Source organism: Amblyomma mixtum, chromosome 1 (assembly GCF_055824585.1).
Source record: "Amblyomma mixtum isolate Tamu chromosome 1, ASM5582458v1, whole genome shotgun sequence".
NCBI lineage: Eukaryota > Metazoa > Arthropoda > Arachnida > Ixodida > Ixodidae > Amblyomma > Amblyomma mixtum.
In genome coordinates this window covers 152709241-152780927 of record NC_143012.1, presented here as the reverse complement: position 1 = coordinate 152780927, position 71687 = coordinate 152709241, and the positions used below count along the sequence as shown (strand labels likewise).

The window sequence follows — 71687 nt, the reverse complement described above, 5'->3', positions numbered from 1 at the left end:
GCCACAAATCAGGCCGCTTCCACCGCACACTGTTGCCCAATCTTTTCAAAACATCCAAGTAGAAAGCCTGGCTAACTGTCTGACCCTGCGTAACAAATTCTCAGTGGACGACTCCTCTCACGTCGAAAAAACAAATCAGCATTGTTTTGAGGTTTGGTTTCACCTGACGAGTTTTTCTTGAGGCGAGGTGAATTTGAAGTTTTCCATTGGCATGATTGTTGCTTTGATTCAGGATTCGATTCAGGAACACTTGAGTTGTCCCCATAGCATCGTCCTTGTACGTCTTTCTTAATATTTCAAGAGTTTCCATTCAACTTTTTCCGAGCAAAAATCAGAATTTCACCGGCGCACGCTGTTCACGAAAGTCATCCATTGCAAAAACGACATTCACACAACACAGCCGTCACTCAAAAACTCTGGGCCGCCGCGGTGGCTCAGTGGCTATGGTGCTCGGCTGCTGTCCCGAAAGTCGCGGGTTCGATCCCGGCCGCGGCGGTTGAATTTCTTTGGAGGAGAAATTCGAGGCCCGTGTACTGTGCGATGTCAGTGCACGTTAAAGAACCCCAGGTGGTCGAAATTTCCTGAGCCCTCCACTACGGCGTCTCTCATAGCCTCAGTCGCTTTGGGACGTTAAACCCCATAAACCAAACCAACCAAAAACTCTGCCTAAACTAGTCTGACCTCCTTCAACGACGGCACTCGGCTTACTGACTCTGGAATGTTCGATCTATGCGCTCCTTGTGGCAAAACGCGGTACCACAGAAGCTTTGCCGACCAAAAAATTTAGTCTGGTTTCTTTTGGGTACCCCCTCGTATGTGAGTTCGGCAGTCATCTCTGCCCACTCCTTTCACCAGCCAGTGACAGAGAACGTGTCTTATCTGCCATTGTCAAAACCATGCTCACCCAATGCACTATAACTGATCTAACCACCATTGCATATTGTCCGCAGGCTAACGACCTCAGCGAGATTGAACAGCACCCTCGCCGACATGCTGTCCTCATGTTGCTTCAAACCAAACCAACTGGGACCTCGCCTCGCCCTGAGTTACTTGCGCTTACAGTACCGCTCCTTCAAGCTGCACTTATCTTCTTCGTTGGGCGCCTCACAATGAAGTGGTCTGATGTATCTCTTGAAAACGCTAGCTTTAAAATGTGTCTCATTTTCCAGTACTGAAATTTTATTTTAAAAACTCAAATTTCAGCTCCACGAGTTTTGTCTCCATCATGAGCATTTCAGCGTGCTGGCCCCTGCTCTTCAAAAAGCAATGACAGCTGGGTATGGCCTGTCTCACTTCGTTGTTTAGCTCGGAGGGAGTCCATAGGCTCAAGGTTTCCCCCTTCAAAACAGCGAGTGGTGTGGCACCATCAAGGGCTGCCCACAAGCCAGCAAGTATAAATTGTTCATGGCACAAGGTACACTTGCAAGAACAAGCACAATGCAATAGAATTTGCATGCGATGACTGTACATTCGAAATTCGTCAAATACTTATGCATGCATTGCAAAGGAATAGTACAGACAAAATATTAGGAAGCAAAAGATAAAGTTACGAACCTCAAGCTCATTTTAAAAAGCGCACTGCACCTTTGAAAAAAAATCAGAAATAGATTGGCAAGAATGTAGGTCCTTCCTTCCTAGCTTTCCTACAGTGGCACTTCTAGAAAAGGAACTTTCATTTTTTTGTCTCCACTACCTCCTTTTACTAAAGTGGAATGTCAGTTTTTTTCTCACGCTACACCATATCTGTCAAAGATGTTTGTTGTTAGCACACAGAACATACAGCGGAGACACTTATAACGAACCTAGCGGTTGTGGGGATAGGATTTGTGGTATCCAAGGGCTATCTTCACTGAATTTCCCCCATTATTGCCAAAAAAGCGAAGCCTGGCAAAAGTGGGATTTATTTTTTTTTTAAAGGTATGTTATGCATTTCTACTTCATGCTGAAATGTGGTCATGCGGCTCTCACCGAGCTACCTTTCCGCCAAATATCTGCGTTAGGTGCATGATATTCCTAATTACGAAATGAGTGTTCGCAGCAACTGGTGCTAAGCTGGCCTCCGTGTCTCTGATCTTCGACCAAGTTGTAAGAACGAAGCAACGAAGCTATAGTGCAACGCATGAATTCGCAGAGCGTATCATTTGCACTGCCTGGTGTAATACCCATGCCGCAGGATTTGGAGAACCGACTGCACAGGTGACGTACGCCACATGACTAGCTGGGCCAGCAATGTAATCTATGTGACTAGCATTAAAGGTTCTCAGATCACTGCCGGAGTTTGATCACCGACCGCGTTGAGTAGTTTCGCTTCCAAAGCTGCCCCTGTTTCATGCCCACCGCGCTTCTGCTTCGACTCAAGACCAGGCGGTACACGCGCATGCATCAGTTGGCGCTACAGCCCGCCGATGCGTGCTTGGCCAGTGGTTTTAATGCCTTCTTTTTTAATGAGTTATCATTGTATGGCTACGTCTGCACGAACTTCTCCTCACGATCACGTCCGAACGAATGGGTTTACGCGAAAAATAATGGTACCATCGGATAGAGCATCAAAAAAACTCCTGCGGGAAATGGATGGTTGAGGTGATTTAATTTGTTAATTAATTAGAACCCCAAAATGTCCATAATGTGGGCGGGCCAGAGCAAAACTGGCGCAAAATTTGCAAACATCGGAAGTGTGGCACCACGTGACCGGAAGTGTGGGCGGAGCCAACGAGTGGCGCCAAATTTGAAAACAAAGCGTGGTGCGAAGTTTGAAAACTCAGATGGATGGGTAATTGATAGGCCTTTGCGCTAAGCAGGATACACTATGCCACCCCTTATCTCAAATTTGCGAAAGCAGAAAAGGACAAATTGGATAGCATGATACGGAAGGCCTACAAAGCTGCGTTAAGACTCCCACTAGATGCCTCAACCGAAAGGCTTATGAAGTTAGGAATACGTAACACCTACAATGGACTGAAAGAAGCCCATTTAATGGCTCAAACAGCGAGATTAGCCAATTCTAAAACTGGCAGGGGTATTCTTACCAGGCTTGGAATTAACTTTCAACCTATGAATAAAGATGCTAAAGTAGACTTACCCCGCCACTAACGACGGCCCTACTAATGAAACCACTCCCCTAAAACATGCACTCCTTACACCATGAGGGTAGAAGGCAAGCACGAGCCAAAGCCTTGCATACATAATAAATACGGACAGTGCGCTGGAACACTCGTGCGGCAGAATACAAACATACGAACGTATTTGCAGTTGTGGCTGGGAACAAGAATGGTGACCACATCGTCTCGGCAACAATCAAAACGCAATCCTCTTAAACGGCAGAAGAGGCGGCTATAGCCCTCGCCCTAGCGCATACCCAAGAGAGCATCATCCTCAGCGATTCCAAAATGGGTATCAATAATTTCGCAAAAGGGCGAATTACAAACACCTCGTTCAGAATCCTTAACGCAACCAAATTCTCACCAAATTATTCCGAACTGATATGGGTCCCAGCCCATTCGAGGAATCCGGGGAACGAGGCAGCCCACAATAAAGCCCGAGGTTTTGTCGACCGGGCAGTGGATGAGTCTGGCTCCCTGAATTTCACGAAGGACTCCATGATCACATATCATGATCTCACCAATCATTTTAAACTAGAGAGGAGAATTTTTCCCCCCTCCGGACAAAAGCCTGACAAAAGAACAAGAGGTTACGTGGTGTCGTCTACAGACGAGATCGATACGCACCCCATCACTCCTCGCGCACGTTTATCCAGATCTTTACAACCCAAACTGTAAACACTGTGGCCAACGAGCCACCTACGATCACATCCTGTGGGACTGCAAAATAGAGCCACCTCCGGGTGATCTAGTTATTGCTCCTTCTATCGAGCGGTGGGAGACCGTGCTGGCTAGCTCTGACCCCAGAACGCAAGTTTTGGCGGTGGAGTGGGCTGAAAAAGTCGTCGAGGGCTACGTAGTCTCAAGCACTTAACGCGACCTCTTGCCAAGGTCTTTCCGGCGAATAAAATGTTTTACAATCAATGATGGAACTTGATTAAGTAAGACAACTAATTGTCGTATCGATAAGGCATCGATAAGTGCTCGATAACTGATCGATAAGTGGTCGATAAATGATCAACTTTCTGTTACGAGTCTCAGTTGACATGAAAAGTGTGGAAGTGTTACGTCGACGCCTTGGTGTGCGTCATAAAGTGTGCCATCATGCTTACGCATTTCTCCAATGCGGATGCCGTAGTGCTCTCTACCGTTTTTGTTGCTGTTTTGGTGTCGTCACATGGTTTTTGGCAAGGGGTGCGGGGGCGTCGAGGAAGCTGGGAAACACTTATCGGTCACCACATTGGTGCACTCTAAAGAGAAAGGAGTTAAGCTGCCCTTAGCGCACTTCCCCTCATAAAAAAAAGTGAGCTAGAGAACAGCTTTACTTCCCTTTTACTCCCATGCGAGTCTATTTTGTAGGAAGCGCGCGTTTTTCGATTGCACGACTGAGTCTACGGCGTCTCCTCGTTCGCTCTATCCGAGTTGTGCGGTTGTAGTTGTTTGTTGTATCTGAGAAATTGTGCCATCGCTCTGATGCGTATTTTGACAGAAGCACATCGCTCGTGAAAAGCGGGCGTTTGTTATAACTGCGGCCGTTATAAGTGGACTCTATTGAATATACATTGATGCCGGAATTGATGCCGGGAAAGTTGAATTCACAGAGAAAAGAGGTGGTCTCAGAGATCCTGTACCACTTCTGTACCGTGGGTCCGTTTTTATACCATTTACAGAACATAGTTCGAGCCTAGAAGCATAATGAATAAGAAAAAGAGCCTCTCTCGTGCAACTGACATGTATCGCGGCTTTAATCCCGTGCCGTCATGACAAAAGAAATACGACCCGAGATGGGATTTTGACCATCCGAAGGTGTCGATAAAAAAATTTAAAAAAACTACTAAAAGCCAGCCAGAGCCGAGGAGCGGGCCCGGGGAGACTGCCATAATCTCAACTGGGATGTCGCGGATAAGGATGGGATTTACGGGTTCGGACATAGGTTGCCATGCTAAGGTTATGGGAGTTTGGGCAGGACTGGGGACAGTGAGGAATTTCAAAATTGACCCTGATATAGTCCAGCTCTTTATCAGACCTCTGTAAAAGCGAGCACTTGCTCTTAGCCGGATGACCGGGCCTAGGCCTCCAAATGTACTCTAAATCTCCCCCGCTGGCCGGGTTTCCGACCATCCGAGACAGGGATCGCTAAGAAGGGCGACGACCCGGGGTCATCTACCCCAAGCCAGGTTCCGCGACCCCGACCTTGAACAAGTACTAAAGGCAGAGCTTTCACACCACCCGAATAGTGAGTGATTTGGCTCTTTCTCCAAAGGTATACTTGCACACGCATCAAGAACACTTCCACGATGTTCGTCCCCGGCGCAGTATGTGAAATGGCTACGCAGCTCATGTGCAGGAGCATTTCACGCATCCCGCACTTACAGAGGTGCGTGTACCCCAGGCTCTTGTGTGGTGTCCTGCGTCTTCCTCGAGTTTGACTACCGCAAACATTTTCCTTCAGCTTAATTTTGACCAAGACGTCCAAGCTGATCGCCAGGATTCACGGCACTCTGCTTAATCCAACAGTTGTGCCGATTCTGGGCCCGAGACTTCAGTAAATTGAACACACCCCTTCTCTTCGTTAAAATATAGCATGCTGCGCAGTGCACGGTTTCTATGTACATTATAAATAAATGAATTGCTCCTTGCTCTTTTGAAATAGATATTTATGCACGATTAAAGGAATATTATACATATACAGCCAGACCGTATCAGCCATCTCAACAGTAAAGAGAAGGCTCGTCTGTCATGCTTTAGAGACATTATCAATTGATGCGAAAAGTACGCAGAATGGAATACATACAGAATTCCGCAATGGTGCCAGATAAACTTACTTTAACGAGGTGGAACTACCAGGCGCAGGCAAATTATGTGGGTCTAGTGGGTCACCTATAAAAAATATATCCGGTCTTATTTTTTCTAGCGAATGGGACGGGGTGCAGTGTACCCAGAACCAAATGGTACAGTAGAGGAATCAGCGTCACTAATGCCGACAAATTCAACACAAGAAGGAAATCCACGGATCTAGTTAAGAACTGCAGGGTCAGAGTTCAGCACCCTTAGTTTTCGAAATAACAGTGAGTTATTAACTTTCCTAGTGGTTTAGCAAAGTCAATAAATATGCAGTCAGATGAAAAAGCGGAGTCCAAGTAGGAGTGCAAGTCGTAAGTCAAGGAAAGTAGTTGAATGTCACAAGAGAAAAACTTTCGGAAGCCATGCTCTGTTAGAGGGAAGAAATTGTTGTCCTCCAGAAAATTAACAAGATGTGTGAATATATGTACCATTATTTTGCGTGCTATTGATCTCAAAAATATGGGTCAGTGCATGGTTAGATGGATCTGTTTTGTGGGGATGCACTTGCCTCCCCGTGGTTCGCTTTCTCGCAATGCACCCCAACTGTGGTTAGCTCCCCCCGCAACGCACTCTTCTCAGTTGGGTTACTGTAACTTACAGGGGAGGGCGCTGGCGTCGCAGCGACACCAGCGCCACAGATGGCGTTTTGCTGCGCGCTCGCGGGGGAGAGCCGGTTCTGTTTTGCTCGGGACCGGGAAGCGTGTGGACGTTCACGCACAAAGCTCCGCTCTTCGCCGCAGGCGACCTTGAGGAGATAAATTGAGGAGATAAATCCGTTCTCCCCGCTTAACCGCGGCTGACCTAGTTCAAAACCGCGCGTACCCCACCCCGTGGTCGCCTACGCTACTGAGCGCACGGCGACCACTGCGGGCCTTGCTCTGCGGGAACAAAGGAACGACACACTGGCTGACACAAACAAGGTATTTATTGCTATAACAACAATAACGCCAGCTAGCAACAAAATACACTTGAGGAATCGAGGATGTCCGGCTCACCAGCACGGTTACGAGCGAACGTTCGCCCACGGTAGGGCAAGAGGGAAGCTCCGAGGCCAGACGGGACGAGCTGAGGGGAACATGTTTCCACACGAGGTCACCCGCGGCGAAGAGCGGAGCTTTGCGCGTGAACGTCCACACGCTTCCCGGTCCCGAGCAAAAGAGAACCGGCTCGACCGGCTCGCCCCCGCGAGCGCGCAGCAAAACGCCATCCGTGGCGCTGGTGTCGCTGCGACGCGAGCGCCCTCCCCTGTTAGTTAAAGTAACCCAACTGAGAAGATTGCGTTGCGGGGGGAGCTAACCGCAGTTGGGGTGCATTGCGGGAAAGCGAACCACGGGGAGGCAAGTGCATCCCCACAGTTTATATCCGGCTTTATGTACTGGTACGACCGCAGCAGGCTTCCAGTCTTCAGAAGTACACCATGATGATACGACTGTGAGAGTATGCATTTCATGATGACAGAACTATACTCTTTAGCGTTCCGTGCAAATTTGCTATTTATATCATTAATTCTGCTAGGAGATGTTAGTTTCAAATCGGAAGTCAAAGAGCAGAACTTGTAATGGCGAAGCACCGGCACAGGGAACTAAGGGCCAATTTTATAGTAAAGATTATAATTGGCGCTCATGGACAATGGCAGCTTGAAGACAGGTGGCGTACTTTACTATGATGAACTTCGCTCGCCTTCACATATACAAAGGCTACAACACAATCCAGAATGCGCTTCTTCGCACAGTAGACCTCTGAATAAAGTCGTCCGCGATGTCACTGTGATTTATTTTGCTGGCGAGCTCTTTGTGCCCATGGAGAAGTACTATGCGATTTAATCGAGCTTGTCCCATATTGTTTACCTGAGATACGTTTTGACGTGACGGGGGCACAAAAAAGATCTCTCAGCTAGGAACGACGTGACTGGAATAGTCAAAGCAATTTTGACAAGCCTGCCGCCGCGGTGTCTCAGTGGTTAGGGTGCTCGGCTGCTGACCCGTAAGACGTGGGTTCGATCCCGGTCCGGGCGGTCAAATTTCGATGAAGGCGAAATTCTAGAGGGCCGTGTACTGTGCGATGTCAATGCGCGTTCAAGAACCCCAGGTGGTCGAAATTTCAGAAGTCCTTCTCTACAGCGTCTCTAATAGCCTAAGTCGCTTTGGGACGTTAAACCCCATAAACCATAAACCAATTTTGACCAGCTTAGCCACCTTGGGCAAAACATCTCGCCTCTGCTCACCGTTATCGCCGGAAATCATCTCGACAACGTCCTGAAATGTCTTCAAGAGTGTATTGCGCTGACTTGCAATATCTGTGAGCATACTACGGGGAAGGTTGAGTCGTTCAGGCTCAAGATCTTGCCCGTAGTATTTGAACAGGTACGTGCTGCCACCAGTCCCTGTCAAAAACTGCTTAATCTCTGCCATGTGCCGCCACATATCTGGTGGATACCAGTCGTTTAGCGAGGAATGTATCGTGTCCACCGCCTCGTAGAACCGCTGACGGTGCATGTCCTAGAACAAAAGAACTACGTGAGGTAGAGATCCGTCGTCATATCGTCGTGGAGATGATGATGATGATGTCCTCAGGCTTAATGGCACATACCCACGGCGGGGGATTGGCCAGGGTGCATAGCGGATCCTTTCTTTGCCTCCTTCCTTTTAAGACATGGCACATACCCACATGGAGGGATTGGCCAAGGCGTAGTGGCATAAACAAGGAAATTTCCATAGGCGAATGCGACAAAATATCGATGCCAAGCGTTCTTTCCCTTTGCGCAAGAGCTTTTTTTTCTTTAACACGCAGTTTCAATTCACGCGCCTCGGCTTGAGTCTCGCCCCAAAGACGGCCAAATCCTTGCTTCCAAAGTTCAGGAAGACTCTCCCTGACAGCCTTCACCCTTTTTTCCGCTTGATCAAATTTCAATGCTGCCCTCTGCAACGCCGTCCTTACCGTTTCGCGATTAGAAAATCGCGAAAATACGAATGTCGGGAGCTTGAAAATGAATAGAACGAAACAGAACTGCGCGAAGACGACGGGACAAAAGAAGGCACGAAAACACACACACACACAGTGTGTGTGTTTTCGTGCCTTCTTTTCCCCCGTCGTCTTCGCGCAGTTCTGTGTCGCTCTAACCATGAACCGACTAGCCCAACATCATGTCTTACTTTGAAAATGAAGTATGTGCCGAATTTTGACAGCGCTTTCAAAAATCCACTGGCTTTGCCTCCTGCGTCGTTCTGTTCTTGTGGCGCAGTGAAGCTTTCGCTTCAGTGTATACAGTTAGCCGAAGAATGCGCCGAAGTTTGAGTTCTGTGCTGTTATTGCACGATGTCATCATCATCATCATCATCATCAGCCCGACTACACCCACTGCAGGGCAAAGGCCTCTCCCATGTCTCTCCAATTAACCCTGTCCTTTGTCAGTTGCCGCCACTGTATCCCCGCAAACTTCTTAATCTCATCCGCCAACCTAACTTTCTGCCGTCCCCTGCTACGTTTGCCTTCTCTTGGAATCCACTCCGTTACCCTTAAGGACCAGCGGTTATCTTGCCTTCGCATTACATGCCTTGCCCAAGCCCATTTCTTCCTCTTGATTTCAACTAAGATGTCATTAACCCGCGTTTGTTCCCTCACCCACTCCGCCCGCTTTCGGTCTCTTAACGTAACACCTATCATTTTCCTTTCCATAGCTCGCTGCGTTGTTCTTAACTTAACCTGAACCCTCTTTGTTAGCCTCCACGTTTCTGCCCCATAGGTGAGTACCGGTAGGATACAGCTGTTGTATACTTTTCTCTTAAGGGATATTGGTAAGCTACCATTCATGATCTGAGAGAATCTGCCATATGCGCTCCACCCCATTCTTATTCTTCTAGTTATTTCCCTCTCATGATCCGGATCTGCGGTCACTACCTGCCCTAAGTAGACATATTCTCTTACTACTTCCAGCACCTCGCTACCAATGGCGAACTGCTGTTCCCTTGCTAGGCTGTTGAACATTACTTTGGTTTTCTGCATGTTAATTCTTAGTCCCACCTTTCTGCTCTGCCTGTCTAACTGATTGATCATGCTTTGCAGTTCTTGTCCTGAGTGGCTTAGCAAGGCAATGTCATCAGCGAATCGCAAATTACTCAGGTATTCTCCATTAACTCTTATCCCCAACTGTTCCCATTCCAGTCCCCGGAATACGCAGGCAGTGAAGAGCATTGGCGAGATCGTGTCTCCCTGCCTGACACCTTTCCGTATTGGAATTTTATTGCTGACTTTATGGAGAACTATAGTAGCTGTGCAATCGTTATAAATATCTTCCAATATTTTCACATAGCACTCGTCTACACCCTGATTCCGCAATGCCTGCATGACAGCTGAGGTTTCCACTGAGTCAAATGCTTTCTCGTAATCAATGAAGGCTATATATAGGGGTTGGTTATATTCTGCGCATTTCTCTATCACCTGATTGATAGTGTGAATGTGATCTATTGTCGAGTATCCTTTACGAAAGCCTGCCTGATCATTTGGTCACGATGTCACCAGTTAATAATTGTATTTATTGACGATGCGCCACTCGTTGGTGCGGACATTCCCGGACACCCTTAAGGGCGACCCACATGGAGCGAACTTGCGCTGCGGATTTCGAGCGGCGCGGCGGAACGCGGACGCACCGCCGCTGTGCCGCACCACAAGAGGCGGAACACGGGCGGCTGCCGCCAAACCGCTGCCGACAAAAACAAAAAAAAAAAGATTTTTAAGCTTACTCTAAAGCCATTGTTTATTGGAGGGCGCATTCTCACTTTTTAGTTCAGCGTATGCTATCTCCCCTCTCCACTCCACCCCCACTCGGTTTCACCCTGCGCGCCGAGCCAAGCCACCGGCAGCTGCTGCTAGCAGAGACGCAAAAATAGACTCAGCCTATAGTAGCGCCATCTGGTTCTCGGGACAGGAACCATTATTGTAAACTAACCGGCTCTCCTCTTAAGCCTAGAAGTTTGAGAATCGTCACTCTAAATAAAAAAATAAGGCAAATTTATCACTTATAAGTTTTATTATAGGCAAGGCGAGACGAAGCGAACGACCGGTGCTCCATTTACGGCCAGTGAACGCAGTGAAAAAGGCAGCAACAACGAGAATTCAGTCCAAAGCGAGGGGTCCGGCCTCGAAAGGCGCCGCCATGTTTGTAGCCGCGCGCGGGCGGAAGCTAGATGCGGGAAGAGAGCGCCCTCATTGGTCCGCGCTGACAGCTCGCATTCGCCGCTTCCGGTGAGCGGCTGACCGCCGGGCGAACGTATCTAGCACTGCTTGGTCGGCGGCGAACGGCCGCCGGCGGCCAAGCGGCCGCCGCCGGGCGGCCGTACGCAGGTTTTCCGCGAGAAAACCGCTCCATGTGGGTCGGGCTTTAAAGTGAGTGCAGCTGTTTAAGCCTCAAAGGGGATGCCCCAAATGCCTCAAAGGAGGCCTCAAGGGGTTGGGTCTCAAATGAGGAGGTGACAAGCTCAGCCGGAACCCAGCTACCCCAGTCAAAAAAAACCATTGGAACCAATTGGATTTCCAATGGGTTCCAATTGGTTCCAATTGGACGAGTTCAGTTTCCAATTCGTTCCAATTGGAATGGTGTTCCAATTGGACGGTCCAAATGGACTATCCAATTGGACCGTTTGCGTTTCCAATTGGTTCCAATTGGAATGGTGTTCCAATTGGATGGTCCAAATGGACTATCCAATTGGACCATTTGGGTTTCCAATTGGTGAGCCCAATTGATCTTACCCATTGCATCCAATTGGTCCGCCGAACTGCACCCAATTTATCCAATGAATGTTTGCATGTTTGACGAAAAAGGTAGAACTAATATGGTACTTACAATAAGAGCTATCAGCAGCTTACCCTAATAAATTGTACTCATCACCTATACCACCACTGGAGCTGAAATTAAATTAAATAACTGCGCTCAGTGGGCAAGCACCACCGGCCCCAGCATGAGAGCCTAATAAATTGGGTATATAAATTGGAGCATAAGTGTGTTCTCTGGATGTACATATTGAGCTAATGTATGCTACTAGTGCCTGAATGTGCAGTGTTGCTTGTGTGTGATGTGTGTGTGTCTGTTGGCTTTGATTTCCATAAAAGCATGTTAATTTCAGTTCTGTAGAAAAATGTTGATTGGCACTACTCAGTCAAAAATAAAACCATTGGGACCATTTGGTTTTCAGACACCATTGGAACCAATTGACTCAAAAGCCAACTGGAACCAATTGGTCTTTCCAATTGGTTTCTAGCCAATTGGTTCAAATGGTGCCCAAAAATCAACTGGTTCTAATTGGAAATCTCAATGGTTTTTTTTTACTGGGACCTGAAGCGACGGGAGGGGGTGGCCGTTTGTTTGCATGCTTTCGCCGGTTCAAACCAGAGAAAGGGTCAGTCAGAGTTCACAAGCAAAACACTTTATACAGCAACAGACGATACAGAGGAATTGACACTAATGCATAAGGTACTCAAAAGCAATGCAAAACACGCAAATAAAGAGGCTGTATTACAAACAGACGTTTAACAACGATTAACAATGCACGAGAAAGTCAGAACAAATAAACACCAAATTATTCACCGAGCACTGTCGCAGACTTACGTCTAGGCAGTCACGCTGTGGCCGTCCCGTAGACGTACGCCGCTCCCTTACAGACTTGTGGGCTTGCCGAACAGCGGGTTGACACCCGGCAGCCGAGCGGTAGCACTTGATGACTCGCTGCAACATTAGCTAGCTTCTCGAAGGTACGTGACCTCAATTTATAGGGCACGCCACGTATATCTGTTGCAACGCTCCAAAGCAGGCGCGCACATACACGTAGCTTTTACAACACAGGTGTCCTCTCTCTGCCTCCCGCCGAGACACGCGTCGTCATTGGTCAAGTGCGGCGGAAACGTCTGGAGCATTCTAGGGACTTCGCCGGTGAGTCACCGCTGCTTCCGAGTGATGAGGAGAGGCTGAGTGCGCACAAGGTTGACGTTACACACTCTAAACGCGTTAAGGGGGGGGGGGGGGGGGGGGAGACTTCTCCAAGATTTTCGAACAGTCTATGCTGTGGCGCGCGCGCGCGCTTCCTCAGCGCCGCGCCGACTTAACAGCCCCCTCCACCCGCAGTTGGCGCCTAAACTCGAGTGGTCTGAGTCAAAGGAGACTACGCACACATTGGGTGGCGCTCACCTCGCGAGAGGACATGTAGCACATGGAGCGCATGTCTTCCTCATGCAGCATATGTTTCGCAGAGGCCCACCACACACACTGCGTACGGTTGCAGAGAAAGGCTCTGCACACTCTCGCATCCCGGCACAAACGAGTGAGCACTCATTGCGCGTATTGTTGCCGAAAAAGCTGAAAGAATTCACAGACACATGCCCCGACACAAACGCGCATGCACATGTGTGGTCCGCACTGTACTTACACCATGGAGACGCGCACAGCAGAGCACACGCAAGTGAAACTTTAGGATGAAACAACGCCAGAAACGATGCCTTTGTTATGGGGCGGTCTGGAAAGAGTGCAGACGGGCTTTGACGCAGTGCCTGAAGGATATTCCGGTTAGACTTCCAGGGGAAGTACCATGCGTGGCAGAAGCCAGCGCTGGCGATGGTGTATTGTCGCTGAAGGATGTAATTTTAAGGAATTTTAACTAATTTTCTTTTTGGTCAAATAAATTGGCAGACTCTGTATTGGGACATAACTACATCGCAATAAAACCAATAAAACGATGTCCACGAAAGAGGACACTCAATACAAAGACGGATGTCGGGTCCAGTTGTTCTTCGCCCCATCCCCCCCCTTTTTTTTTAAGACGGTTGAGGACCCTGCGAAGAAGATGTATCCATAAGTGCAGATAACATACTTTTTCAAATAGTAAGCTGTGTAATAAAGAGAGTTGGGGTTTGCTGCCCCAGCGGCTAGCGCCGACGAAGGAGACGAAGAAGATAGAAGACGAAGCTGACGAAGCTCGGGAGCGCCCTTTACTACGTACAGGTGAATACCAACCTTTTCCACCCGATTCTTGGCCGATCCCCCAGAGTGGGCATGTGCCATTCTGTCGTAGGCTACAACAACAACAACAACAACTTGCGAACGCTGGCCTGCTGAACAGCACCGCTTGAACAAAGACCGGCCGTTCACACTAATTGTGCGAGTCGTCTCATTACACTTGGTGGAGGTGCTGCTTGCTCTTCTCCTGGAGCTACGCCACGATGCCCAGGCTACCAGGCTCTACCACGACAACCGAACCTTCGGCCCAACCTGTCCCCACCGCTTCATCTGTTCCGGTGCCGTCCGTCAGCGCGACCCTGCGATTTTCAGCGGCACTGACGACACCGATGTAGAAGATTGGCTGGCCTCCTACGAACGCGTGAGTGCTTACAACAAGTGGGATGACGTCGTAAAGCTCACGAATGTCATCTTCTACTTGACCGATGTCGCCAATTTGTGGTTCCGCAACCACGAAGCGGATTTTACTACCTGGGCGGCTCTAAAAACCAGCCTGACTGACGTCTTCGGCCGCCCCGCTGTCCGAAAACTTCGTGCTGAACAACGGTTGCGCAGTCGTGCCCAGCAGAACGGCGAGAACTTCACGAGCTATATCGAGGACGTCGTTGATTTGTGTAAGCGGCTCAATCCATCTATGAGCGAAGCTGACAAAATCCGACACATTCTGAAAGGGATTGAGGACGATGCGTTTCAAATGTTGTTGTCTAAAGATCCCCAAACCGTTTCCGACGTGGTGTCTTTGTGTCAGAGTTACGACGAGCTTCGCAAACAGCGACATGTCACCCGCCGTACCACTTGCTCGGACGACACCATTTCGAGCTTGGCAGCAGGCAGTCCTGCCCACAATCAGCCGGCACTTCTTCAGCACATCAAGCAGTTTGTGCGGGAGGAAGTCGCTCGTCAATTATCGCTGGTTCCTGCCAATCCACCCCAACGCCATCGCTGTCGCCATCTATTCAGCGTGTCATCCAGGAGCAGGTAGCTGAGGTACTGCCGCCCACTAATCCACCCCCTCTGGTCACTGCACCGCTGACATATGCAGAAGCAGTCGCCCGGCCACGCCCTCAGCCGGTTGTGCCTGCTTATTCGCCACCTGTCACCGTGTACCCTCAGCGGCAGCTCGCCCCTGCACTGCCACTCACTCACCATCCTCTGCCTCGTAGCGGTCCCCGCCCTATGAATCCGTGGCGTACCCAAGATAACCGCCCGATATGCTATGCTTGCGGTCTCGCTGGTCACGTGGCCCGCTGGTGCCGCACGCGCGGATCCGGTTCTCACGACTACGGGCGCCCGCCGACGTACGACGTTCCGTTGCCTTCCGTACCTGTCTCTTCTGCTCTGCCTCCTCAGAATCTCTCCCCGTCTAGCTCCGACTGTTGTATACCGCAGCCATCGGTCGGCGTCTCCTCGACGCCGTTCGCTCTCTCCTATGCGCCGCCGGTCACCACCCCTCCATGCGGAAAACGGCGCCGCAGTTCCGGAGGCAAGAACTGCGCCGTCGACGACCGTCTCAAGCCCTATCACCGCTCCTACGAATGTTATTGAAGTGATCGTTGAAGGTGTTACTGTTGACGCGCTCATTGACACTGGTGCTGCCGTGTCCATCATTAGTCGCAACTTGTGCCGCAGACTAAAAAAAGTGATGACGCCGCTTTCGGACCTTTCGCTTCGCACCGCCAGCGCTGACCCCATTCGCCCTCTGGCAGCGTGCACTGCCCGCCTCGTCATCCATGGCCTCTCCTACACCATTGAGTTCTTCGTTCTAACCCGCTCCTCTCATGACATCATCCTCGGGTGGGACTTTCTGTCCGCACATCACGCCATCATTGACTGTGCACGTGCTGAAATTAATTTGTCGCCGCTGTGTGATGCTCTTCTGGACGCCTCCCCTGTTACCGCGGCGCCTATTCTCGCCGCTGACGACGTCGACGTGCCAGCTTTCTCATCTGTTCTCGTGCCGCTGACTTGTGCTGCCCTCTCTGACGCTACTGTCCTTTATTCACCCTCTCCTCTTTGTTCGCACCGAAAATCTGTCATGCTCCCTCATGCCGTGCTCACACTTTCTGGTGGTTGTGGTGCCCTGTACGTCGCGAACCCGTTGCCTTTCCCCACCACTTTACTTCGGGGAGAATCGCTTGGCACAGTTGATGTCATCGATCTCGACGACGCTTCTCCTGTCCTTGATGAGCCTGCCGCCCATGACATCAACGCCCTCACTCCTCCCGCCGACATCGCCGACCCGTCCTCCTCGGATATGTTTTCCCATTCTGTCGATGCCGCTCTACCACCTCACCACCGCGCCCAGCTCATCGCTTTGCTGCAGCGCTTCCGCGCATCCTTCGACTCCCCTCAAGCACCGTTGGGTCGTGCAGCAGCGGTTCGCCACCATATCGACACTGGCACCCATGGACCCTTGCGCCAACGCCCCTACCGCGTCTCCTCCGCCGAGCGCCGCATCATTGATGAACAGGTGAACGACATGCTACACCGCGGCGTCATCCAGCGCCCTCTCATAGCCCGTGGGCTTCTCCGGTCGTGCTCGTGAAGGAAAAGGACGGCTCCATTAGATTCTGCGTAGACTACCGCCGGCTAAACAAAATTACTCGGAAGGACGTCTACCCCCTGCCTCGTATAGATGACGCGCTGGATTGCCTGCAGGGAGCAGAGCACTTTTCTTCGTTGGATCTGCGCTCTGGGTACTGGCAGGTGCCGATGGCCGAAGTCGATCGCCCGAAAACAGCTTTCATCACACCTGATGGGCTGTATGAATTTAATGTGATGCCCTTCGGTCTCTGCAACGCGCCTGCCACATTTGAGCGTATGATGGACAACATCCTCCGTGGGCTTAAATGGCAGACCTGCCTCTGCTACTTGGACGATGTTGTCATCTTCTCCCAGAATTTTCCTTCTCATCTTCTTCTCTCGAGAGTGTTCTTCGCTGCCTCAGTGACGCTGGACTGCAGCTAAACTTGAAAAAGTGTCGCTTCGGCGCTCGACAGCTGACTCTACTAGGCCACGTCGTGTCCAAGGATGGTGTACTCCCGGACCCTGCCAAGCTCCGCGCAGTTGCTGATTTCCCGAAGCCCACATCCCTGAAAGAACTCAGAAGCTTTCTTGGCCTTTGCTCCTACTTTCGCCGGTTCATCAAGAATTTTGCTGCCGTTATCGCCCGCTGACGCAACTTCTCGCTGGTAGCAACGACTTGTCGGCTTGGTCCCCTGCATGCGACGAAGCTTTTGCAACGCTGCGCCAGCTCCTCACCTCTCCTCCGATCTTGCGCCATTTCGACCCTTCCGCGCCTACAGAACTGCACACAGACGCCAGCGGCATTGGTCTCGGTGCCGTTCTAGCTCAGCGGAAACCTGGTTTCAATGAGTACGTTGTTGCTTACGCCAGCCGTGCGCTCACAAAAGCGGAGACTAATTATTCCGTCACAGAAAAAGAATGTTTGGCGATTATTTGGGCGATCACAAAATTTCGTCCTTACTTATATGGGCGCCCGTTCGATGTCATTACCGATCACCATGCCCTTTGTTGGCTGTCGTCACTCAAAGATCCATCTGGCCGCCTCGCTCGTTGGGCTCTGCGTTTACAAGATTACGACATTCGGGTCATTTATCGTTCCGGTCGTAAACATTCCGACGCCGACGCCCTCTCGCGCTCCCCTGTGAGCTCTGAGCCTGACCCATCATCTATTTCCGGCCTCACACCTTCTCTTGACTCTATTGATATGGATTCTGAGCAGCGGAAGGATCCTTGGATCACTTCTCTTCTGGATTTCCTAGCCAACTGCTCAGCGCACCTCCCTTCTTGAGCGCTCCGTCGTCAAGCTCATCACTTTGTCGTGCGTGACCAGCTCCTGCACCGTCGGAACTACCTTCCTGATGGTCGCAAATGGCTGCTGGTGATTCTTAGGCATCTCCGCTCCGCCATTTGTGCCAGTTATCATGATGACCCGCAATGCGGTCATGCCGGTCTGCTAAAAACTTTTACCCGCCTACGCCTTCGGTATTATTGGCGGGGCATGTACCGTTTTGTCCGCCAGTACATACGCTCTTGCCTGGAATGTCGGCGTCGCAAGAACCCACCACCGCACTCGCCTGCTCCTCTGCAACCTTTACTGTGTCCCGTCCGGCCATTTGACCGTGTTGGAATTGACCTTTATGGCCCTCTTCCCTTCACTGCCGCCGGCCACCGCTGGATCATCGTCGCCATTGATCATCTCACGCGCTATGCGGAAACTGCACCGTTACCAGCTGCGACCGCCTCTGAAGTAGCCGGTTTCATACTTCAGAACATCATTCTTCGTCACGGTGCGCCTAAGGAATTGCTCAGCGATCGGGGTCGCGTCTTCTTGTCCGGCGTCGTGGAAGCCCTCCTTCGGGAATGTCATATCGTTCACCGCACGACGTCTTCGTACCATCCGCAGACCAACGGCATGACCGAGCGCTTTAACCGGACCCTCGGCGATATGATGGCCGAGTACATTTCTGCCGATCACTCAGACTGGGACCGAGTTCTCCCTTTCGTTACCTACGCTTACAATTCTGCAACGCAAGCCACTACTGGTTTTTCCCCGTATTTTCTGCTCTATGGCCGCGAGCCTTCCTCCATCATGGACACCATACTCCCTTACTGCCCCGATTCGTCCGAATTGACCACCGTCTCTCAAGCCGCTGCGTACGCCGAAGAATGCCGTCAACTGGCCCGTTCCTTTACTTCTCACGACCAGCACCGTCAGAAAAGCGCCCGCGCCGCTTCCCCCGGTCTGCCGCCGTCTTATGCTCCTCAATCCTTGGTTTGGCTTTGGGTGCCCTCCTCCAGCTCGGGGCAGTCTACAAAACTGCTGAGCAAATACCAAGGCCCCTATCGCGTTGTTCAGCAGACATCCCCAGTTAACTACCTGATCGAGCCCCTCACGCCTTCGTCTGACAATCGCCGCCGCGGCCGTGAAATTGTGCACCAAGACCGCCTGAAGCCCTACTACGACCCTGCCATCGTCTCGAGCCCTTAGGCAGCCAGGATGGCGCCTTTTCACCCCGGGGGTATTGTAATAAAGAGAGTTGGGGTTTGCTGCCCCAGCGGCTAGCGCCGACGAAGGAGACGAAGAAGATAGAAGACGAAGCTGACGAAGCTCGGGAGTGCGCTTGCGAACGCTGGCCTGCTGAACAGCACCGCTTGAACAAGGACCGGCCGTTCACACTAATTGTGCGAGTCGTCTCATTACAGCTGCAACAAAGGTAGTCTAATCGGCTGGCTTCTAGAAAGAATTAAGTGAAGGTGTTAATCAAGTTAGAGAGAAGTTGCACCAACAGACAACTGATTCTGAACGAGTCAAACATTTGGAGGATGCATGGTTGTGCCAGATACATCAATTAGTTTAAACCTAAAACCACTCCTCGCGCCCGTGCCTAGCGTACCTGCCAGCTGCGTTCAAATGACGCGCGGCGCCGCTTCTCCGTTCCAGGACTAAAAACGTACAAAACCCGTTTCTCTTGCCACCATGTCATTTTTACCGGAACACATGTCCATTCGGGTTTGTGCGCAGCCTTATTTTTAGCATTTTCGGGATAATAGTGATTGTAATATCAGTCGAACATGCCATCGCCTCCTCTATTTTTACCGTAAAATTTAGATGGCTTCGATTGGCTGCACTCTAATCCGACCTTATCCGAGTCCAGTCCAGCACGCTGTTGATGCCGCGGCATGTTTGAGGAACGCTTTTGTTTTATTGTTTGACAGTGCTATACTTCCCTTTTCGTGTCGCTGAGGTGTGAATCCACCTTTGAATAGTGCGCATCCCGCAGTTCCACTGCGGTGCCATACTGGAACTCGCCTGCTCTCCAAGAGGTAAATTTCACGTTCAGAAAGTTGGATACGCGCAAACGCGAGTGCGTTCGCTTTCACATCCCTGTAGGACCGCCATGTGACTGTGGTCATTGAATGGAATCTCTTCGCGCACCTTTCATCACGCAAGCCGTTTGTTTCCGCCCTCAAGCACGTAGATTTGTAAAATTCCTGACTTGACATAACTGCGCTGTCCAGTATTCGCTCATGTTGTGTCCGTGTTTATGGCTCCGCAGTCATAATATCTTGATCCTTCTCCCTGGCAGTAGTGCTTCATATATGAAGCGTAGGCTCGTCGCATTGGAATAGTGTGTTGCGTTTAACAGCTATTCTTATTCCAGATTTAAATATTGTATACTTAAGAAAGGCATGGCCTTCGTATGTGATACCAACGCTTGCACATTTGACATCTGATTGCCCGTTGTTTAAAGTTCGGTGTATGTCTAAACTGCACCACTTTTCGTGCTGTTTATTTTATTTTGATGTGCCCAGCTCGTGTATTGTTTGTGAAGGGAATCAATTAAAACGCGAGCGCAAAGCAGCGGCGTCTAAAACACGCTTCTTGAACCAACATGGTAAACGCATACAGGTGTTTCGGTACAGTTGAAAACGTGTATAGCTGCTCCACGGTGCACGTAACTGTTGCGGTTTTTATATCTAAGCCTTAGCATTTCGGCGTGGCTCAGAGAAGCAGTGCTGTAACCGAAAATATCCTGGGAATTTTTTTGTTGCGAAATAAAAGAAAGCAACCCTGCAGGAATATCTGCTTGCCAACCAGAATCTACTGTTGACCGCAACTGACTTGCTTTTAACCAACCACGCTGGTAATGTGCAGCACAGAACCTTGCTGTCTGATACATGTGTGAAATGCGGTTGTCGATCTAACGGAGCGCTGTCTGAATGCACTGCTAATGTCATACCCTGGTGCATTTAATGTGCTGCTTTGAGAACTGATGAATACAGTCGATGTTTGATATCTTACAGCTAAAGCCCAGAACAAACTTAGCTGCACAAAAGCCAGGTTAGTAGACGGTTTGAGAGTTTATTGTTTAGCAGCTAGATGCAATAGTGTGAATAGGCAACTCTTTGCTCATCTCAACTTCTTGCAGCTACTGTAAATTAATAATGCACGATTGATCACTTTAGTCTGGCATGGACAGCTCACAGTACCGGATGGAGGCTGTAGTAATTGATATCTTTAGGTTCTAAAATTTTACACTAATTTACACTTTATTTACACTAATTTTGTTCTCCACAACTTTGTGCTTTGAAAAAGTTATTTGCAAATCACACAAAGCGACTGGTGCCTACTTCTAACCAGTCCATTCCACATACTATGTCTGATGTCCAAAGCAGTCATAGTCTGTTTTTTTTCCCTGATTACTTCCTCTGGTCCTGGCCTCTAGTTCTGGTCTCCGAAGTATTCTGCCTACATAGTTTGCATGTTCATATCCAGAAGTGCCTTTGGCTGCACGCAGTGCAGCAGTTGCTGTCTTGAATTCGCTGCTCACTTGAGCTTGTATTGCTTTTACTAATGCCATTGTTATTATTATTTTTTGTTGCCTCGACTGCTTTACCTCCTGAGACAAGACATTATCTCTAAATGTGTGTGCAGAGCATAGGATTGACAAAAGCCTGTTTCTCCGTGTTTTCCTTGTGGCTGCGGCCTCACACGAGCGCAAAAACATGTTTGAGTTTGCTTGTTTGCACAACCTGACATGGCATACGTCAGCTCTTGCTTCTTACAAATTTGGCCATAAAGCTGCTGCCACTTAAAAGAAATAAGGATTGGCAAAAAAGTTTGTGGTGGTTTTAAAGTTGGATAACAAATAAATCTGCCGGTTAGAGTTGTTCAGGTTGTTCTTGATTTCTTCATTCTGCGACAGCACTCCATTCTCTGCGGAGTGTTCTCACAGGTTAAGGTACGGATTCCCGCTTTGTGTGTGCTGCTCAGGATATCTTATATATTCTGGCGTGTAGGGGTAAAAGAGCTGTGCAGATCCTGAGTAAGAAAAAATCACAAAACCTCATTTGCTCCACTTTTCCTAATCTTTTCTTTCGTCTCAAGCAGCAGCTTTGAGGCCAAACTCAAAAAGTGCACCAGCTATCACATGCCATATCATGTTGCTGAGATAAGCAAGCTGCAATATGCTATCTCTGTGCTCCCCACCTCGCCCCAAACAAGCCAATTAGAAAAACACGCAAGGCTTTTGCCATGCTTCTGACCTCAGACATGGCAGCCATTATGACTTCGGCGCAACCTATGTATAAAAAGAGGCCTCACACTACTTATGATGCATTTTATCATTTCAGTATCTTAAGATCCATCTATCATTTTATTCTCATTTGTTCTGCTTGTTGCTATTGTTTTGATACAGTTCGTATGACGCAAATACGCATGCCAGGTTTAAGTGCAGTGAACCTGTTCCTTGGTTCATGTAGTTGCATTGTGTTTGCGTGGACACAACTCTAGTTGTGTCAACAACTAGAGTTGTGGTTCTTTATCCTTCTCATGTCGTCCAGTGTGTAGTTTGTTGAAACTTCATCTCTTTTCCCTCTCCATAGAGCCCATGGCAAAAAAGGGAAGGGAAAGCTTCGGGGTGCTTGCCAACGTTTCAACAAGAGGACTTGCCTTTGCTTGGGCAAAGTGTTCATCATTGGCAGGGTTTAAATAGGTTCTTCACTTGAAAATGGAAGGCCCAGTGGGGATCAGGGCGTAAAGTGGGAAGGGTGTTGGGATGGGAGAGGGTGAATCTCGCTCAGGCATGATGGCAGCTAAAAAGAGGATTAAGTGCTTCAGCCACAAAACTGAAAAAGAAATAGGCCAGCTCAGCAGAAATGAATCCAGGGGTACGGAGCGTGGAGAGATAGTGAACATGGGCTTGAAAGGCCCAGCCGAGACAGGTGGGCTTGCTATGACTGGCTGGGCTGACCTGGATAGATTAGAACACAGTTCCAATCTCATCGCAATGGCCGACTCTCCAGCGTGTGACCAGTGCGGTTGTGATGAAACGATCGGGCACCTCCTCTGTGACAGCCCTCGTTTTGAGCGAGAGCGTGGTTTCCTGACTACTACTCTCTACCACTTGGACTTGCGTCCTCTAACAGAGTCCAAGGCTCTAGGGCCTTGGACACAACCTTCCTCACAAAGGAAAGCGGTGAAAGCGTTCCTGAGATTCTTAAACGACTTGGGGTTGTGTTCCCGTCTATAATCTTTAAGGTTTTTAGCGCGCGCTCTGTCCCCTTGACATAGTGGTCGATGGACACTTGCAAAACTCATTTCATTGCCGCTCTTTTTCCTTTTTTCCCCTCTGTTTCCCTCCCCAGGTGTAGGGTAGCCTACTGGGCATCGCCTGGTTAACCTCCCTGCCTTTCCGTCCATTTCTCTCTCTCTCGAAAGGAGTGGGGAGGCAGTGCAAAAGCAAAGGGTTCCTAAGAAATAGAGCTTAAGGTAAAAGTAGATAGGAATAAACAATATTAAAAGAAAGGGGGGGGAGGAGGAGAATAGGAAGGGTAGGCAGGGAGCAGGGTGAAAGAACCAGTAAATAGGTGATGTGCAGCACTGAAAAAAAAAAAAAGGAGGGGGTTGTAATAATTTTTTTTTTTTTGCTCTTACCACATTCAAGACTTTTTTAAAAAAATTACTTCTGTGCCAAAATGTACCCGAGAGATTCTACGTTTCCTTTGGAGGCGTTGATCCCTGCTGGCTGTAATGTTTTAAATTTTTGAATTAAAAATGCTTCTGTGTATTTTCTATCCCTTGCATATTTGAAGCCTGATCAGAGAATGAATAATTTTAGTTCATCAAAGTTCTGGCTATGTTGATTAAAATGTTCTGGCACCGCCTTTTGGACATTCTTTCCCGTGTTTGCACGGTGGACGTTAGTCTGACACTCATTGATTGTCCGTTTCTCCTTTATCACCAGGCCTTCCTCCTTGTAGTGAAGGCTTTATTTGAACCCTGCCAATGATGAACGCTTATCACGAAGACAGCTCCTCTTGTTGAAACATTGGCTAGCACCCTGAGGCTTCCCCCTTCTTTGCTCACTTTTTGTGTACCCCTCCATGGGTGTCTCAGGTGTTTTTCCATAATGAATGCATCGATCCTTGCTGTACAACGGGCCTCTTGCTTCGACTGTAACCATCAGAATCGCTGAGTTATTTCTTTCTGTGCTTCACTGAACACTTCACTGAACATGTTCGTCATGTACACTTTCAAGCGTAAACCACACTCTGTTATGGTGCTTTGGCCCTGAGGGTTCTGTAAATAAACGAAAAATAAAGGGATTGCACCTGCCTTGTATTCCTGAAGTGGAGGATTCAGGGCAATGGCATTTTTTTCGCAGACTCAGTGAACCAGGGGTGCCTTGGGGGCACTTAGTTTCCTGGTTGCCCAGATACCTTAGAACCGTGTATTTTTCCTCCCTTGTGCAGAATGCAGTGCTATTGAATCTACAGTGGTAAACTGGCTGGAACGTAGCCATGTTCTTCTCCATCCTGCGGTCTCTCGCAGGACAGAATGGCCTCCTCTCCTGCCGAAAGCCCGATGGAGGAGTATGCCCTCCGGATCAAGCGCATGGAGCCAAACTTGCCCGAACCCGTGGCGCTCACCAGGGAGCTGACCTCGCTGTGCACCGCTTTCACCAGAACCAGGTTACGTCTCCCTCTGCAGTGCACCGAGACACCGACACGGGCCTGCTGCCTGCTCGAGTGTTTGCCCCCCCTGAACGAGCTGCTCTGGTTCATTGGGGTCGAGGTGACCGAAGTGGCTCCAGGTAGGGTGGCCATAGTCCACCTGGACGGCTTCACCGCCACCAGCAGGAACTGTGGCAGGGACCCCCTTGAGTATGCGGCCATCGTCCTGCATTGTCTCCTGGCCAAGCACCGCTGTGTCAAGAGCGCCGAGGTAGGGCCACTGCTCGGCTTTAACTCATAAATTTTCACATCTGGAAGTTGGCCCCACGTCTTGATACTTGACACATGGGACATTGTACCAAAGAGACGACAGGGCGGAAGAGACCAGTATGATGCCAGCATTGCTCTTATGTGCCGCATGCCTTTGACTTTTGATGCCATAGCGTTTAGGTTGTTGTTATTGAAAAAATTAGAAGTTTCTTTATAAAGGTACGAACAAAATCATTGTACACCAAAAATGGGGCTACCACGGTGGCTCAGTGGTTATGGTGCTCGGCTGCTGACGCGAAAGACACTGGTTCGATCCCGGCCGCAGCGGTCGATTTTCGATGGAGCCAAAATTCCAGAGGCCCATGTACTGTGCGATGTCAGCGCACGTTAAAGAACCGCAGGTGGTTGAAATTTCCAGAGCCCTTCACTACGGCATCTCTCATAGCCTGAGTCGCTTTGGGACGTTGAAGCCTATAAACCGTAAACCATTGTACGCCGAAAACAATGGTGAGACACTCATGCTCCGTCAATTATAATTGTGTTCAGACTTGCCGAGGGTGCGCCTTGCATGAGAACAACATGTTGATTTCTTTCATGGTGTTCTATGAGCAGAGCACTCACGCTGATTCCGCTGGCGTTAGTGTGGGGTTCAGTGGGCGCTGTTGGGCCGAAAGAATGCAGTATGGGTCAAGAGGTAAAGAGAAACTTGAGCTGGCAAAGCACAGAGTCTCATTCGGGAGACCACTTAAATGGAATGTCTTTCGGCAAGGGACACATAACCGGATAGGCTAAGTAAGCAAGCTTCGGGATGAAGCGCTGAAAGTTAGAGCAAAGACCCAGGAAGCACCTGAGCTGTTTCAGCGATTTACAGAATTACAAGTTTCTCCATCTCAAAATTCCGCTAGAGGGTTGTGACATCATCACCACTGCCAAATTTAAAATCTGAGGAATAGAATATTGTAGTACCTTCCATTGGATTATCGTATGGAATTATTTTAATCGGACCCAGTGATCCACTCACCAATTTCCACTACTCTACTTTAACCCACCCACTAATACTCAGTAATTCACCTTAATTTGTTTTCAGGGTGGGCCTACTTCCAAAATTTTGAGGGTCCTTAGGAATTTCTAGGGGCTGGCCAACTTTCAGGTGATGGTGCATGTTCTTTTTTAGTAACGTGCTTAACTCTTTCACTACTGCGGAAAAATGGACGATTTGGAGTGTACTGAAAGAAAAAATTTTTTCACAAGAACTAAAACACCCAGCACATATTGCAATGCATGAAATTGTAGCTTATTAGTTACACTTCCGAATGAAACAAACAGAAGAGTTGTGTGTGCAAAAGTAAATGAATATTTATTTGTGAAATTTGCTAAAAACACAAAAAAGTATATAGCAAAAACAAAAATTACCGGGTGCACTAAGCCAGTACTTGATTAGGGAAAAACTGGAATATACAAACTGTTGCGCATGTTTATAGATGTCATTATTCACAATTTCAGCTATGAGAAAAAATTACTGCACTTTCCATGGCCTGTCAAGTCAGGGGTCATGACTGTGGGGCCACTGTGGAGAGCAATCAGGGGTGAAGATGTGAAGCAGAGGTAGACTGACAGGTGCTTCACATAAGGTTTTATCTTTGTTCCTCCCTTGTTCTCTGATAGCCGAGCTTGCAGTTTCTTCTTTTTTTCATTCTTTTTCGGTTGGTGTAGAGTAGATTCTATGGGAGGATTGGGGGCGTGGACTTCTTTTCCCTCATCATACCCGAAGATTTCTTGAATGAGCTGCTCCCTGAAAGCCAGCTGATAAAATTTGGCATTTTAGGCAAGCTTTAAAACATTAGGATCGAGTAAATAAGCTTTATCGATGTGGTTCAAAAACCAGGACACTTTCTAAGTCTTGCCAATAGATGCTGTCGCCACTGAATCATCCGGGTCCATTAAGTACAAAAAATAAAGAAACAAAAAAATGAAGAACCAATTTTGACAAATGATTTTTGATGGTAGAGGGCCAGAATAGATTATTCTGGTATTTCAGTAGAGATATAGTCGTGGCACGTCAACAATTCCAATTTATATGATGATTCCTATGAACATCAGCATCTCCAACAGATTCATGTCTTCCCATGAGCTGTCACACCGAGCGTATGGTTGCTTGCTCAAAATCTTCATCCATGCATATTTATTAGTGTTTCCGCACACGATCTTCATCATTTCCGCCGTGAAGAGCATCAAAAAAAAGTCGAGAGGTCGAGCAAATCTCCGAGCGCCGCTCCGCAGCGATGTGCCGATATGGACACCTAGCTGTCGTCTTGGTTGAAAAACGCGACGCGACCTTGAGCATTTGGCAAACTGTCTTCGCCATATGTTGCGAAGACCCTGAAGCATGAAAATAAACCACTGTCATCAATTACAAACCGTATGCACCGCAGAAAACACAGCGAACGAAAACAGAACGTACATGCAAGTACGCGCTGACGTTCCAGGCGCCCGAGGCGAAGTCTCGCTGTCAAAACCGAAATCCGACGTTTGTGCATTGTTGCCCGACTAATAACCGCTGCTTTCGTCGCAAAAAACGAAACCGAAACCGGCCGACGTGCTCGATGTCAGCTTTCGCTTTCGAGGAGCGCGCGGCGATGCGGACGCCATTTTCTCCGGCTGACGCCGCTGCGGCCGTTCAAAGTTTTATTTCTCACGGCGCCCCCTCATGTCAAAACACTGAAACCAAGGCTGCAATTGAAAGAGCAGTTGTTGAGCTCGCTAACTAGATGGCGGAGCACGTCCGCGACGCTCCAAAATGAAAATTTTTGCACGGGCGATTTGAATCGATCATATGCGAACGATGGCCTATGGCGCGGTAGCGAAAGAGTTAAGAAGACCCTGAAGTTTTTGCGCTTTTTGACCATAACTACATGCCAGTTCTCTCATCTATGCATTTTCGAAGCAACTGTATTGCAACTGTCATGTTATGCCCACTCTCATGTTTATGAACCTTGGACACTAAACTGGTACCACATTTGTCCAGCGGCTTTTCCAAGAGAGTAAATGCCACTGTTCCCTGTTCCCTGTTCTCAAACTTGAACTTATTGAAAATCCTCTTCTTCCCCTTCAAATCTGAAAAAGAGGCGGGCAGCATTCAGCGCATCCCAGCTTGCATAGTGGTTTCACAACCTGAGTTGTGAAAGGAGTGCTACCACCTATGAGCATGGTCGCAGGTCTGGAAAATCAAACAGCATGCAAACACCGCTTGACTGCCACCTTATGAACAGATGACTTTTTTTAATCACCACACCGTGGCACACCACGTATGTTGATCACTAGACTGAAAAAATTCAGGGGGGCACTTTGCTGACCTAAACTGCGATGAGGCGGAAGCCTTAAGCGCGGTGTTGCTGCTTGTGTCACTGATGTGTGATTAGGATGTTAAGCTTCGCCTCTAAGAGTGGAACGCGACAGCGTCTTGCAACGCTGCCAGGGAGTCCACAGAACGCCATCGCCCGTTCTCTACGCCTTACTCATTGGTAAATTGGTTTTTGAGGAAAGTAAATGTATCTGTCTAGCGTATCTCGGTGGACACCTGAACCTTGTCTTAACAGGAAGGGAGGAAGATGGGAGTGAACGAAGACACCGTATTCACACTGTATTCACTAGATGGGCCTTTGTTCATTCCAAACCATCAAGCTGGCATGGCGGAGTGGTTAGCATGCTTGTTTCGCACTCCGGAGACCCTGGTTCGATTTCCCAACTCGACCAATTTCTTACTCGGTTTTATTTATTTATCTCGTCTGACGAGAAATTAGGCTAATTGGTTAATTAACGAATTACCTAAACTCAGTCCCACTTGGAGCATCACTATACCGTCCCTTTCATTGGTTGCATGGTTACTAGCTAAAGTACAATTGGCCCTGTTTGAAATTCGTGCACTGTGATGTCACGACCATTTCAACCAATTGAAAAGCATGACATTTCTGTCGACAACTCCTGCTTACAACGATGAGGCATTAAAGGCTTCCGCCTTAAAAAAGTTGCACAGAATGTGACATAAAGGGCACTGGAAAACTAAGACAAAGACATGTAGGAAATATCAGCAAAAGCTCCAACTTGTTTATTTTGCGCTTGTTGGGGTTTCTTGCATGACCTCATGGTTTCGTATTCGGAGTGCCGGAGATGCTGGTTGTGTTGTGTGTCGCTCCACAACGAAAGCTAACAAGGCAAGCTGCTGAAGCCTTCGAGATCTGCGATTACAAGCAATACCCGGGTACATATCTCGGAGGTCATGGAGCTAGTAGCTGCTGTCATCGTGCTGCCACAAAGAGAGTCCTCCCTCCCGGTTTGTTCGGCCTCACATGCTCGCACCCATGGTGTTAGAAAAAGACCATTCTCGCACCTCATACACCAATTTTACCCTGTCCACATCTTCTCCCAAGAGGTGGTGCAGCTGCGCAGGAGCGTTGCTTGGTGGCACCACCCATTCAGGTTCAAATCAACGGGCTATATTTTACACAGACTCCAATGGAGCTTGGGAGGACCTGGTTCTACAGTTTGAATTATCCAAAAATTGAATTAATGGGGTTTGAATTAACTAGCTTTCACTGTATCCCAACTATCCATTTAACCAACTAGCCCGATTCCACACAACTGAGGCCTCTTGTTCAGGAGTTCACAGAGGTCTTGACCGTAATGCATTGCGTGCATTTTTCAGCTTGTTCTGCCGACGGCACGCCAGAGCACCTTCACGCTGCTCTTCTGCGATGCTCTTCGCACAAATGACTCGCTCAGCTGCCTGCGGCTGAGCCAATGCGACCTGGGCGCACGGACCATGTGCTCCGTCGTGGCGACTGTCTGCCGTCTCCTGGAATCGCAGCTCCGCGAGCTGTCGCTGGACTCCCTGCATCTTGTCGGCGATGTGGGGCCTGCGCTGGAGGCTCTCGGGGACGGACTGGCCGTCACTCGGACCCTGAAGACTCTCAGGCTCATTGATGTCCATGTCACGGGAACGGTGAGTGCGGGATTGTCACTTTGTTTGGGGGACGCGGGCCGAGATTTTCTTTTGGTGCTTTTAGAAAAGGAAGGAAAGTGGGCAGGGGCTTTTATTTTGTATGGCAGTCATGCAAAATCATTAACTGAAGTTTAAATGTTACCTGATAGTGACAGCTTTGTTGTGACGTGCAGACTGATAGGAGAGATTATGTTACACACACACACACACACACACACACACACACGTGCTGAATGAACTGCTCATGATCACATGCTATGCATGCCCCTGCCTCTTCAGATCCTCAAGCAGAGAGCTAGCATGTGTACCGACGAGATCCCACTTTGCATGCAGCCAAGGCTGACTCAGAATGGCGTTGGTGTGAAAGCACTGCCATTGAAGTAACGATAGTGGAAGCACAACGTCAGCGACTCAAGAAGACCCCACTGTTTGATCGACAGAATCAGAAGCCGAGTGCCCAAAATATTGAACCCTATCGTTGGATCTGCTGGAACAGAGCCAGAAGGACAAGTATTCGCCACCACAGAAGTGGAGGTTAAACAGAAACTAAGGCAAGCGAAAAACCCTTTAGAGAAAATTATTTGGCTTTTCTTGCTCTGTCTGTGACCATTTGTGGTTGACGTATCAGCTGCCGCTTGTGTTGCTCCAGTTACAGCAGCCACCTGCGAATCTTTTAGCTTTCACTGGAAGGCTCTCTCGGAGTCGTGCATCTTCAAGCTGTTTTGTTGCATCAGTGATTGAAATATTTTTGCCAGCACACTTGCAATCATCGGTCCATACCTGTGAAGATCTTTGACTGCAGGGCGATTCTGTTGAAAAACGAAGGCATACACTGCTTACTGTTTGCATCTGATGGAGTGAGTAGCCCTTGTGAGCTCTCAACAAGCCTGTTCTTGTGCCTGCTGTCCTATGAGTTGTACAGTAATACACCTTGGTGATTTGAAGTCAAGGATTTGACGAAACCCGTCTGGCCATAGATGGGCCTGAAGATGAAAGCAAAACAACGACCACCGAAGAAATGTTTTTGATGTTTCGGCTTCCACATGGGCACCTTGTTCACAATGTGTTTGTGATGCGAATGGGATGCTATCTATCTATACCTGAGAATACTGTTATGTGGAGGCCAGCCGAAGAATGCGAGTAGATGACTGATAGCAATGAGATGATTTAATGGCCACTGGTCTAGCTCGAGCGTTCTGTCCCACGCCACTGCCAGCTTCGTCTTCTTCGTCACACTGCCTGGGGACATGGAGCAATTGTCCCGATCATTGAAAGAGACGCGCGAAATGGTGATGGGCCTGAGGTGATCGTACAAGAGATGGCAAGGTGGCGGAGTACTGGCCACCACGGTGAAAGAGATGGGTGAATGAGTCCTGGTCCACGTAACTTCTGAACCACTGATCGCCAGGAGCCGACTGCCTGGGCCCTTGGACGTGCTGAATGGCATGGGAGGGGGGGACGCTGTCTTCAGATGGGAGCGGTGTGTCGTGTCGGTGGGGTCAGTAGGTCGGGTCGGTCAGGGTCGGGGGCGCAATGGCGAGGTCGGCTTGGGTCTGAAAGGCTGGGGCAAGCCGGGTGATGCAGCCCAAGGATTCACGGCTGACACAGGACGCCGAATCCTCCCCCCCCCCTTACTGTCTGCCCAATGTTGATCTGTCCCGCACCACAGGCCACATCGGGCTGCAGCAAAGGCTACATCTGTTCCATTCAGCGCAATCGCTCGCTATTCTTACAGAGCACCGAAGAGCATATCATTAACTCGAGTGGTACAATTAAGGAACGAATAGCCGAGCCAATCCTAACCAGTTAAAGCTTTTAAATCCAAGATGTCACTTTTCATAGCACCGACGAACCGGTTGCTTGTGACAGCAATGCCCACTCGCATCTGTGCTGGGCAGAAAAAAAAATGGGGTTGAAGTTGAAAAACGATCGCCAAAGGATTGCTGGCATCTGTTTTAGTCCGAAAAATCGAACTTGTGGATTCCACAGAGTCCGAATTATCGGTCGTGAATGTGTACATGTTCCTGTGAGGTGTGTGGTAGTTCCTCAAGGAAGTCTGAAATATCGTGCATGTCCGAATTATTGGAGTATAAAAAGTCGGTCGGCTACTGTACAAGGTGCTACCCAGAAGTTCGGGGAATCTAAAAACTCTGCATGTGAACTAGGCGCACTACGGCTTTCCGCTGGTAGGTGTGGGGAGCAGTCTGCCTTATATGCCTGTGTGCTGACAGCTGTACAGCTGAGCGGACAAATTGTTTTGTTCTGTTTGATTCTCTAAGAGTATGTTTCAGTGATTTGGCGTATTTCTCTTCATCCAAAATGATGGGCTTTAAGGAGCAAAAAAATATGCATCTAATTCTGTTTCAGATTTAACCAAATGGCTCCAGAAGCGCAACATATGCCACAGAAAGGTTTCAGAGCTAATTCCATGATCGAAAGCGAAGAGGTTTTTGTAGTACAAACGCTTCAAAGATGGCCAAACATCTGTGGATGGTGATGAATGTCCCAGATGACCACCGATTAGGATAACACAGATAACAGTAACAGAAGTTCGCGTGGCTGCCTTTGCAGATCGCAGGTGGACTATCCTCAGTGTGTACGATATTGTAGTATGCATCACTCGTGCATCAAGGGGGGACACTGGTCTTGAGAAAAAAAATTTTATTAATGAAGTCACAGTTACGAGATCTTCAGGGAATATGTATTTTTGTGTGCCGATTCTAAATATGTCATTTAATTTCGTGTAAAACAATTCCTTGAGCACTTGTGCAATTTTTATGCAAGTATTTTGGGAAAAGTTTTGCAGAAAATTTGCTGCAGGAAACTCGCTGAAATGCATGCCATTGGGTTCTCTTGACACCAATGAATGCAATAAGGGTAAAATTATCACCCTGGCTATCATAGAACTTGAGTTATAGAGTTCTGAAGTTGTTGCTTCAGAAATGAGAAGAAAAATGCGTATTCCTGTTTGTGAAGTGGCAGCTTCAGTACCCTGTAACTCAAGTTCTATGATAGCCAGGTTGATAATTTTACCCTTATTGCATTCCTTGGTGTCAAGAGAGCCCAATGGCATGCATTTCAGCGAGTTTCCTGCAGCAAATTTTCTTATATGCTCTCTCCAAAAGACTTGCATAAAAAGTGCATAAGTGCTCAAGGAATTGTTTTACACGAAATTAAATGACATGTCTAAAATCAGCACACAAAAATACATGTGGCCTGAAAATTTCATTACTATATCTAGATTAATAAATTTTTTTTTTCAAGACCAGGGTCCCCCCTTAACAGTTCCTGACATCCAAAAACATCGCACTGCTTCCAAGTCTGCCCTGTTTGTCTAACCTTGCTCTTTCTGACTTTTTCTTGTTCTTGAAAATAAAATTGTGGATGAAAAGGCATCGGTTTAATACAGGTGAAAGGTCCAGTCGGAATCTCAACTCGCTCGCACTTTGCGACTTCCATGGATGCATGTAATCATGGGAGAAATGCTAGGATGGGTGTATGCTTTCTCAAGGTGATTGCTTCGAAGGAAGCAGTGCAAACTTTGGCTTAAGCCGAGCACCTTTCTTTGTTTAGATCGGATTGCCTGAATTTTGCGGTAGCACTTTGTATATGCTTCCTGTGGTGGTCTCGTTTAGGTGTGTGCTCTACAGGCTTGTGAGTGGCTCTTCTTGAATGGAGGCAGTTTAGCTGCATCACTGTTGCTTCTTTGTCCTAAAGGGTAGCTTCACCTCTGAACATGTTTTGGAATTTGAATGTTTCCCGTTGTTTTGTTTTTTGTTTTTTAGTTCTGAACATGTAGTCATCAAAAGGAGGGTTGCGTTTGGTATTTGCAAGGTGCCTAATTCATGTCGCTCTGCTCTCTCTCTTTTTTTTTTTTCACCGCAGTCCTCCCTTTTCTCTCTCTTTCTCAAATGCACAGCGCAGCAAGCTATGGAAAGAAAAATGATAGGTGTAATGTTAAGGGATCTGAAGCGGGCAGAGTGGGTGAGAGAACAAGCGCAGGTTAATGACATCCTAGTGGAAATCAAGAGGAATAAGTGGACTTGGGCAGGGCATGTAATGCGAAGGCAAGATAACCGCTGGTCCTTAAGGGTAACGGTGTGGGTTCCAAGAGAAGGCAATTGTAGCAGGGGTGGGCGGCAGAAAGTTTGGTGGGTGGATGAGATTAAGATGTTTGCGGGGATACGGTGGCCGCGGCTGGCGAAGGACAGGGTTAATATGGGAGAGACCTGGGAGAGGCCTGTGCCCTGCAGTGGGCGTAGTCAGGCTGATGATGATGATGACGAAAGGTGGCAACTGTCGCAGGGGGCAGCCGCTCTGGGCTCTGGCGGTGTCGCGGGGGTCATCCTGGACGCCCTCGCCTACAATCGCAGCATCACCCATCTGGCCCTGGACAGCTGGTCGGCCACGCAGGACAATGCGGTCAGCCTGAGGCGCCTCCTGGTGGGCACCGCGTCGTGTGTGGCGGACCTGAGCGTGTCCAGCGGCCGGCGCTGCCACGAAGTGAGCTCGGTGTTGAGGGCGCTGCTCGCCAACCGGAGTGTCCTGCGGCTCAGCCTGCAGGGGTTTCTTGTCACTCCAGGTGACAGGCAGGCGTTCGCCAAGCTGTTCACCAGGAACAGGACACTGCAGGAGATCTCCTTCACCGGCTGCACCTGGGACGTCTGGGAGCAGGACAGCCAGGTGCGTTGCCATTCTGCCAAGTGAGGCGCAGTGAGTGTGGGTCACCGTACCACGCTGCGCAATGCTGTGCGCAGTCAAGGTTTCAATTTGTGAGTCATTGTTCACCAAGCGCGGTAAACACGACTAATTTTCTCTGTTTGTGCTGTTTTGAAGTTACAAAATACAGTATAATCTCTGTGATATGATATGATATGGTGGTACGAGTGTTCCGAACACTCTTCTGCACCCGTGCCACCACGCCAACGAGTGGTCCCAATGGGCACAAACTCCCTTCGACGTCCCAGGGATGTCCTGGACATCCACAGGACATCTAAAGGAGTCACTTTAAGGAATTCACTCTAAGGGAGTCACTATAGGGGTGCTGCCCTCACATTGGTGATGCCACAAACACCAGTCACACAGTACACACCTGTGAGCACTGCGTGCTGGTGTGCCACCTTAAATAAGTCCCTTAGGCTATAAATAGATTTGCATTTCCAATTCTCCAGCTTGTGAATTTAGTTTTTTGACGCAGTACCTTTAAGCGTCCCGCGTCACAGAAAAGCCAGCGTTGTTGTTGGCCGTGAGCAAAAAGTTCCGATAGAAGCAAAGAATTAAGAAAATTCGGGAACAGGCTAAACAATGTTTGGATTGACCCCAAATTTCTCAAAGACATTTCTGCAACCAAAGGAAATTAATTCAGCTGAAAAGGTAATTGGGTTAATTTGGGTTTGGGTGGAAATCGAACCTAGGGCCTTCGGATTGCAAGATGGGCACACTGCCCATATTCCATGAAGGCTCGGTTCAAGCTGAATAAAGGTGAACCTAGCGAATGCGTTGCCATCTTTGACTCAGTGAAGTGTCTTTGAGACATGTACTGACACATACGGGAGTAATAATGAGTCTATATAGGAGCTGGCAGTTGACTAGGCGATGTGAACAGGATTCAATGATGCTGTCATGTTCTACTCTAAACGTAGAGCTTAAGCATACCCCAAGTTTTTCTTGTTTTTTTTTCTGATGCAATAAATTTTGGGTGATACGAACATTTTTTGCAAACCTGTGAGATTTGTGTTAGCCACATTTTTCTGTACACAACACAAGAATCAAGCAATCAGTGGGCAAGCTATGGTTGACACACTTAACAACTATTTCGTTCATAGAGATTTTAATGTTGTGTCACAGGCTCATTAAAATGTGTTAAGTCAGCAACCTGCCCGCTGAGTTGTGAGCCAACAGTCCACCATGGCAAGGGGAAGTTCGGTTAATGATAGGTCACGGGAGGTTGCTCGAGAAGAGCAACCTGATGTGCACATTCCCCACCGGTAGCAGCACCTGCAATCACAGGGCAGTGGCGCATCGCTTAACCGCTGCACTATTGTACCAGGAGTGGTACGAGGACTCCCAGGGATCAATGAATGTAAACCGAGAATGAGCAATTCTGCATCTAGGGGTGTTGATTCATTGATGGCATCACATCATAACCTAGAGGCAAAGATTGTGTGTCCCCTCCAGCTTTTTTTTATCTTTTATGTGTGTCTGTTGCCTCGAGATGAGCGAATTTAGCTATGTCTTTTTTTTTTAAGGCAAAAGCCTTTGAAACCCCGTACTGTCATTAGCAGCCGTGTCGGCAGATTTGTCCGTGTTTCAACATCACTACCTAAAAAGAAAACTGCGTCGAGGCTGGGAATCGAGCCAGGGCCTTTGGAATTTGAAGCGGAGACGCTACCACTCTGCCACGAAGGCTCAGGGTTTGAGCATGAACAAAGGCGCATCTAGTGAATGCATGGGTCTCATAAATGGAATAGAACAAATAAAAAAACTGACAATTAGAAAAGAAAAATAAAAAATAAGAAAATAAACAAAAATAAAAAATAAATTGAAAGTATAATAACACAAAAAAATTCGCTGTGGCTTAGCTTGGTTAAGCCCGGTAATTGCGAAAGCAATATCCATACCTACGCCATGGTACAGCTGGTAGTGTAGCTGGTGGTGGTGCTTGTGGTTAGACTTGTGGTGATGCATCGGTTATACAATCCAATCCAATCCAATATGCTAATGTGGTAGCTACCGGCCTCGCTACGCGACGGGCTGAAAGTGCAACTAGTATTGCTTTCGCAATAAAAATAATAAACATAACAAAAGAAAAAACCAGGGTGCCAGGAAACGCTTTCCCCTTGCAGCACATTAGATAAAGTGCCCCCTGAATTCTCTTCTCTCTTCGTGTGCAGCCCATCATCCAATGCACATATCTCTCTCTCTCTCCCCCTGTGCATAGCAGGGGGAGTTTGCGTGGAAGAAGTGGCATGTGGACACCCTGGTGGAGGTGCTCCAGCGGACCAGGTCCCTGCGCCGCCTGGGCATTGACTGCAGCCTCTCGCTGGGCCAGCTGCGCCGCCTGCTGGCGGGGGCCCAGGAGTGTGCGTCCCTCGAGGAGCTGCACTTCTCGGCCCTGCACCTCGTCGGTCTGTGGCCCTTCTACACGGCCCTGCAGGAGACGGCCATGGCCCACCGGGTGACTGTCGGCAGGTGAGGGCGTTTCAAGTTTGGTTTGGTTTTTAGTTTCTTTCCTTTTTTTGTGTGTTTGGAGGGCTTCTTAAGCTGAAAACCAAAGTTTGGTACAGGTCTCACACTGGTCCACGACAAAATGTGCATCGTGGTTGGGACAGAGTACTGCCAGCATATCGGAAGCATTGCTGTATAAAAACAGAAGTTGAGGCATACCGACACCAACTAACTATTTATTAAGCATGAAATGCTTTTAGCTCCCGTTGTCGGCAGTGTGGTGACGTCAGGCCGAGACCAAGAGCCAACATCCAGGCATTGAATTCCACTCCTCCGGGCACTGAAACAAGAGCATCGGGGCACCGTACGAGACTTAACGAGACTCTCTAAGCCCTCCTACAGGACCGGCATACAAGCGCCGGTAGCTCTCCAAACAAGTTACAAAAAAATAACTGCTTCGAACGTCTTCTCAGTTTTCATCGAGATATCACTCGAGCTGTGCATTTGATAATGCGCAGAATTATAACTTCCAATTTCTAATAACGCGTGTAAAAAGCACATACATGCCACGATACACTTCGTTATCATACATGATCTGTTAGGGGCTTTGAGAGAGGGCCGTTTAGAGCAAGAGAGGAGCTCCAGGGTGAGAAGGGTTTTGGGCGAGAAACTGCCAAACTGCTTCCGCACCGTCCCCAAGGATGGCGCTGCGGTCCCACACTCACACATGTAAAAGACCGGCCACTGGGCCTTCAGCTCATGGCGTTTCCCCCTTTGGCGGGCAGATGTATACACGCTCACGGAGTATTCGAATGCGCTGCAGATACATTCTTGTCAGGCCCGCGTCTCGTCATATCCGCGTACGCTTCTGCATCATCCTGCATTTCAATGCCGCCACCGTCACAGCTGCTTAAGCTGAGCAGTGGAGCCTGACAGAAACCGGATACAGCTGATGAGGCAGGGCAGAAGAGATTCCCCAGACACTCACAGGAAACGATTGCGTCCACATGGACCAGTGCACAGTATGTGTGGTGTGGTGTGTTGAACACTAGACCCATTTCAAGATTTTGACTAGTACCATCTACAACCAATGTGTTATGCCCGTAAACATTTCATGCTTACTCTACTCTCGGTTACGGGAGAGGCAGAGATTTTTTTCAACCCAGTGTTTCGAGACCAACTCGGTGCCTTCTTCAGGGGTGACTGAAATGCGAGCCAGCAGCAGCAGGGGGGGGCCTTCGCTTTCCCTTTGTTCACATGTGGCGAAGTCCATTAATGTACGTGGAGGGGAGCAGTCCTGGAATCCTACTCACTGTCACCATTGGGATAAAATTGGTTTCTGAGGAAAGAAAACGGTGCAGTAACTGTCTCACATATCTCAGTGGACACCTGAACCGCACAGTGAGGGAAGGCAGGAAGGTGAAGAGAAAGAGGTTCCGCCATCTTTAACATGTAGTGACATCGCACAGCACACGGGCACCTTTTGCATTTAACCTAAATCGAAACGCGGCTGCTGCGGTCGGGTTCGAGCCTGGGTACTCTGGCACGGTAGACGAGCGCTTTAACCACTGAGCCATCGAGGCAGGTTCACCATTGTGGGGTGAAACAGTTTCTTGTAAAATCAAAGCATTGTTTAGTGTTTTCAAGCAGTTTACAGTAAACCCTTGCTATAATGTACATGGATGGCTATATCAAATTTTTCCTAAATATTTTCAACAAACACATGCATTTCTTACTTTGTGTATCGAACGTGGCTTCGTATAAAACAGATATATATCGAACTGCCGAGAGCCAAACTGTGCCTACTCGGATTGCAGGTGGCAGGCTTTGCCCCAGGACACGAGTGACTGGTGGTGGTGGTGTGGCAAGTGTCAGTGCCATGGTTCAATCTTTATCTTGCTCTTGCCAACAATTCCTGGTGGTGTGTAGTAGCAAACACTGCATGCTGTAGCAGTTCTAGGTGGAATCTGAGTAGAATGGGGCATTGCCAGCATGGATGTGCCACCGCATATCATGCAACGTCTCTGATGGTTCGGAGTAGCCATTTTTCTGGTGTACTCTGTGAAGCATTGAATGGTTTTGATGCTCATACGTGCCCTTCTTAATGTTGAGTAGTGTGAGTACTTGCTTTACTGTGAAAAGCCACCGAGGTGTGCAGTGTCTCCACGATTGCTGGCAAGATGAGAAGGGGGTGTGTCTATTATTTGGGGGAAAAATATTTTGCTTTGATGGCCAAAATAGTGTGTCCATTAGGCAAGTGAACATGGTGTGTTATGCTGCTGCTCAATGCATTGTCAGTCTGCAGTATTCTCTCATCCTAAGCTGCTTTTAAAACAAGATAATGATGTGGAATTATCAGTGCAAAGAAAGCTACTGCGAAACATGGATGTGGTCAATGACCTTTCTGAGCCTGCAACGGGCCTCACTTGCATGTATGAAAGCCTTGCAGCAGCATTTCTGAACTGAAGGCACAAGCAATTTGGTCGCTGATCGTAAAAATCTTAAAAGCAAGCTTGAGGGCTTAGGAAGAACAACCCAACGTAATCTTTTTTTTTTTTACAAGATAAAATTCAGTGGTTTCATGCCTTGTGCTGAGGTGATTGTTTATTCGCTGTGTAACTGCGGGTGATGGAAAACAATCGGGATCCCTCCACGATAGATTGCCTCATACCTACAGATGATATCTAAAGGAGTACAGTATAGAACAGAAAGGCTCAGTGAACAAACGCGCGTTAATGACATCCTAGGCAAAATCAAGAGGAAGAAATGGGCTTGGGCAGGGCATGTAATGCGAAGGCAAGATCCTTAAGGGCTGGCCCTTAAGGGCAACGGAGTGGACTCCAAGAGAAGGCAAGCGTAGCAGGGGGCGGCAGAAAGTTAGGTGGGCGGATGAGATGAGGAATAAAATAGCTACTACTGGGGCTAGTTGGAAATACATTCCTGAAGGTATTGGTGAGTGCTATCACTATACGGAAAGGGACGAACACACAGGATGAAGTGCTTTCTAACAACTGTTTATTCTCTGAAGAAACATGACGTTAGAAAGAACTGCATTAACCTACCTCGAGAATAGTAATCTTTGGCTGTTGTAAGTGCACATGTTGTTTTTTTTTTTTCCTGTTTCTTCCTTTTATCTTTCATATGATTCCTGTCAGCGCCGTGTGCCCTTCCCTCTTGTGCGTACGATATGACGTCAATATGTGTATATAGTCATGTTTCTTCAGAGAACAAACAGTTGTTAGAAAGCGCTTCGTCTTGTGTGTTTGTCCCTTTCTGTATAGTGATAGCGCTCACCAATACCTTTGAGATGAGGAAGGCTGTGGGGATAGGGTGGCCACAACTGGCACAGGACAGGGTTAATTGGAGAGACATGGGAGAGGCCTCTGTCCTATAGTGGGCATAGTCAGGCTGATGGTGGCGATGATGAAAGGAGTAGAAGTGTGAAATTGTAGTCTTGTGCTCCTTCTTTGGAATGGTGCACAAGAGGTTAGTAACCTTGGGGCTCCACATGTAATTCTCCTATGCCTGGAAATAATAAGTAATCTTTCAGGTTGCCTCGCTTTCAGTTTTAACATCTAAACGATGGCTATCTTGCAACTGCTGAGCCCAGACGTGTGTGCGGGGGGTGGGGTGTGGCTGCTCAGCTGCACCTCGTCCGCCCTGTACCTGTCCCAGGTGGCAGGCGAGCAGAGGGCGCTGCTGTCCCTCGGCCAGCACTGCCTCAGCTGCCCAGACGGCCAGACCCTGCGGGAGACCTGCCTGGCCCTGGCCTCCTCGGACTGTGGCCGCCACCTGACTGCCCTGCAGCTGCACAGCCCCGGCTGCTTTGCTGATTTGGAGGCTGCCGAGTCCCTGGCCACCTACCTGGCCTCGGCAGTCGCCCTCAGGGAGCTGGACATGGAGCTGCCCCGGTCATCCCGCTGGCCCCATGCGGTCGTCAACGGCCTGGCCCAGAACAGCAGCATCGAGAAGCTCACCATCAAAGGTGGGGCTCATGAGAGCAGGGGCATGGGCATTAATGTAGGGTCATGGGCAGGGCATGTAATGCGAAGGCAAGGCAACCGCTGGTCCTTAAGGGCAACGGAGTGGATTCCAAGGGAAGGCAAACGTAGCAGGGGACGGCAGAAAGTTAGGTGGGTGGATGAGATTAAGAAGTTTGTGGGGATACATTGGCGGCAACTGACAAAGGACAGGGTCAATTGGAGAGACATGGGAGAGGCCTTTGCCCTCCAGTGGGTGTAGTCAGGCTGATGGTGATAGTGGCCATACCCCATATTCAGCCATTGTGTGTTTTTCTGTCTGTCAAGCCTGTTTTGTGGCAGGCTGCTCACCTGCCGTCAAGTGGCAGCTCAATTAATCGTGAGAGGCTAAGAGCAACACAAGTCCCACCGATAGCAGCATCTGGCATTGCAGGGCAGTGGCTCGACGCTTGACCGCTGCACCACTGTCCCAGCCAGAAAGACTCCCAGGGATCCATGAATGTAGAGAACGACCAGTCCCGCATATATGGCCCATTATCACTATCCGGACAACTTACACTGGATCTGAACACCAGAACCGAAGTGAAAACTGAACTGCTAGCGCACCTAATTTGCATCTGGTCTGACTACATGGATAGACAATAATTTTTTTTTCGTTTCACCATTGAACCTGAGTAAGTTATGTAACCCCAAGTACAATTTGTTATGTGATGAAGAAAATTATAAACGGTACAAAGCAGTGCTGCTAGGTTTTATCTCTAAAAACTAGTTTTATCTCTAAGGATGAGATTAAGAAGTTTGCGGGGATGCGGTGGCCCTCAGCTGGCAAAGGACAGGGTTAAGTGGAGTGACATGGGAGAGGCCTTTGCCCTGCAGTGGGCACAGTCAGGCTGATGATGATGATGATGAGAGCAGGTGTGCCCAGAGTCGTTGGAGGCACCTCTGGAATGTCTGTCAATGCCCCCTGCTCTGTCATTATTGCTGAACGGGTTCGGAGGTCTGTTTGGTTTAAAACCTGCACACATTTGCCATCCTAAACGCTCCTTTCTCATCGGTATGGCCAACAGCCGTGGTTCCACTGGCTGCAGGTTTGGCTTGATGATGAACCCATACTCTGGGGCCAGATTCTCGCGTGCTCAGCTTCCTTAACCTGTTTGGTTTGGCTCACGCGATAGCCAAAGCTAACTTGTTCGGAAAGCCAACCACGCAAGAGTCTGGCCCCTGTGCATACCCTTTATTCAGTGCTGAGAGACAAAAGTCATAGGTCGCATGCAGGAGCAATTTCGGCGCAGCGGAAAGGGAAGACCACGTGGGATGCACACCTGTATGCACTTCACAGATACTGCGAAGCTCCCCGGGCATGTGGTGTATTACCGTATAAGTGCACTTCTTTTTCCACATTTGAGGGCCAATTTTTGGTGTGTGGCTCATACACATGATGTGCAATTTTTTATTTTTTTTTTTGAGTAAAAACACACCAATCAGGGAATGAGCGGCATTTTGTCTGCCTTCAGTCATCGGCTGCGAAGTCATCCAACTCCAAGCGGTTGCTGTGCTCGGGTGCATGCTCATCCCACAAGAAGTCGCGCAGCATGTCCGCTGTCAACGCGTAGCCGTTGTTCCGCACTTCCATCACATAGCAGAGCAGCTCTTCTTCCAGTTCGGGAAACTCGCACGGCTTGCCTCGGAAAGTGCGCTTTTTGCAGCTTGTGTTCCTCAACGCAACCTTTTTTGTTTTGCACCGTCATCGGACGCACTTCTCGCACACGTCAAATTTCCTGCCCGCCACACGGTTGCCATGTTCGAAAGCAAACTCCCAGCTGTGTAGCTATTAAGGTGCTTGCCCATCGTGCTAGAACTGCAACGCTCAGTGGCAACACACGAAAGCCGCAACTACCACAACTATGGGGAACACTAACACACCACAAAAGCAACAAAATGCTGGAGCTGGTGATACCGATGCCGATGTTAAAATTGCATCGCTCGGCGGCAGCGCATGAAAGCCAAAACTACGATGAACTACTATGCTACCACAGCTTCTATGTTTTTGGCAGCCTCAAAAAGCTAGAGCTGGTGATACTGATGCCGATATGGATAGCGGGAGCTCGCGCTGGAGTTGTTAAACATAAAGTAGACTGTGTGTTTTGTTTGGACTTCCAAAATGAACAAGGAAAAAAAAAACCGGGGACGCCTAAGTCGCTCTAAGAGTGCAATGCATTAGCTCTAGATTTCACATTTGTTGCAGCTTCTGTTGCAACTTCTGTGTGTTTGTGTCAGTTTGTTTGCAATTGTCTGTCCATCAGCTGCCATATTCGGACTGCTGACTGCAGTGGCAGGTATCTGCTATGCTGTCGTGGTGCCGACATTTGCTTGTTGCATTTTTTTTACTGATTTTTGATTCCGATTCTCTGTGTAGATTGTGCTCGAGAAACTGGTTGCTCACTTCCCCTAGGCAGGTTGATATGATGTCGCAAAGTCTCGTGACCTTTCTCGACCAATCAATAATTTAATTTCCAGCTGCCACAGTGGGCAAGTTGTGTCACAAGGTCACGTGGCCTCTCTCGACCAATCAGCGAATTTCATGACACCGGGCATCAGTGGTGTTTTGGCGCATTTCTAATGCTATTGTATTAAAAGAGCTACTAGTGAGCGCTTGTGTTGGCTCTCTTCATTGTCCCATCTTTGCGCTGTTCCTTTCCATTACGTTGAACCAGCTGGAATGTAGCAGTACCCTTGTCTACCTGGTACAGCTGATCCTGGGTTAAAGAAGGTCGTGTGGGCATCAGGAATGTTTTATCGATGCGATTTGTGACGCCTTCGCATCTTGCGCATAACTTGATACTCATGGAGCTATACAAACCTGCAGACATGGCCACTGAAGGCAACATTTTGTGTCCACATACAAAACTTGAGAATATAGCGTATTTCATGATGGGCATATTCCTTTCTACTTTACGTTGCCCTTAGGGAAAAAATGTAGCGGTAGTGAAGGCTGAATATCGAGCAACAGAGAAAGGACAACAGATAGGAGGGAGTGGACACAGACAAGCAGTAGTAGACATAGTCGCAGGGGTAGACACAGACATGACATATTGTAGAATTGCCATGTGCCTTTCTGTTCCTAAAGGAAGAAAATGTTTGAAACAAACTATAACTTACAAAATTTTCATTGATTTCAACTCGATGCACAGAATTAGTGTTCGGAGTACCATGGCCTTAACTGCTATTGCTCTGTAAAGACCAACACAACAGCAGTCACCTTGTCTGGAGTGCAATGTAAAACTGAATGGCAGGCCACTGTTCGAGTTTTTACAATGTAGGATTGTGACAGAATGGGGACGTGGCCTATAAAGTGGGAATACAGTACACAGCTGGTGTGCGGTTCATGCTGAGGTTGTGTCATTTTAACATGAGTCTTAAAGGTGCACTGAAGAGGAATCTGAACTTGTCTTTTGGCCGCGGGAACTCGATCTACACGTTCCTAGCATTCTTAGAAACTGTGACTTATTGCCCTGTGTGGCCAATTTCTCTAATTAAATCAAATTAACGTCCGGCTCCCGCCCTTTTTTTTTAATTCTGCCTCGTACGGTGGGCGGAGTCGACCAACGCGTGGAGTGCCTTTCACCCAGTCCTGTGGCGGCTTGCCGCTCTGCCATCGGCGGAGTAATACATAGTAGTCCGTAGTAGCAAATAGTCCGCGCGTATTTTTATTTCTGCGGGCTTATTTTGCGGCTATATTATCTGCGAATGAAACTATTTATTCATGGAAACCTAAAAAACAAAATAAAGCGAAAGCAAAGCCTCCACGGAGCTGGCTGAAAGGAACTTCACGCGTTGGTCGACCCCGCCCATCGTACAAGGCAGAATTAAAAAAGAAGGGCAGGAGCCGGACGTTAATTCAATTTAATTAGGGAAATCGGCCATAGAGGGCAATAAGTTGCAGTTTCTAAGAATGCTAGGAACGTGTAGATCGAGTTCCCGCGGCAAAAAGACAAGTTCAGAATCCTCTTCAGTGCACCTTTAAAAGTGTGGCTATCAGGAAGGTGTCAGCTGTATATTGTAACGGCATACGACCTTCGCAACCAAGAGCGCGCTGCGGTATACAAATAAAGAAGAGGCGCGGGGCGAGCGCGAGGAGAGAGCGCGCGGCGCTAGCGCGTGAGGTTGAGAACGAAAGAGAATGGCCGCGGCCGGTTGTGTCCGAGTCTCCTGTGTCTGAGTCTCTGTGCCTTTCTCTGCGCGGGCCCGCCGTCCCGTAACATTTGGTGGCAGCGGTGGGATCATACCGCTCACCCGCTCCCAGAATCAAGTCCCCGACGTGCCAGTCGACAGGACTCCGCCACCAGCCGACGGCGCCGACGACGCCGCGGCCGGCATCGCTACACCTGGGCGCTCGGAGGGGTTCGTTTCTCCGCAGCGGCTGGACGCCGGTATTGAGCGCCTCCTCGATATTTTTACTCAGCGGATGGACGCATGGGAGGCCCGTCTGACTGTCCAGGCTGGGGAGATGGAGGCGATCCGGCGCGACTTCCGTCGCCTTCTGCCAGGCGAGCCGAACACGGGTCCGGTGCCTCTGGACGTCCCCGCCACCGCTGTACCCAGCTCTGCCGTCGCTGTACCTGCGGTCGTAGCCGCCAACAGCGTACTCGGCGCGGGCGCATCATTGGACGTCGTGGAGTTGCCCACGTTCGACGGCACCATTTCGTGGGATGCTTACCGCATCCAGCTGGACAGTATTGCGGCGGCGAGAGGCTGGGACGAGCAGATGAAGGCACGGATGCTCGTCGCCAAACTGAGAGGCCGCGCGACTGAGCTGCTGCAGAATGTGCCGCCTGACCAGCTGGGCTCTTATACTGTCCTGGCGGGCCTCCTCGCCGACCACTACAGTACCTCAGGTCACCCCCGTGTGCAGTACCACCGCCTGCGAGTCCGCCGTCAAGAGCCCGGGGAGACATACCAGGACCTCGCCGCCGCCATTGAACGCCTGGCTCTGCAGTCGTTGCCGGGGGCGCCTCAGAACGCCGTGGCCCTGGTCGGCACCGAGGCATTCATCGACGCCATCCGACTCCCTGAGGTGCAGCGCTTGGTCCGCTCTGGGCGTCCTGAGTCCGTTCGCGCCGCCATGGCGCTCGCCGTCGAGGCGGAATCGACTTTGCTGGCCACGCGGGGGTCGCCACCGTCTTCCGAGCACAGCGTCCCGGTGCAGGCTCCTCGGTTCTCAGTCCCCACAGCGGCCTCTACCCGACGCAGGCGTAATGACACCCGCACGACCTGCTTCCGCTGCGGCCTGAGGGGACACTACGCGAGGGACTGTGCTGGCCCTCCGACGTCGGAAAACGATTCGGTGGAACGGTGCCCCCGGATAAAGTCCGTCCCCGCACTCCTTAGTTCGCCGCGTCCCCTTCTTTCGTCGGCTTCGATGACAACGGAAGCTCCCTACGTGCTCGTTGACGTCGCCCTGCTTGATCGGCACGTAGCGGCCTTGGTCGACACTGGAGCGGCTGTTAATGTGCTCGACAAATCGCTTATTGTCAACGCGCCCCACCTGCTTCTTCCAGCCGCCAAAACCCGGCTCGTAGCTTTTAACGGCGCCCCGGTGGAGCAAATCGGACGTGTTACCGTCAACCTGACAGCACTCGGAAAGACCATCTCCACCGAGTTTGTTGTCGCGGACAGCCCTATTTGGCCAGTGGTCCTCGGGTGCGGGTGGTGCCAGCAAGCCGGAGTCGTTCTCAATTTTACCACCACAGAACCACGTGCGAGCCAAACTCTGTGTGAGCCGGGTTGGCTTAGCTGGATTTCCAGCCTCGGTGAAACCCTGTGGCAGTCCCTAGTGTCGGCGACCAAGCGTGCTTCGGGATCTGTGCGTTACCTGGGAACGAAGTGGCCACGTCGAGTCAAGCCAGTCGACATCACTACCGTGACTGTGGCGTCCGCCGTGACTCTGCCGCCGGGTGCGGCAACTTGGGTGCGTGCCAAGTCTGACAGTCCGCTCACAGCGGATGTGCTTTTCGAACCTACCCGGTGTTTGGCTCCAGCCCGAGAGATGACCTCCCCTCGAAGCCTTCTGTCTGTGCTCAATGGAGAGGCCCACGTATTAATGCTTAATATCAGCCGTGCGCCGCTCGTGCTGACTCCCGGCACGCAATTGGGTACAGCGTCAGCCTTGGATTCCGAATCACCGGTTGCGTCTTTGCAACCTGACACACCATCTCACCACACTCCCGAGCCGGCGGTCCTATCATGGGACGCATTTAACTTTGGGCCCACCCTGACCTGCGCGGAGCTCGCCTCTCTGAAGGCCTTGCTGCTCGAGCATCGCAGTTGCCTTGCTCTAAGCGCCAGTGAACTCGGGTGCACTTCCTGGGCCCAACACCGGATAAACACCGAAAACCGTGGGCCTGTTCATCACCAACCTCGCCGTGTCGCGCCAGCTGAACGGAGAGTCATCCAGCAGCACGTATGCGACATGCTTGACCAGGGAATCATCGCCCCTTCTTGTAGCCCTTGGTCCTCCCCTGTCGTCCTTGTGCGCAAGAATAATGGAACACTCCGCTTCTGCGTAGATTACCGCAAGCTGAACGCTATCACTCGTCTCGACATGTACCCGCTGCCCCGCCTCGATGATGCACTTGACCGCCTGAAGGGGGCTCGTTATTTTTCCACCCTAGATCTGCTCTCGGGCTACTGGCAGGTGCCTGTTCACCCCGATGATGTGGAAAAGACAGCATTCGTGACTCCCGACGGCCTCTACCAATTCAACCGTATGCCGTTCGGTCTCTCAAATGCTCCAGCCACCTTTCAGCGCCTCATGGACCGCGTCTTAGGCCATATGAAGTGGACTATGGCGCTGGTCTACCTGGATGACGTCATTGTCTATGCGGCCACGTTTGATGAACACCAAATGCGACTCAAACTCGTCCTCGAAGCCCTTACCTCTGCTGGGCTTCGCTTAAAACTAAAGAAATGTTTCTTCGGTTTCGCAGAGGTCAGGTACTTGGGTCACGTTGTGAGCCGGCATGGCATCCGTCCCGACCCGGAGAAGCTAAAAGCGCTTACGGCTTACGAAGCTCCCACCACTGCCAAGGAGCTGAAAAGTTTCCTCGGATTTGCTTCATACTTTCGTCGTTTTATACCCAACTTTGCCAAGCGAAGCGCTCCGTTGACCGCCCTACTGAAGAAGAATGCAGCGTGGAGTTGGACACCGGCCCAACAGCTCGCGTTCCTTGACGTCAAGCACGCGCTCCTCGAGCCTCCTACGTTGGCCCATTACAACGAATCGGCCCCCATCGTCCTCCACACGGATGCCAGCCAAGATGGGCTCGGCGCTGTCCTTCTGCAGGAAGACGAGTCTGGTGACCATAAAGTCCTAGCTTATGCCAGCCGCCAGCGTTCCGACGTTGAGCGCCGCCGCCACTCTTCAGAACTCGAGTGCCTCGCCGTTGTCTGGGCCGTCGAGAAGTTCCGTCCCTACTTGTACGGCCGTCACTTTACCATCGTCACGGACAATAGCGCTCTGACTTGGCTGCAGTCTGCCAAACACTTAAATGCCAAGATTGCACGCTGGTCCCTGCAACTTCAAGAGTATGATTTCACCATAGTGCATCGGCACGGCTCTGCACATCAGGATGCCGATTTCCTTTCTCGCCACCCTTGTTCCGTGACAGCTTTGACGGACCTCAGGACTGCGCAAGCGCAAGATCCCGACGTTGCTGCCATAATCCACTCCCTTGGCACCGCCGTCGGCGCAGGTCTCCGCAAACTGCGCCGGGTCTATCAAATGAAGGATAACCTCTTGTGTCATGTGAAGTGGTCCCGTGGTCGACCACCCGTGTGGTTGCCAGTTGTGCCAGCAACACTGCGGTCGCAAATCTTGCGCGGCCTACACGACGCTCCCACGGCTGGTCACCTTGGCCGCAGCAAAACCTACGCACGAGTGCCGGAGCGCTTTTGGTGGCCTAATATGTCCAGAGACGTCAAGGAACACGTGGCGTCCTGCCAGACGTGCCAGTTCAGGAAGTCATCCACACGAGTAACCAAGCCACCCCCGCAGGCGTTTTCGCCGCCGAGTTCACCTTTCGAACTGGTTGGACTGGATCATTTGGGCCCGTTCCCGAAGACACGCGCCGGCAACCGGTATATTCTGGTTGCGGTCGACTACTTCTCCAAGTGGGTCGAAGCACTGCCCGTTCCCGACACGTCGTCCGCTCATGCCGTCTTGTTTGTGGAACAACATCTTGTTCTTCGGCATGGTGTGCCACAACGCCTCATCACGGACCGCGGGAGCTGCTTTATGTCCCAAGAATTTGAGCGTGCCCTCCGCTCCTTCGGCATTGCGCATTCCACTACATCCGTCAATCATCCCCAGTGCAATGGCCTCGTGGAGCGTGTCAACCGCACCCTTACGGATATACTCGCCTCCTACGTCGCTCCGTCCCACACAAACTGGGATCGTTTTGTTTATACTGCAGCTTTTGCACTCAACACTGCGGCTCAAGAAACAACGCATGTCACGCCGCTCTCAGTCGTCTATGGCAGAACGCCCTCCATCCCTCTCGACGCGCAGTTGGGCCTTCGCCATCCTACTGCGTCACCGACTGACTGCGCCCAACGACTTCGTTCCGCCCGCCTCGACGCTCAGCGCAACCTTCTCACGGCCCATGCGCGTGCGCAAGTGGCCAATGCTGCAGCACCACCACCTCTCTCCTTCCGGTCCGGTGACTTGGTCTTCGTTCGCCGCACCATCCGCACGACTGGCCGTGCCGCGAAGCTCTTGCCCCGATACCGCGGCCCTTACCGTGTAGTTGCACGGCTCGGCCCTGTTACGTACCGTCTAGAAGACCTCCCCGAGCTTCGACCACGCGGTGTACACCACATTTTTCCGGAACATGTCTCCAACATGAAGAGCTATGTCTCCGGCACTCACCGTGATCCCGACTTGGCTCCCACGTCCTCCCTAGTGCCTCCCTTCCTGAATGCCACCCCTTAAGTGGAGCGCTGCTCCGTGAACGCAATCCCAAGTCCCGCGGTGCGAGAAGCCCTCGCAGTTTTCGTACGGCGAGGAGTCGCCTACAAGCAGCCCCGGGATCTACCGGGACCGTCTCGTGTCAGACGACACTGTCATCACAACGTGACGATGCCTCCTGCGCACCAAGCTGCGCCGGTGCGAAGAACCTCAGCCCGGGCTCATCGGGACGTGTTCGATGCCGCCTGCAAAGCGAAGCACGCGCTAGGGGACACCAGCGGTGTCTTCCCCCTCTTATCTTGGAGACTGGAAGAGACTCTTATTCCCCCCCCCCCCCCCCCCCCCCCCGGTGGAAAGATGTAACGGCATACGACCTTCGCAACCAAGAGCGCGCTGCGGTATACAAATAAAGAAGAGGCGTGGGGCGAGCACATGGGTCGGCACACTCACTCATGAGTGCATTCATATCGCCTCACTCACACTCACACTAACGTCTGTGAGTGTGAGTGTGAGTGAGTGGTCGTGAGTGTGAGTGGACATGAGTGTGAGTGCGAGTGAGTGGATGTGAGTGAGGGTGGTCACGAGTGTGAGTGCGAGTGAGTGGTTGTGAGTTTGAGTAGATGTGAGTATGAGTGCGAGTGAGTGGATATGAGTGCCGGTGGTCATGAGTGTGAGTGCGAGTGAGTGGATGTCAGCATGGGTGGCCATGAGTGTGAGTGTGAGTGAGTGGATGTGAGTGTAAGTGGAGATGAGTGTGAGTGTGAGTGAGTGGATGTGAGTGTAAGTGGAGATGAGTGTGAGTGGATGTGAGCGTGAGTAGAGGTGAGTGGTGAGTGGACATGTTTGATGAGTAGATGTGAGTGGACATGAGTGGCAATGAGTGGCAATGATTGGTTGTGAGTGGACGTGAGTGGCAATGGGTGGTTGTGAGTGGACGTGAGTGGTGGGTGGACGCGACAGCGAAGTCGGTCGCGTATGTTTCGCGACCACGATACCCGCTTAGCTATTTTCATGTTGTTGACAGCTGAGGGAAGCAAATATTCACTACTGAGGGCGCTCGAGGCAGCATAAGGCATCAAGCTCGTGTCTTTGGACAATCGAAGCTGAGGATTCCGCTGGCACAGGAACGGCAATCTTTCGTTGCATTTGTAGTTCACCATTGGCACGGGCGCAGACCCTTCACGGATGCAATGAGCCGCTACAAGTTTTGTGAGATCCTTTATCGAATTTCGCACTGCCAATCCTGAAAATATAGACAGGTGTACCTTGCCACGCCCCCCAACGGCTCGATCTCATATACAAAAGAGTTACAATGCTTACTGCTGAAACAACAACTGTCCGCTTCTTGGCAATAACTACTGTAAGATGGAATCTCGAGTACTGCAGTGGACTCTTAGGTTTTCTTTTTCTATGCCCAGATGTGTGCATTGCAGAGCTCTGCTCTGGCCGTAATTTGTTGATTGGGCCGGACCCACGCGAAAACCTGACCTACTTGGCGCCTAAGCTTTGTCACTGGGGGAGTGAAATCGAAATAAGCTTGTGAAATGCGATTTTGTTTATTTTTCGTGTTTTCAGTGAAGTAAGTGGATCAGCTTCTGCTTGCACGCATTGATTTCAGCTATCCTACCCACACTGATATCTGGACTGCATGCGGTATCCTTTGATCCGGATACTACGATTTCCTCTGAGAACTTCTGGATAGCGCTTTTTTCCAGTAAAGTCCTTTAGTTTCAGAAGGGCGCGCGCTACAAAATGGCTCACAAGTTACCTGCATACGCATTCTTCTGCGAAAGACGTTTTAACAATAATCAGGTGAAATGTAAGCGCCCCTATCACCACGCGGATGCGCACGTGGTCTCCGCACGCACTAGCCTCAAAAACATCGCGCTGGTTTGTAAAACCTCCATCAGACAGGGATTACGTGCAATGCAGAAAACGTTCTGCACTGCAGACATGTACACAGATCGGTCACACATAGTAACTTAGGAGGTTTTGTAAATGGATTGCTAATGGCAACTCCCCCTAGCATCGTTATTATGCGGGGAAATCCTCTACTTGCGGCCCATTCCAGCCATTTTCCTTTCCGTGAGGAAATCACTCGATCGTTTGAAAAACACGCTCCATTTTCCATGCCACGAATGTATTCATAGTTGCCACTTGACTCCAATGTGTTCATGCAGAGTACGGAACGTCATTGTCAAGCAAGACCAAATATTGGTAATTAGACACCATCCAAGACTATTGTCAAGACAAACTCATTATCGTTTCTTAGACACCGTCATAGGCGTGCGCACAAGGTAGGGAGGAGAGCCTCCCCCCCCCCCCCCCTCAATCGTCTAAGCCCCCTAATCGCCAAGTCTGCCCCATACATTTACTCTGTCGGACCTGTTCCATCATTGTTTACAGTGCAGTGCTATGGCGAATCAGGTTTTTTAGTGGCCGAAGACCCATGATGTCGCGTTCCAAGAACTGTTTACTTGCCGGGTCATTTTGAGACAAGCTTTTCAGGTTCTTTTTTGCTGTGACAGTAACACAGAGCAAATCTATCACATTTTCTGGGATCTAGAGAGAACGAAAATTACTCTGGAAGCGCGATGTTACACTGATGCTTCAGCGACTCAGTGACTGCCTTCTTCTGCCGGTATTCACGTGGTGAACAAAGGGAGGGAAGGCCTCAGTGTGCTTGCGAACGTTTCAACAAGAGGGCTGTCTTCGTCTGGGTGAAGAGCTTTCCACAAGGCCTCTTGTGGAAATGCTGGCAAGCACACTGAGGCTTTCCCCTCCCTTTGTTCACATTTTGAGTGTGAAGGAACCAGCGGCCTATCCTCTCTATACCATATATTCCTCTGCCGATGTTACAGATTAAAATAAAAACTACTGCTGAATAATATCTTGTATATTTTAAAATTACATCACATGGAAATAAATGTTCTATAATCATTCCTCATCTTTGCGCTCCGTTCTGGCCGTAAGGGCCTAGGTGAGAGGTGGTTGAGATGGGGGGCAGGGGCACTGCGCTGAAACATGGCTCATTCTCATGGAGAACCGTGCGCACGCCTATGGACACCGTTCAAAAACTTGGCATCTTAGCTGACGCTGAAAACGCACTCATCGTCTCAGCAGCAAGCCCGGGAGCGCACGTTCGTACCATTCAGTGCATGCAATATGCGTGATGAGTGACCACTTCCACCGAGCAGTGAAACTGTGAAAATTGGCCTAATAGCCCGACAAAGCCTGGATGGCTCACCACCCCATCTCTGCGACTCAGGCTATGCTAGGGGAGCCACGAGGGAAGTCGGCTGCGTTAGTAAATTTCACCTCCCCTTCGTTGTTAGCAAACAAGGAAAGAGTGAGTGAACGTGAATGAGAGTGAGCGCGGACATGAGTGTGAGTGGTTGTGAGTGTGAGTGGCCATGAGTGTGCGTGAGTGGTTGTGAGTGCGAGTGGTCATGAGTGCGAGTGTGAGTGAGTGGTTGTGAGTGTGAGAGGACATGAGTGCGAGTGAGTGAGTGGTTCTGAGTGTGAGTGGACATGAGTGCGAGTGTGAGTGAGTGGTTGTGAGTGTGAGTGGTTGTGAGTGTGAGTGGACATGAGTGCGAGTGTCAGTGGACATGAGTGCGAGTGTGAGTGAGTGGTTGCGGATGCGAGTGGTCATGAGTGTGAGTGAGTGGTTGTGATTGCGAGTGGACATGAGTGCGAGTGTGAGTGAGTGGTTGCGGGTGCGAGTGGTCATGAGTGTGAGAGTGAGTGAGTGGTTGTGAGTGCGAGTAGTCATGAGTGTGAATGCGAGTGAGTGGTTGTGAGTGCGAGTGGTCTTGAGTGGGAATGTGAGTGAGTGTTTGCGAGTGTGAGTGGACATGAGTGTGAGTGTGAATGAGTGGATGTGAGTGCGAGTGGCCGTGAGTGTGAGTGTGATTGAGCCACCTCTATTGGTGCCGAGGTATGGGCGAGCACGAGGAGAGAGCGCGCGGCGCTAGCGCGTGAGGTTGAGAACGAAAGAGAATGGCTGCGGCCGGTTGTGTCCGAGTCTCCTGTGTCTGAGTCTCTGTGCCTTTCTCTGCGCGGGCCCGCCGTCCCGTAACAATATGCAAAGCGAAAGGGTGAGTTGATGGCAGTCCAATGTTCTAACCCACCACCATTGCCACTATGCTAGCCACCGTAGTTTTAATCAACGCATCTCGTATTCCTCAACCTGATTTGATCACATCACGGTGGTTTTGTTCTGTTGTTTGCTTCTCTGGGTTGTGTAAATTGTTTTCTTCTTGGGTTCCAGCTGCGTATGCATATAAATACCCATCACAGCTAATAAAGTTCAGTTGCGAGTCTAGTGCCTACCTTGTGTCTACTATCTGTGTCTTTCAAATTGTTTTGTGAACAAAGTAATATGTATATCACTGAGGTTGCAGTGCACATTTAGGTTCCCTAGCAGTTTTTGAGTTTTCACTCTGCATGTGAAAGAAAGCATTTAGTGTTTTGGAAATGCAGAGCTTTCATATTCAATGTATCAAATAATTTGGGAAGAATATTGGAGGTAGTAAAGTTGAGCGTGGGTTGGCAACTTTTTCGTCATTGTAATGCTTTGGTACACATCTGTGTTTGCATTTAGGCTCTGGGTGTCACCTGTTTATTGTGAAATTTCAGAGACTTGTGTGATACGAATGACACCCCGGTCCCTTAACTAGCACGTATGCTGTGCCTAATCATCCATTTCTGCCTACAGCACGTGGCTGTGCACGTTTTTCATCTGGGTATTCTACAAGGCAGAGACACAGTCGCACAATAACTGCCTTTAGCACCCATAATAACTGTTTTAAGTATTCTTTCTTTCCCCGAACAGTAACTGAATGGAATCTACTAACCAATGATCAAATTTCAAAATCATCACTGTCGGAATTTGTTTTAGGTATTGTTTAGAAACGTGTTGTCTTTAACTGTTTATACGCTCCATGGATCTAATTTGTATTATATGCTTTGTCTGTGTTATTGTTTTCATTATGTATCTATTGTATCCCACCCTGCTAAAATCCCCAGAGGGGATTGCAGTATTGATAAATAAATAAATAAAAATAAATAAATACAAGGGACTGTAATTCAAACTCGGACAGTTCAAACGGCGAGGTTACTTGAAACTGGAACTTTAGTCCCGTCGTCATGCAGGGCATTAAAGTGGGTCTGCTCAATTTGAACCAAGAGTAATTGGAACAATTTTTTGCTCCCATTCGAGTTAAAATTGTTAAGGGCCAACTCTTATGCTGTGCATAGTGATGTGCTGTTTCATGCTTGAACTTTTTTTGCTTTTTTCCCCTCTTTGGTAGCTGTACTAACCTTTGCACTTGGGTGTCACCCAGGCACCTTCACCAGGACGGATGTTGGTGTCCTCTGTGACTGGCTGACCAGCAGTCGGCGTGTGCACAGCCTGGAGTTGTGGTCAAGCAGCGCCATCGCTGGGCTCCTGGTGGAGACGTTGGCCGAGGCCCTGGAGGACAGCCACACCCTCACCCACATCAAGGTGGTCGAGTGCTGGAAGAACAAGACCCCCTGGCAGAGGGTCAAGAGCATGGTCAGTGCCCGCCCACCCTATTGGTGTTGGCAATACAATCCTGTCAGTGCCCAGCCACCCTATTGGTGCTGGCAATACAACCCTGCCTGTGCCCAGCCACCCTAATGGTGTTAGCAGTACAATCCTGCCTGTGCCCAGCTACCCTATTGGAGTTGACAATACAACCCTGCACGTGCCCAGCCACCCTAATGGTGTTGGCAGTACCATCCTGCCGGTGCCCAGCCACCCTATTGGTGTTGGCAATACAATCCTGTCAGTGCCCAGCCACCCTATTGGTGTTGGCAGTACAGTCCTGCCTGTGCCCAGACCCTATTGGTGTTGGCAATACAACCCTGCCTGTGCCCAGCCACCCTATTGGTGTTGGCAGTACAATCCTGCCTGTGCCCAGACCCTATTGGTGTTGGCAATACAACCCTGCCTGTGCCCAGCCACATTATTGGTGTTGGCAGTACAATCCTGCCTGTGCCCGGCCACCCTATTGGTGTTGGCAGTACAATCCTGCCTGTGCCCAGCCACCCTATTGATGTTGGCAATACAATCCTGTCAGTGCCCAGCCACCCTATTGGTGTTGACAATACAATCCTGTCAGTGCCCAGCCACCCTATTGGTGTTGGCAGTACAATCCTGTCAGTGCCCAGCCACCCTATTGGTGTTGACAATACAATCCTGTCAGTGCCCAGCCACCCTATTGGTGTTGACAATGCAATCCTGTCAGTGCCCAGCCACCCTATTGGTGTTGACAATGCAATCCTGTCAGTGCCCAGCCACCCTATTGGTGTTGACAATACAATCCTGTCAGTGCCCAGCCACCCTAATGGTGTTGGCAATACAATCCTGTCAGTGCCCAGGCACCCTATTGGTGTTGTCAGTACAATCCTGTCAGTGCCCAGCCACCCTATTGGTGTTGACAATACAATCCTGCCAGTGCCCAGCCACCCTATTGGGGTTGACAATGCAATCCTGTCAGTGCCCAGCCACCCTATTGGTGTTGGCAGTACAATCCTGTCAGTGCCCAGCCACCCTATTGGTGTTGAGAATGCAATCCTGTCAGTGCCCAGCCACCCTATTGGTGTTGACAATACAATCCTGTCAGTGCCCAGCCACCCTATTGGTGTTGGCAGTACAATCCTGTCAGTGCCCAGCCACCCTATTGGTGTTGACAATACAATCCTGTCAGTGCCCAGCCACCCTATTGGTTTTGGCAGTACAATCCTGTCAGTGCCCAGCCACCCTATTGGGGTTGGCAGTACAATCCTCGCGTTTGTGGGTTGAAGCAGCAGCTAAGACACTTTCTCACTGTGCTCATTCTAACTCTCTTTTATAGAGAATGCTTTGCTGATGCCACTAGTCATGCCCCTAGTGAATGAATGCCACATTTCTTTAACCTAATTTTCACAAATGCTAACCTGCTCTCTCGACAGACACTGTGTTTACTTCCTGGTGTCTTTCATTTTGTAGGTCTAACATTGACTTGTACTAAGGTGCGCAAAAAGCAGTATGCAGATATGACAAGGGCGTGGGATGAATGTGCTTCTCCCATGACTGAGTATACTGTTGTTCGGCCGCATCATTGTGAATTTGTGCGAAGTGAGGAAGCTTGTTACCGTATTTGCTCTCCTAATTTGCGCGCCCCCAACTTTTTACCTTTATGTTTTTTAAAGAAACATTTACTCGCACATTTTGCACTCTCTGCTGTGCAATCACACCAGCATGCACGCGGGTGCTCACAGGGCAGGCTTGGGAAGATCAGTGTGGCTGCTAAAGGTGAGTGAGTGGTGTAAAAGAAGTCGGTGATCCGTTTTTAAATTGCTTTCAGTACGAAAAACTCAACTGTGCATTGTTTACTCAACCCACTTGCATCGGCGGTCACATTTCCCTGCGAACGGCTTCGAGAGCAAACTTCCTGTAACGTCCAGAGCGTGCGTCATGCCAGAATCGAAACTGCCAAGCAATTGGCTTTTCTGTTTGCTGCTACTCAGGCGGGTGCCAGACTGCATGCGAGGGTGCCGTTTTATCGCCTTTTATTTTCATTTGCCTCTCAGTGCTGACTTTACAATTATCTGCGCACATGTGTCGTCATGCCATCACATGAAGGGTCGCTGGCCGAGGTGGTGGGGAGGTGGGGAGATGCATCGACTTAGTATATTTGGAGCAAACTTTTTTTTTATCAGTGAGGGACACGAGTGGGGTGTCGATTTATATGCAGCAATATTCTGTACACATTGCTCGTTATGACTTTTGTAGAGCTTTTAGGGCATGTTCGCGAAATCTCCGCATAAGTTGTGCACCCCGCCTTTTTGAAGCCCTACTTTTAGGAGAGAAAATTCACAAATTATGCGAGTAAATACGTTAGTACATTCCTCCTTCCAGCGACTGAAAGAGGACCTGAAATGGTTTTTTAAGAATTCGAGGTTATTCAAAAATTCCAGTGCATGAAGCTTCAAGGTGAAGCACGCGAAGTAGTCTTGGGCTAGCATTTAAAACAGCGAAATAATCGCCAATTAAAACAGTGTCAATGTTCAGGCTTCTCGCTGCGCTGGAGAAGTGCGGGAAAACGTGATAACGTGACGAAATTTCAGAGGTCCGCTGCCTTTGCCAACGTGCTGCCGTGCATTGTCCAGTGTCGCCAAACAATGCTTTGTGGGCTTGACCTTCGGTGACGTTGGTTTTCTTACTTGAAACAACCGTAAAACGTAGCACCGCCTTACGTGATGTCATCATTGCAGTCTCTGCTCATCGCCCGTGCTCTGCAGAGAAGCCTGAACACCAATGCAGCTTTATTTGGCGATTACGTCACCATTTTGGATGCTAGCACAAAAAGCTAAAGCTATTGCATGCTTTTATGTGTATGTTACACACAACCTACCCCTTTAAACTCGTCGAATTCTAAAACTTCTATAGTTGCCCTTTAGCCAAGGCAGTGCCTGAAGGCATTTTAATGCCCCATATAAATATTTATGACTTGATGTTCAGTATTAGCCTCTTGAAACGCTTGTCTGTGGGTCTCCAAGATCTGCTGGATTGGCTGTCATCTATGCAAGCCACCTTCGACTTAGGGGACCCTACCTCATGCTTTCTTAGTCGATAGGTGTTTTACGAGGTTGCAGCTGAACGTGGACAGCTGGGATTGTACTTGGTTTGCATCTACCCGGCTGCTGTGCACACCAGTTAGAAGTACTAGGTTTGGTTATTATTTCATTCATCTATTCTTTTGTAGCAAAACTAAAAGCAGGTGCAGTAGTACAGCACAAAACACAAGCGTCTGTGTACACTGAGGTTTTCTCATCTTTTTTTTTCTTGCTATCACGGTATTGGTTGCTGTCACTCTGGGCTGGCACTGCTGGCTAAAGACACGGTTATTTCGAGAGATGTGGGAGAGGCCTTTGCCCTGCAGTGGGCACAGTTGAGGATGGTGATGAACCCAATCAAGAGCGTACTAAGAAAAGCAGTCAGGCTCATACATCATCGGTATGATCGCCATTTTTCCCTTTTGTGCCTTGTCTTGTTTGAACCTAACCCCTCCATCCATGCCCTCGCATTAAGTCACTAAGTTCCTCCACTGCATCGTCACTTCATCTTATCTTGTTTCATTTAATGTGTATACATTTTTCTGACGTTCCCCACTTGACCAGGTGTCACTGTAACCTTAATGATAAGCTCTACTTGGCTCATACTAATTCATACATATACTAGTTTGTTTCCGTGGATGATCTAACACTAGAACTTAATCTCTGCAGTAACCCAGTTTTTCCATTTAGCTCATTTTTAACAGCAATTGATGTGTGTGATGTTTTGTATTTAATTGTACTGTATTCACTGCATAATGCTTTTTATTTTACCTTAGCGCACCTCTATTAAATTGTATTTGTCATATACTTACCGTATTACACTTAGTTCCTTGTGTTGTACCCTGGCTTATTATTGTGTATTCTGTTTATTCTTTTCGATGCATCAGCATCAAAAGGGTCTATGCAAGCGGAAATGGCAATCGCCGTCAGTCAGTAGCCAGTGGGCTACTGAGGCGGTGGGCAGCTGGCAACCTGCCGACTGGTCTATGAACAGAATTACAGTGCAATCCACTTATAACGATATTGAGAAAACGGGAAAATTCGATCGTTATATCTGGACCGCCAAAAAAAATAAAGAAAAAAAAGCAAACGAGAGCACGCATGCATTTTCCCGTGCATGCAGACTTACCTACTTGCCAGCGATGATTCAGTCGGATAGAACAAAGCTAGTCACTAAAGAACACTGAACACTTTATTGCTCTACATATAAAGAGAATAAATAGGTTAATCACGCTTAAAAAAGTCTGTGAAATCCGCGCTTGCTTGAGCGGCAGCTGAAGCTTAATTATTTCCGTATGCATCGTCTCTAGCTGCTGCGCGTACATGTGCGGCAGTCCTGTACCATGCATAAAGCCTGTCAGCGACTGGATGGACTGTAAGGCACTTCGTGAAGACATTGGAGCCGGCGTGGTGGTGTCACTGCCATCGTTGTCAATGCTGCCGTCATCGTCATCACTTTTTTCATCATCGCTCGATGCCGCTTTTTGTCGCAATAGCTGCTCCTCGGCAATGGCCTCATCGGTGAATTCCTCACACGAAGTAGCAGCGTTGTCAGTGTTCAAAAAGTCGTCTAAGAGTGCTCCGCCGGCATTGTCGGAAACGGCAACATGATTCCAGAGTGCACCCACATCGGCAGTTTCGGGGAGCAAGTCATCTGTCCCTTCTGAGACAGCACAGTCGGGACGCACGAAGCCTGCTTTTCTAAAGCAGTTCTTGATTGTGGACTGCTTCACCTCGTACCACGCACCATACACAAACCGCACCGCTTCGATCAAGCTCACCTTCAGGTGAGGAGGCCCGGAAGCATGCTCTGGCGATATCGAGCGGTCTATTTTTAAGATCAGCCATTCGAGCATGCGACGTCTGTAGAGGGCCTTGAAATTGGCAATTACGCCTGTGTCCATGGGCTGCAGACCTGCCGTGGTGTTCAGAGGCAGGAAGACCAACTCAACAGACGTCAGCTTCACGCTGACGCTGTGTGCAGAGCAATTGTCGAGGAGTAGGACAACTTTCCTCTTCTTTCGTTCCATTGCGCCGTCAAACTTGAGCAGCCATTCATAAACAGGTCGCGAGTCATCCACGCTTTCTTGCTATTCCGATAGCGGACTGGAATATGTTGGTTCCTGAAGCAGTGGGGCCTCTTGGATTTCCCAATCACAAACGGCTTGAGACGCTCGCTACCGTCCATGCTGGCGCACAAAAACACTGTCACTCGGACCTTGCTGTGCTTTCCACCGATGCATGGGTCCCCTTTGAGCGCGTGCGTCCTTGAAGGCAGCATTTCGTAGAACAACGCTGTCTCGTCCCCATTGAAAATGTTCTTTTCCTCATAGCGCTCCAACAGCTCGGGCAGTTTTGTCGCCAGCCACTCGTCTTTCGCCGACACGTCCAGCGAGGCAGCCTCCCCGACCACGCTTTTATAAACAATGCCGTGGCGATTCTTGAACCTCTGGATCTATCCTCCGCCGGGCTCGAAGTTTTCACGTCCCAGAAGCAAAGCGAATGTCTTCGCCTTTGCAGACAGAATTGGTCCTGTGATCGGAACATTCCGGTTGCGAGCGTTCAGGAACCACTGGTAGAGACTCTCTTCGACATCTCTGTACAAAGGGTCTCTAACCCTCTTTCTCTGGTCGTCGTGGCCGCTGGAGCCAGCCTTCTCGAGGACATCTACAGCCTTGATTCTTGTCGAAATAGTTGACTGCGAAAGCCCATACTTTTTAGTGAGGCTTCCTACCTTGAAGCCCTGCCGGAAATCCTTGTGAATCTGGTGCTTCACCTCGAGAGAGATCGCCGTCCGCTTAGTCGGCGCCATCTTCCACGTACAATCGTGTGATCGTGGCGATAGCGATACGGCCGCACCCTTCGCACGGCACAGCGGTGGCCAACGGACTGGCGGCCAAGCAAACGCTCCCCTTCTCCCCACCTTCTCTCTCCAGCGATTGCGATGATGATGGCGCTTACTTCCAAAGGCCGCATGCATCGCCTCCTTGCGGATTTCTCCACAACGGTCTATTTGCGGCACTTTTCCCGTCATTCTCTTCAAATAATTTTATTTTTTTTTGCAAACATTCATACGAAATTTCCTAGTAAGTACTTTCCAGGCGGTCAAAATTCTATTGTTGTATCCGATATATCGCCGATAATCGTATCGTTATATGTGGTTTATTTTTACATAGGGGTAATGGGAAAATTGATAAATCTAAATAATTTGATCTATATAACCGATATATCGTTATATCTGGTATCGTTATAAGTGGACTACACTGTAGTATGCTACCTCTGGTATAACAAACCTTAGTGCATGGGTACCTCACTATAATGGCCTTTCAAGTGCTAACGTTGGATATAATGAACTTTAATATGGACCTTAGTAAATGAATATGAACCTAGATATAGAATATGTATATAGTATAGTATATAGAATAGTATAGTATATAGAATATGAACCTTTAATAAGAGACTTAGTATATGACCTCATTATAATGGCCTTTCATGTGCTAACGTTGGATATAATGAACTTTAATATGAACCTTAGTGTTTGAATACGAACCTAGATTAGAATATGTATATAGTGTAGTATATAGAATAGTATAGTATATAGAATATGAACCTTTAATAAGAGACTTAGTATATGACCTCACTATAATGGCCTTTCATGTGCTAACGTTGGATATAATGAACTTTAATATGGACCTTAGTATATGAATATGAACCTAGATATAGAATATGTATATAGTATAGTATATAGAATAGTATAGTATATAGAATATGAACCTTTAATAAGAGACTTAGTATATGACCTCATTATAATGGCCTTTCATGTGCTAACGTTGGATATAATGAACTTTAATATGAACCTTAGTGTTTGAATACGAACCTAGATTAGAATATGTATATAGTGTAGTATATACAATAGTATAGCATAGTGTAGTATAGGATATAGAATACAAACCTTTAATGCGAAGCTTAGTATACCACCTCATTATAATGGCCTTTCAGTGCTAACGGTGGATATAACGAGCTTTAATATGCCAAGTCGGATATAAAAAGTGTGTCAACCTCGGATATAGCAAACATTTAGCTTCTGATGCGTCCAAGTGATTCACCGAGGATTGCCTAATTTTTTCCTCACTCCTGTAATAGCCCCACTAGGGGCTGTAGGCCTGCTGCGGTGGCTCAGTGGTTATGGTGCTCGACTGCTGACCTGAAAGACGTGGGTTCGATCGCGGCTGGCACGGTCAAATTTTGATGGAGGTGAAATTCTAGAGGCGCGTGTACTGTGCGATGTCAGAGAGAGAGAGAGAAAAACTTTATCATGGCAAGTGTGTTTAGACCCCCCTTGGGTCCCTGGACCACCGCACGGTCCCACTCTACGTCGGAACGTTCGTGTGGTGTTTGTCCATGACGTCGGCACCCCGAAGCACCGCAGCAAGCTGCGATGGCGGGTCCGGAGACGAGAGCACGACCCACCAGTCCTCCCAACTTGATAACGCGGGCTGTCCCTGTGGGGGAGGATCAGCAGGGCAGCCGAAAAGGATGTGGGAGAGTGTGGCGTGAGGGTCGCCGCACAGGGTGCATGCAGGGGAGGTGCCACAGTAGTGGGATAGCAGCTGAGGGGATGAGAGAGAGCGGGTCTGGAGGCGTCTCCAGAGGATCTGTTGGGAATGGGTAAGAGAGGGGTGTGGAGGAGGGTAAGTCCGACGGTCCAAGCGGTGCATTTGCGTGAGCTCTGCAAAGGTGTGCGCCCGTTCTCTCGAGAAACCTGGTGTCAGTGCACGTAAGGAACCCCAGGTGGTCGAAATTTCTGGAGCCCTCCACTACAGCGTCCCTCATAGCCTGAGTTGCTTTGGGACGTTAAACCCTAATAAACCAAAACAGACTAGGGTCTGTAGGATGTAGTATAAATAAATAAATTGCCGACACACTGAGTTGTGCCTGCAGGTGCGACGCAACAGCGGTCTGGTGCAGTGTGCCGCCGGATTTGCTCTGGGCTCGGAGCTGAAGCGTGCCGCACTGGCCTACGAACTGGTGGCACCCTGGCACCCACAGCTGCTGGCAGCTGTGCAGTGCATGGGGTCCCTGGACAGAGCCCAGGCTGAGAAGCGGATTCGAGACGGCGCAGATCGACTGCACGCCAGGGTAGGTTTTGCTTCGCATGAAACTCATCTTCTGTCTTGCGTCTGGTAGAACACCAGAATTTCATTGATGCAGTCTCGAAAAATGCGGAGAAAATTGTATCATCCAAAAAAATGTGTTATCCAAAACTGCTGATGGTTTTTCACGATTGAGCTGCATTAATAAACTGCAAAGGATTTATTGACACTCTCGTTTATTAAAAAGGCTGGTAGGGTTTTTCAGTGTAGGGTTGGAAGAGCTTATATACAGTTGAACCTCGATACAGTAAAAGCTCGTTAATTCGAAATCGCTTAATTCAAACCGCCGGTTAATTCGAACTGATGCCCGGGTCCCTGCAAAGCCCTATGTATATCAATGGGCCAGAACTCCCGATAATTCGAGCATACTGGTATTCATGTCGGTTAATTCGAACTAGGAGCCGACAGCCGACATTGCTTCTCGCAAATAGAAGTCGCCTTGTAACGAGTACAATGCATTAATTTTTCTTTTTTTGATATGCACAACAATAAGAAAAAAGCCAGCGCGCATTTTGGCACGCACGAGGCAAGCCGCGAATTTTCTTGCTGGAGCCTCCGGCGTTGTTGTTGCGACTGAGAGAAGGATGAAAAGGAAAGTGCACGGGCCTGCCTACTGGCTCAAGCCGAGCCACCACCGCTGCCACGTGCAGATAGAGGAGAGTTCAAAGATAAAAGGAAAGAAAAGACGCGCGTCACAACAACTGCATCCGCTGCAGCGGACGCTGGCTGAAAAAACAGATAAGCAGCCGAAGCCGCGCTCGCTCCACACCACTCTCCAGCGCATGCCATAGCAGGTTTTCTCTTCCGCGCGGGCGCCGCCGCCGATGCTCCGGAGCAAGCCGTTGTAGGTCTTCGTTGCGCTGTGGCGGCCGCGATCGGTGGAATGCAGCACCATGTGTAGTCTTTTCTTGTTGTGTGTTACATGAGCTTGCTCGTTTGTGTGGTGTCTCGCTGGTAACGTCTCATCGACTGTGCCGATCATGGCTAGCCGTGGAAGTTCTCGGCAAAGGACTTAAAGACGAAAGTTGAAATGTTGCAGGCGGTCGAACGTGGTCTCTTAACAAAGACAGCGATTGCCGAGAAGTATGGCATCAAAAAAAGCACGTTGTCTACCTACATCAAGAACAAGTACTCTGTCATCGATGCTTACTAAAAGGAGATTGAGCCCTCGCGGAAAAGACTACGGACGTCGGCTTACCCCGAGATGGAGACTGCTGTCATTACGTGGATATTCCATTAAGTGGACCCATAATTGCTGTGAAGGCAGCGGACTTCGCCGACCAAATGGACATCAGCGACTTTAGTGCATCGAAAGGCTGGTTATCTTGTTTCAAGGCCCGCCACGGGCTGACGTTTAAAAACGTCTGTGGAGAGGCAGCCGCAGTCGACAAAGAAACCTGTGAAAATTGGGTCTCAGGTGAACTGAAGGAGTATCTTGCTGATTACTCGCTCAGCGATGTCCTCAATGGAGATGAAACCGCCCTTTATTTAAGTTGCTCCCAAACAAGACTGTGAGTTATAAAGGTTATGCGTGCTCGGGTGGAAAGCGCAGAAAGGAAAGAGTTACCGTGCTAGTGTGCGCGAATGTGACGGGCACGGAATGGTGCCGCTTGCTAGTGATAGGCAGAGCAGCGAAGCCTCGTTGCTTTAAAGGCGTGAAGACTCTCCCTGTTGAGTACACTTGGAACAAAAAGTCGTGGATGACGCGAGCAATCATCACGAACTGATTGTGCACACTCGACAGAAAGTTTGCGGCACTGAATAGAAATATTCTTTTGTTCGTCGACAACTGTTTGGCGCATTGTGACGTCAATGGACTGAAGGCGATCCGTCTGGCATTTTTGCCAAAAAACACTACTGCTGTGCTGCAGCCTATGGACCTTGAGATTATTAAAAATCTCAAGACACTGTACAGGTGCCACCTCCTAGAGTGGATTCTTGTAGGAAGCCGTATGATGTCAACCTGCGCGGAGCTCGCCACATGCTGGCAACATCGTGGAATGCCGTCAAGGCAGACACTATCGCGAACTGTTTCCGCAAGTGTGGCTTCAGCGAAACCACAGAAGCCTGCAGCACAGCAGACTTGGATGTTCAAGTGGGTCAAGGTGATGGCTCCATCGTGCTGGACCCTGCCTACGCTATTTTATCGGAGGGTGTTGACTTTGAGAGCTTTATCGACGTAGACAACGGCGTGGAGACAATGGGGCCTTTAACTGACACCGAGATTATTGAGGCTGTGTGCAGTCAGCAGCACAACTCACACGCGGCGAGCACGCCTGACAGCGATGACAAGTCCGACAAAGAGGACGATCTGTTGCCTCCTCAGAGTGCATGTGATGCAGCATCGGCACTCGATCTGGCTGCGCACTATTTCTCCACTGATGAGAATTCGGATGCTGCGCTCGAGATGTTGGGCAAGTTGCAGAGAATGCTTCTCGAGTCACAGCGAAGAAAGCTCAAACAAATGCAAATCACCGATTATTTTTCATTTTGATATGCTTCAATCGACATTCTTTTGTTAATAAACATGTTTTTGAACCATAAATAGTGTCATATTTCATCATTAAGCTTGACGCTCACGTGGGTACACTTACCATTAGTTCCAGGTGCATAAATTGATTGGATATCTTTATTTCCTTTTTGGTGTTTGGACTCGCATGATTTTGATACCCGCAATCGCCGACCTCAAAGAGTAGTAGCGTGTATTGCTCGATAACGATCCCAGATATGGCTATTTTGGCTTCGGCCCTAGCAGCCAAATGCAATGGCCATTTTTTTTTGTCATCTGCTCGTTAATTCAAACTCCACTTAATTCGAAAAAATTTTTCAGTCCCCCTCGAGTTCGAATTAACGAGCTTTTACTGTATAACGAACCGCTATGAAACGAGGTTCGCGATGCAAAGAACTTTTTTTTTTCATTTGAGTGTTTTACTTTCATTGAAATGCATGTATTTTTTCTTTCGATTTAACAAAGCAGTTTCGCGACTTAGTTTTGGCATCTGAAGCACCTCATCCGCTTCCGGCGTTTCGACCAATCAGATGTGGCTGCTGCAGCAGATTATGACGGTCGTTATTATGACACAAGCTTGGAATACGGACCCTGCACTTCGTAGTTCAGTATCATGAATCACGTAGAGCATTGTTTATATATATTACAAGCAGGTCACTCAGAATAGCAAAGTGCTCACTGTTATTGGGGATTGTATGATGCAACCATCAACAAAAGGTCTGATACGTGATGAAATGTTATTTGCCAGATAATGTGCATTATTGTAATGAAAAAGTAGCGGGGCAAAAATGCTTCCTTGATGCTTTCCATTATGCATTCATGGGGGATGTGTGTCTGCCTTGACCATGCATATGTGTATTATGGTTTTCTCAACACGTGTGCTCCTTGTATTACTGTGTCATGACTTGCTATCGTCACCAACCCTTTGCCCACTGATCCCGCATTTCTGGCCCTGGTGTGCTGGAGAAGGTGAGGGGCAGAATCCCATATGCTCGACCTCTCTACCCTTCTTTGCATCGACCCCACTTGTGAATTTCTCATATCATGCAATTTAGACAGACGTGATCGTAATTGCCTGCACCGAATTCGTCTGGACGTTGCCTTCACTAAATTCTAGCTTTATAAAATTGGTGCCTCAAGCAGCTCTCTGTGCTCGACATGTGGTGTGCACGAGGATCTTCAGCACTTGATCTGCCGCTGCCAAATCTTTAGTCCCCATCGCAGGGCACTGTTAAGTGCTTTAGGACTCCGTCAGGACGACCCAGTGCACCTGGAGCATGTCCTTGGACCCTGGACTGATGCGACTTCAGCTGAGTGAGGGACAAGAGCTTTGTTAGTTTTTCTCAGGGACACGGGTTTAGTGGGCATCCTTTGATAATTGTGAGTACGTGAGTGTTGAGTATGCATAATGTCACCTTTCTTTTTTCCCTTTTTTTCTTTTTTTTTCACCCTCTTCTTTCACCCTCATCTGGAGTGGCATGCCAGCCCATAACCAGGCAGACCTCTCCATTATTCATTAAAGTCTCTCTCTCTCCACCCTTCCTGATGTTCAGCCGTCTCTTTCTCACTATGCTTTTGCGGAGTGGCTTCGACACTTGGCTGCTAACTCCAAGGCCGCGGTGTCACGTTCCAAGCCGTGGCTGGTGAATTTCAGTGCAGTGCAGATGCTGCATCGAATAAACCCACATGCCACCTGTGCTTCTTTGTGAAAAATCCAGGCGCTAACAAAAAACGACACAGAGGGGACACAGCGCTTGCTCGCAACTACAAGAATTTTTATTCAGAAACTTCTATATATACAACAAAAACCAAAACAAACCCAGAGTAATCACACGCCACATGCCGACCGATGTGCAAGAAAAGATTACCTCGCTGTTTTCAATCGCTCTTTCAAAACACCTATCTCTCTGCTAGACAAGCCAGCCGACGGGTCACTAACACATGTATTCCCCATTTCCGTGATAATCGCAGAAATGGGGAATACATGTGTTAGTGACCCGTCGGTTGGCTTGTGTAGCAGAGAGATAGGTTTTTTGAAAGAGCGATTGAAAACAGCGAGGTAATCTTTTCTTGCACATTGGTCGGCATGTGGCGTGTGATTACTCTGGGTTTGTTTTGGTTTTTGTTGTATATATAGAAGCTTCTGAATAAAAATTCTTGCAGTTGAGAGTAAGCGCTTTGTCCCCTCTGTGTCGTTTTTTGTTAGCGCCTGGATTTTTCGCAGTGAATGTATACCGACTAGCTCAGCTTTCTGCCCTGTTGCAACCTGTGCTTCTTTCCGCGTGCAGTTCTGGCAGCTCGCTGGGATAGTCAGCGAGGAACTGGTCTGCTACAAGCAGCAGCCTGGCCCTGGTGGTGACGGCAGTGCACATCGCCAGGTGCAGCTGGACGACCTCAGCAGCAAAGCGTTGCTGCACATCTGCTCCTTCCTCAGGGTCTCCGATGTGCTGCAGCAGGATGAGGACGATGAAGAAACGCCGCGAGGGAAAGGGAAGCGGCGCACTTCCAAGAAGGAGAAGGGTCGCAGGAACAAGAAGACCGGATGAAGGATGCCGACTTCGGCAAAGCACGCATCTCTCATCCGAGTGCGAGGAGCACTGTGAGCCTTGCGTGTGTTGCGGGGAGTTGAGGACATGTGTGGAACAAGACAGAATCCGGTTTCATTAACGCGCAGTGCTGGTTATTGTTTCCTGCGCGTGCACTATTTGCCTGTTATACGTGTCATTTCTTGGTGTTCTTGCACTTGGAACCTGCATATTTCATAGAGGTTCCTAGATAACAGTGGCATTTCTAGTCGATTTGCCCAAGAGTGAAATAACACCTTATTCGCAAAGAGTTATTCACCTTAAATTGATTGCTTGTATGTCCTTTATTCTAAGTTTGCACATAAAACAACACTGCAACTATTTACTTTTCTCTTGATAAGGGAACATTAACCATTAGTGCAGTAGATCGAGATAATCGTGCATTTCTTGTATTCTTTTTTTTTATTAAGTGTCTTTGTAGTAAACGTGATTTTTATCAATCATCCTTTCACTTTAATGCCCCAGTGAAGCTATTTATGAATGCTTGGTTACACTTGTGCTCTAATTATATTTTTTGTTGTTAGTTTAGGTTATAATGAAGACAGGGATCATCTTGAGAATTTCAAAAGAAGTGCCTATTGTTAGTCGTAATAAATACAGCTATTGTAATTATGTAGTTGTGAATAGAACCTCATGTATGAAGGCTCTCCATTGCCCATTTTTGAGCAGTTTTTCTTTTTTTTGTACTTGCATAGGATGACGGCCAGTGTTCGAGATAGTGACGTGCTATATAGTAAAGTATATATCTGCTAAGTTTGCATTCAGTGCGCTCTGTTATAGCAGCTACTGTTCCCCAGTGAAAGCACCTCTGTTTATAAAACGAACACGATACCTCGCACATTCACTTAAAGTGGCTGCGAAAAGTGCTGACAGTTTATACGCCTTTGTTTCTTAACTTGGCGGCCATGAATGTACCCAAAACTAGCTTTGCACTTCCAGGTGCCATGAAACTGTTGTCACTTGCAGTGAGTTGAAGTTGCCTTGGAAATTCACCATAAAGCTTTAATTTCTAATTAAATCTGTATCTAAAAGTAAGGCCCATTTTGTGTTTGCACATTAGATTCTTTGTCTGTGAATGACAGATTTACCAATTTCTGAGTTAATAACGTTAATATTGAGAGGAATGGTCCTGGACGTGGCACAGTTTGTATATGCATGCATGCAAACTCTGCATAGTCACTGTCCTGTCATGTTTGCTACTCTATTTCGTTGACGGAGATTAATCACCCTGACACCTGCTGACAGAAATGATAAAAAGGCTTTCTTCAAGTCCAGTCTTTACGGCATCAGCTCCATTCCTCTGTGCTTTTCTGTGATACTCTGCTGTGGTTTTGACAAAGAGGAAGACAGGTCTGGAGGTGGTATTCATTCAACTTCTGTATTTTCAGAACATATCTGTTTAAGCCACTAGTTATGTACTGGCTTGTAAATCATTCATTTTGCACATCCACAATGCATGGAGGCCATTGCAAGAAAGCAGTGGTGTTTCTTTGTGGGACCAGGACAGCCTGTGTAGTATTAATAGTATTATGCTCTTGTCCAAAACACCAAAACTGAAAAATAAACTTTGCAGACAACGTTATTTTGGTGGTTCTTTTATTGTTGACCAAATGGCAATGGCACGAAAAATGATTAAGGTGAGTGAGTGAGGAGTGCAGTGGCGATTTCAAAGTCAGGAGCCAGGTGGACAAGCACGACTATGAGGCCGGATATCGTTGTGGACAGTGCGATGCGGCGAGAAAGATGGAAGTGATTATGAGCCAGCATACGAAGGTTTGCAAACATCTCAGGCAATTAGAGGAACAGCTGCAGGCTGTAAGAGGAGGTAGAGCAGCTGTAGAGTAAAGGTTCAAAAAAGTGGAGGTCGAGCTGACCGGGTGCGCCATTTTCATTCAAAGTGATGGACATACAAAGGAGGACTACGAGCCGTTGACCCATGGGGAGCTGGTATCATATGATAAAGGAGACCAGGAGAGCGTGGTGGAAAGCTGTGCAGCTGCAGCTGTGATGATAAGCTGAGAAAAGGGCGAAGGTGAACAAAAAAAATGAGGCAACAGAACCGCACGTCCAAGGTAATGAGTCAGGAAATCGAGGCCAAGAGAATGGAAAGGACTGTGTGATAGTGTTGGGGAACTCGAATATGTGCAGGTGCGAAGAAGTGACAAAGGAAAGACTGAGGGACGATGCACGTGTAAAAGTCGCAGCACTATCGGGATGGACTGTGGAGTCGGCCATTGAACATGCAAAACATCATTTATCGGAAAACAAGGAAGGGAGGAATCTTGTCATGATGGCTGGAGGCTTCAACGACGTTTTCAGGGAGAACGGAGGAGCAGTGGCAAAGCTCATAGCTAGGGGAGTGGAAGATGTGCGAACGATGACCCTGCAGATGTGGATCACGGTGTGCACACTACCAGAGGTGTGCTACCAGGGCATACATGCGAAAGATGCAGTGTTGGCTGCAGACTGAGATATCACGAAGCTGGCACATGAAGTGCAGTTTGCTATAGTGGAAATCAACAAGGAACTGTGAGTAGCGGGATGCATGAAAGGTTTCCAATGGGATGGCATACATTTTAAGTGCGGCATGGGCAGAACAATATGATGGTGGCTTGAAGGTAGAGCAGAAGCGTTTTCAGGGGTTCCGAAGGCACTCAGAAAGAGGGAGTAGTCCCATTCGTACATATCGCCGTTGATCTTGTCATGAAAAAGCTGGCCTTTGCTTCCGATGCTCATTCATTGGAGATACTATTCGTCAGTTCATTTCTAGTTTGTATTGTGGTTGTACGAAAGTAATCTGATATAGAAGCAAGTACCGATGGTTGTGCCTCTTGGTGATGGTAAATAATAGAATTTCTCAGCACGAACGATACGGGGGAATAAGATAGTGCTCGGCAGCGCTCGTCCAGTTGTGCTTGTTCACTATCTTAGTCCCTGTCTTGCTCATGGTGCGAAATTCTTCTTTTATGCACATGAGAGAAGCCAACAGCCACAGAAACCAAGGA

The 71687-nt window shown here is 48.9% G+C and overlaps 1 protein-coding gene across 3 annotated transcripts; it reads left to right on the top strand.

Annotated features, from left to right (window-relative positions):
* Nucleotides 1-19634: 19634 nt before the first annotated feature.
* Nucleotides 19635-70264, top strand: LOC149368006 (uncharacterized). 3 transcript variants are annotated; one of them, XM_089558188.1, is made up of 9 exons: nt 19635-19794; nt 24310-24697; nt 29399-29695; nt 34001-34378; nt 36636-36886; nt 40507-40847; nt 55156-55367; nt 63377-63574; nt 68386-70264. In XM_089558188.1, exons 2-9 carry the CDS (start codon nt 24311-24313, stop codon nt 68641-68643), a joined length of 2322 nt encoding a protein of 773 aa, XP_089414314.1. In that variant the 5' UTR covers nt 19635-19794; nt 24310; the 3' UTR covers nt 68644-70264. The 3 variants fall into 3 exon arrangements, with proteins under 3 accessions (XP_089414314.1, XP_089414324.1, XP_089414305.1); XM_089558198.1 differs by having other exon boundaries at nt 24305-24697; nt 36639-36886; XM_089558179.1 differs by having other exon boundaries at nt 24305-24697.
* Nucleotides 70265-71687: the final 1423 nt, after the last annotated feature.

What these genes read in the sequence shown, in the direction of transcription:
- LOC149368006 (XM_089558188.1), top strand. Translation starts at nt 24,311, where the DNA reads ATGGCCTCCTCTCCTGCCGAAAGCCCGATGGAGGAGTATGCCCTCCGG. An exon ending in GGCAGAGGGTCAAGAGCATG is followed by an intron (nt 55,368 to 63,376) that starts GTCAGTGCCCGC and finishes TTGTGCCTGCAG; the next exon opens with GTGCGACGCAACAGCGGTCT. An exon ending in CAGATCGACTGCACGCCAGG is followed by an intron (nt 63,575 to 68,385) that starts GTAGGTTTTGCT and finishes TTCCGCGTGCAG; the next exon opens with TTCTGGCAGCTCGCTGGGAT.